The sequence below is a fragment of the Coregonus clupeaformis genome, chromosome 18, assembly GCF_020615455.1.
Source record: "Coregonus clupeaformis isolate EN_2021a chromosome 18, ASM2061545v1, whole genome shotgun sequence".
NCBI classification, from domain to species: Eukaryota; Metazoa; Chordata; class Actinopteri; order Salmoniformes; family Salmonidae; genus Coregonus; species Coregonus clupeaformis.
The window spans coordinates 17,009,136-17,081,224 of NC_059209.1; the positions used below are offsets into that span (position 1 = coordinate 17,009,136).

The 72,089-nt window shown below is 42.2% G+C and overlaps 1 protein-coding gene across 4 annotated transcripts; it reads right to left on the reverse strand.

The window, feature by feature from the left end:
• Nucleotides 1-45,101: 45,101 nt before the first annotated feature.
• Nucleotides 45,102-53,982, reverse strand: LOC121550567 (LIM/homeobox protein Lhx2-like). 4 transcript variants are annotated; one of them, XM_041862881.2, is made up of 6 exons: nt 53,195-53,977; nt 52,701-52,863; nt 50,998-51,200; nt 50,218-50,588; nt 46,976-47,178; nt 45,102-46,471 (listed from the first exon to the last, which is right to left on the reverse strand). In XM_041862881.2, the coding sequence occupies exons 2-6, from the start codon at nt 52,818-52,820 to the stop codon at nt 46,190-46,192; spliced, it is 1,179 nt and encodes a 392-aa protein (XP_041718815.1). In that variant the 5' UTR covers nt 52,821-52,863; nt 53,195-53,977; the 3' UTR covers nt 45,102-46,189. The 4 variants fall into 4 exon arrangements, with proteins under 4 accessions (XP_041718815.1, XP_041718814.1, XP_041718813.1 ...); XM_041862880.2 differs by having other exon boundaries at nt 50,218-50,585; nt 52,701-53,979; XM_041862879.2 differs by having other exon boundaries at nt 52,701-53,976.
• Between the last annotated feature and the right edge of the window lie 18,107 nt (nt 53,983-72,089).

A 72,089-nucleotide genomic window follows, 5' to 3' on the forward strand; every position in this document is an offset into this window, starting at 1 on the left:
TGTATTTGGGGAGTTTCTCCCATTCTTCTCTGCAGATCCTCTCATGCTCTGTCAGGTTGGATGGGGAGCGTCAGAGCACAGCTATTTTCAGGTCTCTCCAGAGATGTTCGATCGGGTTCAAGTCCGGGCTATGGCTGGACCACACAAGGACATTCAGAGACTTGTCCCGAAGCCACTCCTGTGTTGTCTTGGCTGTGTGCTTAGGGTTGTTGTCCTGTTGGAAGGTGAACCTTTGCCCCAGTCTGAGGTCCTGAGCGCTCTGGAGCAGGTTTGCATCAAGGATGGTCTGAGAGTCTTTAGGTGCTTTTTGGCATACTCCAAGCGGACTGTTATGTGCCTTCTACTGAGGAGTGGCTTCGAAGGAATTGTCCGTAGAGCTCCGAGACAGGATTGTGTCGAGGCACAGATCTGGGGAAGGGTACCAAAAACGTTCTGCAGCATTGAAGGTCCCCAAGAACACAGTGGCCTCCATCATTCTTAAATGGTAGAAAGATCTCGAGGATGATCAATGGAAAGAAGATGCACCTGAGCTCAATTTTGAGTCTCATAGCAAAGGGTCTGAATACTTATGTAAATAAGGTATTTCTGTTTTTTATTTTGAATACATTTGCAAAAATGTCAAAAAACCTGTTTTCGTTTTGTCATTATGGTGTATTGTGTGTAAATTATTCAATCTATTTTAGAATAAGGCTGTAACATAACAACATTTGGAAAAAGTCAAGGGGTCTGAATACTTTCCGAATGCACTGTACGTAAATGAAAAATGTAAAACCTTTACCATTACAAATGTAGACATAGAGGACAGAGAAAACCCGACCCGCAATATAATTTGGGATGCTTATAAGGCGTACATTAGGGGAATGATAATCTCCTACTCTGCAAAAGTTACATCTGATTTAGAAATACAAATTAAAATAGAATAATAATAATCACTCTCTTAGAAAAAGCCCATAAAAATCTTTACAAGTTAAAGAAGAAAATACAATTTCTGAACTTAAGCAGGAATACGATCTTTTACTTTTGAAGAGAGCCAACAACTACAGGTTAAACTAAAATAAAGCATACTGCTTAATGGCAAATAAACCTGGTAAATATCTCGCAGCCCTCACAAAATGAGTACATGCTAAACCAGTTATAATTATAAAAGATAAAGATACAAAAGCAGTAATTAGATACAACAACCCAATTAAATAACATTTTTAAAGCTTCTATGAAAATGTACACTACCGTTCAAAAGTTTGGGGTCACTTAGAAATGTCCTTGTTTTCGAAAGAAAAGCAATTTTTTTGTCCATTAAAATAACATCAAATTGATCAGAAATACAGTGTAGACATTGTGATTGTTGTAAATGGCTATTGTAGCTGGAAACGGCTGATTTGTAATGGAATATCTACATAGGCACACAGAGGCCCATTATCAGCAACCATCAGTCCTGTGTTCCAATGGTACGTTGTGTTTGCTAATCCAAGTTTATCATTTAAAAGGCTAATTGATCATTAGAAAACCATTTTGCAATTATGTTAGCACAGCTGAAAACTGTTGTGCTGATTAAAGAAGCAATAAAACTGGCCTTCTTGAGACTAGTTGAGTATCTGGAGCATCAGCAATTGTGGGTTCGATTACAGGCTCAAAATGGCCAGAAACAAATAACTTTCTTCTGAAACTCATCAGTCTATTCTTGTTCTGAGAAATGAAGGCTATTCTATGCAAGAAACTGCCAAGAAACTGAAGATCTCGTACAACGCTGTGTACTACTCCCTTCACAGAACAGCGCAAACTGGCTCTAACCAGAATAGAAAGAGGAGTGGGAGGCCAAATACAACAGGTGTAGACATTACAGTGAAATGCTTACTTACAAGCCCGTTTACCAACAATGCAGTTTGTTTTAAGAAAAAGTCAAATAAAAAAAGTGTTAAGGAAAAAATTACAAGCAAATAACTAAAGAGCAGCAGTAAAATAAAATAACAGTAGGGAGGCTATATACAGGGGGGTACCGGTACAGAGTCAATTTGCGGGGGCACCGGCTAGTCGAGGTAATTGAGGTAATATGTACATGTGGGTAAAGTTAAAGTGACTATACATATATAATAAACAGAGTAGCAGCAGCGTAAAAGAGGGGGTTGGGGTGGGGTGGGGTGGGGGGCACTACAAATAGTCCGGGTAGTCATGATTAGCTGTTCAGGAGTCTTATGGCTCGGGGTAGAAGCTGTTGAGAAGCTTTTTGGACCTAGACTTGGCGCTCCTGTACCGCTTGCCGTGCGGTAGCAGAAAGAACAGTCTATGACTAGGGTGGCTGGAGTCTTTGACAATTTTAGGGCCTTCCTCTGACACCGCCTGGTATAGAGGTCCTGCATGGCAGGAAGCTTGGCCCCAGTGATGTACTGGGCCGTACGCACTACCCTCTGTAGTGCATTGCGGTCGGAGGCCGAGCAGTTTCCATACCAGGCGGTGATGCAACCAGTCAAGATGCTCTCGGTTGTGCAGCTGTATACATTTTTGAGGATCTGAGGACCCATGCCAAATCTTTTCAGTCTCCTGAGGGGGAATAGGCTTTGTCGTGCCCTCTTCATGACTGTCTTGGTGTGTTTGGACCATGATAGTTTGTTGGTGATGTGGACACCAATGAACTTTAAGCTCTCAATCCGTTCCACTACAGCCCCGTCGATGAGAATGGGGGCGTGCTCAGTCCTCTTTTTTTTCCTGTAGTCCACAATCATCTCCTTTGTCTTGATCACGTTGAGGGAGAGGCTGTTATCCTGGCACCACACGGCCAGGTCTCTGACCTCCTCCCTATAGGCTGTCTCATCGTTGTCGGTGATCAGGCCTTCCACTGTTGTGTCGTCGGCAAACTTAATGATGGTGTTGGTGTTGTGCATGGCCATGCAGTCATGGGTGAACAGGGAGAACAGGAGGGGACTGAGCACGCACCCCTGAGGGGTCCCCGTGTTGAGGATCAGCGTGGCAGATGTGTTGTTACCTACCCTTACCACCTGGGGGCGGCCCGTCAGGAAGTTCAGGATCCAGTTGCAGAGGGAGGTGTTTAGTCCCAGGGTCCTTAGCTTAGTGATGAGCTTTGAGGGCACTATGGTGTTGAACGCTGAGCTGTAGTCAATGAATAGCATTGTCACGTAGGTATTCCTCTCGTCCAGGTGGGAAAGGGCAGTGTGGAGTGCAATAGAGATTGCATCATCTGTGGATCTGTTGGGGCGGTATGCAAATTGTGTGGGTCTAGGGTTTCTGGGATAATGGTGTTGATGTGAGCCATGACCAGCCTTTCAAAGCACTTCATGGCTACAGACGTGAGTGCTACGGGTCGGTAGTCATTTAGGCATGTTATCTTAGTGTCCTTGGGCACGGGGACTATGGTGGTCTGCTTGAAACATGTTGGTATTACAGACTCAGTCCGAGACATGTTGAAATTGTCAGTGAAGACACTTGCCAGTTGGTCAGCGCATGCTCGGAGTACACGTCCTGGTAATCCGTCTGGCCCTGCGGCCTTGTGAATGTTGACCTGCTTAAAAGTCTTACTCACATCGGCTATGGAGAGCGTGATCACATAGTCATCCGGAACAGCTGATGCTGTCATGCATGCTTCAGTGTTGCTTGCCTCGAAGCGAGCATAGAAGTGATTTAGCTCGTCTGGTAGGCTTGTGTCACTGGGCAGCTCGCGGCTGTGCTTCCCTTTGTAGTCTGTAATAGTTTTCAAGCCCTGCCACATCCGACGAGTGTCGGTGTAGTACGATTCAATCTTAGTCCTGTTTGATGGTTCGTCTGAGGGCATAGCGGGATTTCTTATAAGCATCCGGGTTAGAGACCCGCTCATTGAAAGCAGCAGCTATACCCTTTAGCTCAGTGCGGATGTTGCCTGTAATCCATGGCTTCTGGTTGGGGTATGTACGTACGGTCACTGTGGGGACGACGTCATCGATGCACTTATTGATGAAGCCAGTGACTGATGTGGTGTACTCCTCAATGCTATCGGAAGAATCCCGGGAACATATTCCTGTCTGTGCTATCAAAACAGTTCTGTAGTTTAGCATCTGCGCCATCTGACCACTTTTTCATTAACCGAGTCAATGGTGCTTCCGGCTTTAGTTTTTGCTTATATGCAGGAATCAGGAGGATAGTCATGGTCAGACTTGCCAAATGGAGGGCGAGGGAGAGCTTTGTATGCGTTTCTGTGTGTGGAGTAAAGGAGATCTAGAGTTGTTTTCCTCTGGTTGCACATTTAACATGCTGGTAGAAATTAGGTAGAACGGATTTAAGTTTCCCTACATTAAAGTCCCCGGCCACTAGGAGCGCTGCCTCTGGATGAGCGTTTTCCTATTTACTTATGGCCTTATACAGCTCATTGAGTGCAATCTTAGTGCCAACTGCTCTTAAACACTAGTAAAACTAAATGCATGCTCTTCAACCGAACGCTGCTTGCACCCGCCCACCAGACAAGAATCACTACTCTCGGCGTGTCTGACCTAGAGTATGTGGACAACTACAAATACGTAGGTGTCTGGTTAGACTGTAAACTCTCCTTCAAGACTCACATTAAGCATCTCCAATCAAAAGTTAGATCTAGAATCGGCTTCCTATTTCGCAACAAAGCCTCCTTCACTCATGCTGCCAAACATGCCCTCGTAAAACTGACTATCCTACCGATCCTGGACTTTGGCGATGTCATTTACAAAATAGCCTCCAACACTCTACTCAGCAAATTGGATGTAGTCTATCACAGTGCCATCCGTTTTGTCACCAAAGCCCCATATACTACCCACCATTGTGACCTGTACGCTCTTGTTGGCTGGCCCTCACTACATATTCGTCGCCAAACCCACTGACTCCAGGTCATCTATAAATCACTGTTAGGCAAATCCCCGTCTTATCTTAGCTCACTGGTCACCATAGCAACACCCACCCGTAGTCTGCGCTCCAGCAGGTATATCTCACTGATCATCCCCAAAGCCAACACCTCCTTTGGCCGCCATTCCTTCCAGTTCTCTGCTGCCAATGACTGGAATGAACTGCAAAAATCTCTGAAGCTGGAGACTCTTATCTCCCTCACTAACTTTAAGCGTCAGTTGTCAGAGCAGCTTACCGATCACTGCACCTGTACACAGCCATTCTGAAATTAGCCCACCCAACTACCTCAACCCCATATTGTTATTTATTTTGCTAATTTGCACCCCAGTATCTCTATTTCCACATCATCTTTTGCACATCTATCATTCCAGTGTTAATACGAAATGTTAACTATTTTGCACAAAGGCCTATTTATTGCCTTATTGCCTATATATTTTCTGTTGTATTTTTGATTTTATGTTTTGTTTACCCCATATGTAACTCTGTGTTGTTGTTTTTATCGCACTGCTTTGCTTTATCTTGGCCAGGCCGCAGTTGTAAATGAGAACTTGTTCTCAACTGGCTTACCTGGATAAATAAAGGTGAAATAAAAATAAATAATAAATAAATAGACAGCTACGAAAAATATAGATGAAACTCTAGTGTGGTCTACAGCTTATCATGAGATACTCTACCTCCGGCGAGCAAAACCTCAAGACTTCCTTAGTATTAGATTTTATGCACCAGCTGTTGTTTACAAATATACACAGACCGCCACCCCTTGTCTTACCGGAGTCAGCCGTTCTATCCTGCCGATGTAGTGTATATCCCGCCAGCTGTATGTTATCCATGTCATCGTTCAGCCACGACACGGTGAAACATAAGATATTACAGTTTTTAATGTCCCGTTGGTAGGATAACCTTAATCTTAGGTCGTCCAATTTGTTTTCAAATGATTGAACATTGGCTAATATGATTGATGGAAGAGGCAGTTTACTCGCTCGCCGTCGGATCCTTACAAGGCACCCCGACCTACGTCCACGATATTTCCGTCTCTTTCTCATGCGAATGACGGGGATATGGGCCTTGTCAGGTGTCTGTAGGATATCCTTTGCGTCCGACTCGTTGAAGAAATAATCTTGGTCCAATACGAGGTGAATAATCGCTGTCCTGATATCCAGAAGCTCTTTTTGGTCATAAGAGATGGTGGCAGAAACATTATGTACAGAATAAATTACAAATAACGTGAAAAAACACATATAATAGTACAATTGGTTAGAGGTCTGTAAAATGACAGCCATCTTCTCCGGCGCAATTTCTTCTTCTAAAATGGACACCATCCAAAGTACATATGCTTAAATCATCAGAGTTATTTGTAAACTTAGTTTTATCTGCATTCAATACTAATTTCAGGTCAATAAAGTTTTTCTGTAATACAATGAAGGCAGACTGTAGTTCAGATAGAGCCTGGCCAACCGTGGGGGCAATACCATCCACAACAGTATCATCGGCATACAAGTTCAGGCTAGAGTTTTTTACAGACAAGTCGATATTGTTAATGTAACAGTAAAAAGTACAGGACCCAGAATCGACCCCTGCAGGACACTTTTTTCGTAATATCCAGGAAACCTGATTTAACACTATCAGTACATACACATTGAGTTCTATCTGTCAAGTAATTTTTAAACCAGTAACATGCAGCTTGGTCTAGGTGAATTGAGGAAAGCCTCTGAATTAGCAGTGAGTGATCAACAGTATCGAAGGCCTTTGACAGGTCAGTGAAGAGGGCAGCACAATATTGCCTTTTATCCATACAGTTAACCACATCATTTATAACTAGGGATGCAGCCAAGATAGTCCTATGACCTGGTCTAAAATCAGACTGATGTACATTTAGAATACGTTTCAAAGATAAGAAAGATCTTAGCTGAGAATTAATCAAGGATTTTAATATTTTAGCTAGGCAAGAAAGTTTAGAAATAGGGCGATAATTATTTAGGTCACAAGGGTCACCACCTTTGTGAAGTGGGAGTACATGGGCCGCCTTCCAAACCTTGGGGATAGTACCAGATATAATCGTCAGGTTAAAGATATCGGTTAATAATCCAGCAATCAGGGGGGCAGAGAGCTGCAGCAAAAATGTATCAAGCATATTAGCCCCAGTGGATCTTTTTTTTTTTTTACATCAATCTTAAGCAAGGCATCTTGCACATCACAGATAGTAAATTGTTGAGATGAAAACAAAGATTCACTATAAGTTGACGGGTTAACCTTCGAGTCAGCTAGAGGCTAACAGAGGGAAGAGCAGTCGATTGACTGACTAGGGTCAATTAAAGCACAGTTTCTCTCAAATAAAAAGCCTTCCGAGATAAAATGATCATTAAAAGCATCACTTATTCCATTCTTCTCAGTTATGATGCCATAGTCAGACATAACTTGCTTAGGCAGGGAAGAAGAGGAATTTGTACGCTTCAGTGCATTTCCTGTTTTCCAAAATTTAGAAGGATCACCAGCAGAGTCAGCAATAGAGTTTAAAAAATAGTTTGATTTAGCTTTCTTAATCGAGATAGTACATCTGTTTCTCAATTGTATGAAAGATTGCCAGTCCACTACAGAGTATATTTTCCTTGCTTTGGTCCAGGCCTGATTTCTCATCTGATTTCTGAGCTCAGATAGCTCAGAAGAAAACCAAGGGTTAGATCTATCTTTGGCTCTGAATTGTTTAAAAGGGGCGTGTTTATCTGCCAGAGGAATACATTTTGAGGATAAATGTTCTAGAGCCAACTCAGGGTCAGGAATACAGAAGATAGTGGCTACATCAGAGTAGAACATGTAAAAACCCTTGGGGATGAACTGGAACGCCGACTGCGAGCCAGGCCTAATCGCCCAACATCAGTGCCGGACCTAACTAATGCTCTTGTGGCTGAATGGAAGCAAGTCCCAGCAGCAATGTTCCAACATCTAGTGGAAAGCCTTCCCTGCTGTTATAGCAGCAAAGAGGGGACCAACTCCATATTAATGCACATGAGTTCGGAATGTGATGTTCGGCGAACCAACTTTTGGCAATGTAATGTATCACGAAATTTCGATTTGAAATATTTTGGACATCAAAGCATGTTCATATGATAATGAAGATATACAAAACCTTGTAGAGAGCATATCCAACTGACAATCTTTTAGAACAAATATTAACTATTGGAACCAAGACTTAAAACTAACTGATGTTGGCACAAGATGCAGGGAAAGTTGGAGCATAACTAGCAAAATTACAGTTAAACAATAATGCAGGCACTATGGATGGGGATGTGAGCATGCTGGTATGGGCAGATGAGATGTAGTCATTGTTTGTGTGTGTCTGTAAGTTGTTATTCGTTTGTATAAGTTTGTATTTTGAGTGTAAAAAAATGATAATGTAAAAATAAATATTATATAAAGAAATAAAATAATAATTGACTAAATTCAACTTACATCGATTAAGGTTCAAAATATTATGGCCCCCCTAAACTGGGTCTGTGCCCCACCTTGGCCACCCCATTCAAAATGTTCTGGACATACCACTGGATCTTCATAGTGAGCCCAGAAAACCTATAGGCTTTACACTATCCTCCTCTGCCGCTTAGGACCGCAGCAAAGGACTGTTTACCTCCAGGTTTGCTCTGGTTCAAGGACTTAACCTGGGTATTGGCAGTCTGCTGTGTCGCCGGTGGTTTGGTCCTGCAATGCCAGCTTGTTGCACCTACCCCGCTGTGAGGCTGGGGCGAGTTGAAGTGACCAACGGGGCAGCGACAGGGCTCAGGTTTGTGGGTCGTATGACCACAGCCTTGGGTGGCACTAAGGGAGGCGCAGAGGTTTATATCTGTAATCATACAGATCTCATCCCAAGAATCTGGATTCTGGGTATCCAAATCCAGTTGCTTCCCCACCTTCTCCAGTAACTCTGCCTGGTAGGCCATTAAGAAATAATTCAATTTGAGTGCTCTGATTGATAGGGCCAAGGTTTTGTACGTCTTATGGAAAATGGAGGCAGAAAAGCGCTCTGTCTTTCCAGTGATCTGTTTCAACTGTCTTGTGCTTGTCTCCACCCCCCCACCAGGTGTCTCCCATTTTCCCCCATTTATACCTGCATTTTCAGTTTGTCTGTTGCCAGTTCGTCTTGTCTTGTTAGGTCGTACCAGCATGTTTTTCCCATTTTCTTGTTTCTAAAGTTTTTGTTTTTAGTCTTCCCAGTTCTGACCCTTCTGCCTGTCCTGACCCTGAGCCTGCATGTCGTCCAGTACCTGCTTGACTCTCCTGGATTACGAACCTCTGCCTGCCCTCGACCTGCCCTTTGCCTGCCCCCTGTGTTAAAATAAACATTCTGAGATTCGAACTATCTGCCTCCTGTGTCTGCATCTGTGTCTTATCCTGAGTCGTGATAGATGATTAGCCCAGTCATTCTGGATGGAGGCTAACTACTGTTTAGTCTATATTACACTATAGTGCCTGGAAATACGATGACATTGCTAAAGTAGTCAAATATTTAGTAGGAAACAACTTTGCCAGGATTATTATGTCATCAAATTTACTTTAGACAGATGGCAATGTTGTCATTAGCTAGCAAAGTTTGTCAAAAATTGCTAGCAATGCTAACGTTAGCTAGCTAAAATCTGGTGACCTCCCCTCAATCTTAGTTAGCTAGCTAACGTTATGCTGCATCTAAAGTAAATATGGTGACATCAAAATGATAACAAAAAGTTTTCAAAACGAATTTTCCCAGTCGGCGCTCGTTTTTTCCCGATTTTCCAAGTTGTCTTGAGCTCACTGAAGTCAGAGATTTCCCAGCTCCGAGTTCCCAGTTGTTTTGAACGCGGCATTAAAAAAGATTATGCAAGTCTCCAGTCATGTAAAATGACATAGATTTGCATGAAATGCGTTTATAAAAGGCCCAACATTTTCATGACCCTAGGCCACTAAAATATTTTTCCCACATGTGCAACTTCTGTAAGTGCCTCTACTCTACTGCTTTATGCCACTACACAAATGTAATTATATGCATGAAATGCTTAATTATAAAGGTGATTTTTTATCATGCATTTCGGTACCTCAGAGCTCCCCAGGTCACCCCTCTCTTGCGCTCACTTTTTGTTCCGGCACCTCCCAATTACCAAATTAAGCACTGGTTTCAATTATCATGCTAGCTAGTCTTGGGTGTTTAGCCTGGGAGAAGTTACAGGAAGGGTGGGACGAAAGTAACACAGTGTAAACTGATGACCTGGAATAAAATAAAGTAAAAAGTTTAAGCACAGGCCATTGTCTCCTGTAGTTCATATTGCTTTGATAATGTTAGCAAAATATCAACAAGTGACTGAATGTTTGTAAATTATATATGACATCATTAGAATTATGCCTTAATCAATTGACTTGATGGAGCAGCTTCTCACATAAGCTTTTATCGACAGGTTAATGGTTAAAAATATATATCCTTATGATTCTGGGGGTCAATTAACTTATGTCAAGCCATGGAAATGTGAGAAGCATGATGAGTTTTTCGTTTGTGAAGAGAATAAAGATGTTTATTCTATCAAGACACGAGGAGCGTTCATGACAAGGACAGCTGGAGCACACCTGATTGGTAGAGCTAAGCATGAATAGTCATTGAAAGTGGTGAAAAACCTCTCCTACTACATTCCCATTAATGTGAGATGGGAAAATAATGTTATACATTTTAGTAAAGCAAAATATTGTGTTTGCGCAATATTGCGATTAATTATTCAAATCGATACAAACATGAAATTATGACTGATAGTACATTTGTTGAGAGTAACCAGCATTACAAACCAGAAACATGGAGATAAGACATATATTGTGCGCTTCTCGCCAGCTGTTACTTCCGTCCCAAGGCTGTGTTACTCTCGCCCCACCAGCAGGTACAAAAATAAAGTTGCGGTAGTTCTGTTCTCGGCCTATTTAATTTAAACTTGTTTAACCAAGAAAATAAATTACTAATGGTAGAGGACATATATAAGTTGCTTGTCATCAAAAATATGGTGTCTGTAGCTCTATCGATCTCTGAGTAATTAGGAAAAAAACAAAAAGTGTTACTTTCTTCCCCGTTCACCCATACTTTGTATCAACCATAATCATCAATTTTGGTTTGTACAAGATGTCCATGTCAAATTGCGTTATTTAATAGCCCACACATCTGTTTGTGATTGGTTTATTTCAGGTTGTATCTAAACACATTAATGATGAGTATCTGTCAGCGTTTGTATGCTTAGTTTAGCACATGTTGACACATAGACCTGGTCAACAGCTAATGTTGACGATGTGTCATGATGATCTGCTGTAAACATTGGGTAAGGTAATAATGACAGCAGCATAGCCGTATTTTCCTTCTGTCTGTGAATGAGAGCAAAGACCTGTAGGCCTATATGTCTGACATGTGGACTGAGGGTTGCAGCCATTGGGTCATCATTCATGGTCACAAATTGACATTCCTCCAATTATTTCCAACCCATTCTGAATATATGCTTAATTCGTCCAGGCATGTCAGGGGCACAGTCGCTGGAGCTGGTGCAAGGCAGACAGGTTATGACTGATGGGCCAATAATCACCATCCCTGACTGTCAATTACAAAGACAGCCACCTATCCTATGTACAGGCAAGGTAATTCCATAGTCCATACCAGTGGTCACCAACCGGTCGATTGCGATCGACTGGTCGATCTCCAAGGCATTCCTAGTCGATCGCCAAACATTTCTGTAAAAAACCTGATGATAAAGCCTTCCTATTTTTTTATTTGTCTTGCGCGGTAGGTGCACCGATTCAGCTGCGAAGTGTTCCCATTTTAAACCATTTCATGTGTCTGAAGGTACAAACTCGCCCTGGAGAGCAAATCAGGTGCTCTATAGGCCTACCGCTGGCCAATGGGATGGCTCAGATAACTGTCTGCAGTAACATAGCAGGCATAAAAAAAGCTACAGCAAAGTTAATAGTGTGAGATTTAAAAATGTTTAAAACCATGACTAGAAACTGTCAAGGAATACAGCAAAGAGATTCTGTTTTTATGAGTGAGTTCATATTTAAGTTCTTATTCAGCACTGTCAACACTTTTTATTCAACACTTTTATAAGCCATAAAGTGCACGTTCTTCCTACTTCCACTCGTGCTACAACCAGCACTGCAGCTGTAATGAATGAGTAGGAAAGTGTATTGATAGGCTTCCATTGTTTTTATTAGCGGGTTGTGTCTTTTTTAATATTGAGGAATTTCACTTTATCTGTTCATCGGAGTAACAATATGAATTTGTGCATGAGGCAGAAATAATGCGGTGTGACTCGAGTTTCGCCATCAACTGGAAGACGGTGTCCCTTTTTGGTCAGTGTCAGTTGAGGAAAGGGAGAGCGGAGGGATGTTGAGAGGCGGACTCTCAGTCTGCTGCTCTCTCCCTCTGCTGAGACTGACCATCAGATGCAGGCACCATCAGCCCAGTAAAATAAAAATAAACAGCAAATTATTTAAATATATGCTCACTCAGCTGTGCCTCACAAGTAATACAACAACTGATCTATTACCGGTGTGATCATATAGCCTACCTCAAATGTTTTAAATATATATTTTTTTTAATGGCCCGAACAACAATGCATTGGCAGGGCAATTGAATTAAAGCCAATATACGGTCATAATGTATTGGGTCTATAGCCTACTGCATAAACCTAATTTGCTACGGTACTGTTTTTAATAGGTTAATGTTGCATAGGCTTACATTTTTTAAGTCATGTTGAAAAAAAATCTGAGCGGTAGGTCTCAGCTTGCATTTTAACTCAGAAAGTGATGTTGACTCAGAAAAGGTTGGTGAACACTGGTCCATACTATTCCATTTTCTGCACACAGAGCACATGTTGCCTTTGGATAATCAATTTAATTAGAACATTGGTAGAAGCATGTTTCTGCAATAATGTGTTGGTAGGCTACAAACATGTTTGACTCTGGAATTGTCTGTTCAAGTTGGTTTTAACCTACAGGTTGGGTGGGGTAGTCCAGGTTGAGAATAGCTCAGGTGGTACCCAGAAGAGAGTTCTGGGATGACAGAAAAGACAAGCCATAACCTTGTTATTCTAATTTCCCCAAACTCATCTGTTCTGTCTGTCACTACTGCTATGCCTCATCTACAGTGGGTATCATAAGTATTCACCCCCCTTGGATTGTTTCACATTTTGTTGTGTTACAAAGAGGGATTGAAATTGACTCTGTACCGGTACCCCCTGTATATAGCCTCGCTACTGTTATTTTACTGCTGATCTTTAATTGTTTAATATCTTTTTTGTATTTTTACTTTTTACAACACTTATTTTTCTTAAAACTGCATTGTTGGTCAAGGGCTTGTAAGTAAGCATTTCACTGTAAGGTCTACACCTGTTGTATTCGGCACATGTGACAAATAAAATTGAAATACAGTAGATTTAATTGTGATTTTTTTGTCATTGATCTACACAAAATACTCCATAATGTCTAAGTGAAAAGAAAACTCTACAAATGTTTTACTAATTAATAAAAATGTAATAACTACAATACAGTTCTTGCATAAGTTTTCACCCTCTTGGTTTAGCAAACCTAAATTAGTTCAGTAGTCAAATTTGGCTTAACAAATCACATAATAAGTTACATAAACTCATTCTGTGTGAAATAGTAGGGGTTGAATATCTCTGTAGCCCTTTCTACTCACAGATCCTGTCATCCCGTGTACGGGTTGAAAATGGCAGATTTTGTCATTGATAAGGGCCTAAATTGGAACGCAGTGGCTGTAGAGTAACATGCTATACATGACGTCAGAGCTCAGGTTCTCCGCTTCACAGCGCTGTATACTCCGAGTCGATATTCACGCAATAATAACGAATTCCCCTCGACCACGCCCACAAATTGGGGAAAACAAACATTCCTTCCCATTCACTCCCATTGTAAAAGAGCCAACTTCGTCATCGATTTTTGTTATACAGAAAAATGTAAACATGCCGAAAGCTGCTGTGTTGTTCAATGTACATGTAACCAGGTCAGAAATCCCGACCTATGGATCGCAATGCTCCCACGTAGGGAAATAGAGCCTGCAAGAAGAGCCCTGTGGCTTCATGCTATTCGGCATGGGAGAGTGGGAAATGTGGGCACCTGGTGTCCAAGTAGGCTACACGTAGCTATGCGTGTGGAAAACATTTAATCACAGGTAAGACATGTTACTTGTTTAGTATAGTCCATTTGTAACTCCACTCACTACTTGTAGCTGTATAGTCCATTTGTTTGTGTTGTTGGTCTTGGCTAGCTTAATGTTCCGGTCGGTAGCTAGCTAGTACTCACATGGCTGCTAGCACTGTCATGAAAAGGGGCATGAGGGAAGCCCTACAATATTATGTTTTTCTAAGTAGTGACAATACTCTGGAGAATACACTTGTACTTTTCTTAAATGTAGTTTTGTAATTTACTAAAACAAGCAGACAAGAAGAAAATTGTGTTTGAAAAGGGTGAAGTTTTTGCTGTGAGCCAATGGGGTATCTTAGGTACAGTAACCACAGGTTGTTTTCCCCACAGGCGGGCGTTCTATCTAATACCGACAGGGACTATGGGTTTTGACAGACAGCCATTATAAACTTGTGCACCGGCTCGACAAGAAGATGCCCCCATCCCTCCCGCTAATTGGGCTACTTTTGCATATGTTGTCTGAGTGAGGGAAATGCTGTAAATCGAGAGGAGTCGATGTGTTCTGAAAGATGAGGCGTTCAGGATTATAATAAATACCACTTTGATGTCATACAAGCAAACCACACACCCAGTCCAAATGTACACTTCACATTTCAATATTTGGAAACTCATGTCATTTACAGTATAAACGTTTATAATTGCTATGTTTGATCCACAGTTACAAGGATGACATGCATTCTACCCTAGGTTGTCATGAACAGAATGTTTGTCGTATTGTGAAGAAGATTTGCTTCAAAACACGCACTTAAATGCATTCGTGACTCCATTCCACAGGAGGTTGGGGAGAACGGGCTAGTGGTAATGGCTGGAGCGGAATCAGTGGAATGGTATCAAATACATCAAACACATGGTTTCCATGTGTTTTATGCCATTCCATTTGCTCCGTTCCAGCCATTATTATGAGCTGTCCTCCCCTCAGCAGCTTCCTCTGCTCCATTCTATGCGCATCAAAATTACAATCTATTTGTCTGAAGTGCCTTTTGAAAGCCCAACACTGTAAGATCGTATTTTATAACTTAGCTAGCCATATTGGCAAAATAATAAGCTTCAAATTATTCCCACCTGACCCAGATTGCGATTTATAATGGAAAGTTTTTGGATTGCATAAACAACAACAGCAATTGTGTGATGGTGGGGACACAAGGTTGTGTTCCAAACAAAAAACTACAAGTGTGCTTGCTTCAGTTCCTCAATGGCAAAACTAGGAGAGCTAAAAAAATTAAAAAATAACTCCTTATAGTTTAATGCTATTTCCTTGAGTCTAAAAGTGCATTGAAATTACTAAGGAACTGTGCACAGTTTCGAGAGGTGTGTAGCCACTTGGAGACACCAATTACACCTCTCTCGCAAACTCTTCTAATCGTTTTTTCTTATCTTGCACTTACTCCAAAATGTAAATGAATATTCTTATTATATTGCCGAATGTATCCAGAGTATTTTCAGATTTCGTTATTGACAAATGCTGTGAAAAGTACAGTAAATGCACATACAATTAACAGTATAATATTTAGATTCAGTCTCGTGAACTGTTGAGCCTAACCTTTGGTCTAATAAATTCCCCATAATCTCCAAAGCATCCTCTTTCAATTGCTACCATGCTTATGCTCTTTATAGTTATTCTGTTAGAAACATTTCAATGTGGCCCTATCCATATAGGCCAATTTCTATGAGTGTAAGGGGTTATTAAGCATGGTCAAGTTAATTATTATTATTTAAAAATTATTTTAGCAGATGCTCTTATTCAGTGCAATTTACAGTAGTGAGTGCGTACATACTTTTTTGTACTGATCCCCCATGGGAATCAAACCAACAACCCTGGCACTGCAAGTGCCATGCTCTACCAACTGAGCCACACGGGACCCATGCTGTGGGTGATGTATTGAACCAGATAGACACATCAAAGATACAGTCATCCTTCTGAATTGAGGTGCAGGACAGGAAGGAAACTGCTCAGGGATTTCACAATGAGGACATTGATGATTTTAAAACAGCTATGAAGTTCAATGGCTGTGATGGGAGACTCCACAATAATGACCTAAATGACAGAATAATGAAAATATACAGAATACATGGATGAACATCTAATTCTGACATGAGACTGTGAGAGCTAGTTGTATCCAATCTAGGTATATGTGTTTATTTTTCATCATTATTTTTTGTAAAAAATTGTGTGTATACCGTTTACAAAAAATTACAATTACACTGAACAAAAATATAGAAGCAACATGCAATTGTTCAAATAATTTAATGAGTTACAGTTCATATAAAGAAATCAGTCAATTGAAATAAATTTGTTAGGCCCTAATACAATGCATTTGGAAAGTATTCAGACCCCTGGACTTTTTCCACATTTCTGTTACGTTACAAAAATTGATTAAAATAAAAATAAAAAATCTCAGCAATCTACACACAATACCCCATAATGACAAAGCATAAACAGTTTATTTCTATTTTTATTACAAATGTACAGTGGTTTGCGAAAGTATTCACCCCCCTTGGCATGTTTCCTATTTTGTTGCCTTACAACCAGGAATTAAAATTGATTTTTTGGGGGTTTGGATCATTTGATGTACACAACATACCTACCACTTTGAAGATGCAAAATATGTTTTATTGTGAAAGAAACAAGAAATAAACTTGAGCGTACATAACTATTCACTGGCGCCCCGTGGGAAACGAACCCACAACTGTGGCGTTGCAAGCGCCATGCTCTACCAACTGAGCTACACGGGGGGCCATTATGGGGTATTGTGTGTAGATTGATGAGGACCTTTTTTTATTTAATCAATTTTGGAATAAGGCTGTAACATAACAAATTGTGGAAAAAGTCAAGGGGTCTGAATACTTTCTTAATGCACTGTATGCCTGCCCATACCATAACCCCACCGCCACCATGGGACACTCTGTTCACAACATTGAAATCAGCAAACCGCTCGTCCACACGACGCCATACGTCTGCCATCTGCCCGGTGCAGTTGAAACTGGTATTAATCCGTGAACAGCACACTTCTCCAGCTTGCCAGTGACCATCGAAGGTGAGCATTTGCCCACTGAAGTCGGTTACGACGCCAAACTGCAGTCAGGTCACGACCCTGGTGAGGACGACGAGCACTCAGATGAGCTTCCTTGAGACGGTTTCTGACAGTTTGTTCAGACATTCTCATTAAACAGGGATGTAAACAAATTTGTGCCCAACATTTTAGAGAAATATGCTTTTTGTGAGTATTGAACATTTCTGGGATCTTTTATTTCAACTCATGAAACATGGAACCAACACTTTACATTTTTGTTTATATTTTTGTTCAGTGTAAATCAATTTGAATCCCACTTTGTAACGCAATAAAATGTGGAAAAAATCCAAGGGGGATAAATACTTATGATACCCAGTGTATACATCACTGCTTTGTGCCCACCAGCGCAATGGTGCTTTCTGTCTCTTTCTCCCTCATTCTCTCTTTCTCTCCCTCTGTTTTTCTCGCCTTCTCTCATCACAGGAATAACATCCTTCTGTGTTGCTGGGGTGTTAGTACAAAAGTTGATCCAAAAATATATTAATGCTTCCTCCTTTCCATCATCACATCTTGCCACGAGGTCGCTCTTTATTGTGAGCCCCCAAAACATTCTCATCCTCTATGTTTTTGATGAGAAAAAGAAGTGTTTTATGAGAGTCATTCATCATCTTTATGAATGTGGTCTTCCAGAGAGGCTGAGTGTTTTTGAAAATAATTATGTCTTAAAAAGAAAAAAGGGAGGGATGGTCCGCGGGGAGTCATTTGTGGTCCTACTGTAACTGTGCAATTCTGCCATGGCGTAATAAAACACAAGGTTTTAGGGGTTTCAAAGTGGCTTTCCTGCTCTCGACTCTGTCAGCCATAAATTGAGAATAAACACAGCCGTGTACGAGGCGCCCATAAATGCCTTCATAATTCATACCCTTGGGGCGCCTCAGGTATATTAAGTTGTTTCTATGATGCACGTTATCACATGAATAATAGTTTACCCCCATGGTGCTGGATTCTCCTTCCTTAGTTAATAGCTTGATCCGGACATTATTGTAGAATAAAGAGACGAATAACATATTCCAGATGATTCGTTTCTCATGGGGCATTTCTGTGGTAGAGGTGTACACATAATGGAATTTTTTTGTGGGAGCATATTGTATTTCTTTGACCTGTACAGTTTAGCATTTTCTTGATCAAGCTAGCATTTGTTAATATATTTTCCATTGGGTATACAGTTGAAGTCGGAAGTTTACATAAACCAGAGCTGGTGTAACTGTGTCAGGTTTGTAGGCCTCCTTGCTCGCACACGCTTTTTCAGTTCTGCCCACACATTTTCTATAGGGTTGAGGTCAGGGCTTTGTGATGGCCACTCCAATACCTTGACTTTGTTGTCCTTAAGCCATTTTGGCACAACTTTGAGTATGCTTGGGGTCATTGTCCATTTGGAAGACCCATTTGCGACCAAGCTTTAACTTCCTGACTGATGTCTTGAGATGCTGCTTCAATATATCCACGTAACTTTCCTTCCTCATGTTGCACCTATTTTGTGAAGTGCACCAGTCCCTCCTTTAGCAAAGCACCCCCACAGCATGATACTGCCACCCCCATGCTTCGCGGTTGGGATGGTGTTCTTCGGCTTGCAAGCAACCCCCTTTTTCCTCCAAACATAACGATGGTCATTATGGCCAAACAGTTCTATTTTTTCCCCATGTGCAGTTGCAAACCATAGTCTGTCTTTTTTATGGCGGTTTTGGAGCAGTGGCTTCTTCCTTTCTGAGTGGCCTTTCAGGTTATGTCGATATAGGACTCGTTTTACTGTGGATATAGATACTTTTGTACCTGTTTCCTACAGCATCTTCACAAGGTCCTTTGCTGTTGTTCTGGGATTGATTTGCACCAAAGTACGTTCATCTCTAGGAGACAGAACTCGTCTCCTTCCTGAGCGGTATGACGGCTGCGTGGTCCGATGTTGTTTATGATTGCGTACTATTGTTTGTACAGATGAACCTTCAGGCATTTGGAAATTGCTCCCAAGGATGAACCAGACTTGTGGAGGTCTACCATTTGTTTTCTGAGGTCTTGGCTGATTTCTTTTGTTTTTCCCATGATGTCAAGCAAAGAGGCACTGAGTTTGAAGGTAGGCCTTGAAAGACATCCACAGGTACACCTCCAATTGACTCGAATGATGTCAATTAGCCTATCAGAAGCTTCTAAAGCCATGACATCATTTTCTGGAATTTTTCAAGCTGTTTAAAGGCACAGTCAACTTAGTGTATGTAAACTTCTGACCCACTGGAATTGGGATACAGTGAATTATAATTGAAATCTGTCCGCAAACAATTGTTGGAAAAATTACTTGTGTCATGCACAAAGTAGATGTACTAACCGACTTGCCAAAACTATAGTTTGTTAACAAGAAATTTGTGGAGTGGTTGAAAAACGAGTTTTAATGACTCCAACCTAAGTGTATGTAAAATTCCGACTTCAACTGTATGTACAAAAACACGTTCATAGTCTTTTATGGCGGTAAAGTTGACTTTGGTTTCATAGGAGAAATTCCATTGTCTACGAGCAATGCTTCCATCTCTAGCTTTATTTGACTTATTGTTAATATCTCATGGAACTTAGGGTGGCAGAAAGACTGAAATATGACAAAGGCTAAGACAATACCAACATGAAAAGAAAGTTGTAAAATACATAATACGCCTCAGAAAAGAGTATCCAAGAGAGCTGGATGCCAGATTTCTGATCAAAGCACCTTTTGAAGTTAGCACAGGAGGTTTATGGTGGGTGTGTGTGCGTCTGTGTGAGTGAGTGTTTGTGTGTTTTTTTGGATATCTGCCTTTGTCTGTGTCAGTGCATACGTTTGTACAAACAAATATACAAGCATATGGAAATACAATAAATGTATAGCTGTAGTATTTAGTTAACAAAATGTTGATCAGTTTAAAAAGCATTCCTCATCTCAAAATCCTAACTAAAATGTACTATTCAACTAAAACCTATGGCATTTCTTTCAGTCTAGTCAATATAAAGTCTCTTCAGCTTGTCCCCAGCCTTCTCACTCTTGAAATGCTTAAAGAATTATGAAGAATCCAATAGTTCACCCGCATAGTCCTTAAAAAGAGGAATAAGTACCCTCTGTAGTGCTTGTGTTTAATATCCCCAGAGAGCATATTGCCCCCTACCTCTCAGAGAGAGTTCTCTTGAGTGAAGTGACTTTGATGAGTAGCCCCCTGAGCTTGACGGTTCTCTGGCATGGGAATGCAAGGCGGAGGCCCTTGTGAGGTGAGGGGAGGAGAGGGATTTATGAGAGGAATTGTTCCCGTGCTCTTTTCCGGTGTGCCCCAAAGACCCTGAGCCTCCCAATGTGCAGCAGACAGAACAATACCACCGGTCCCCTTGTGAAAGTGACAAACGAGCTGCTCTGGAGCTCGTATGCATGTGGCTTGTCTGATGTTTTAATCCCTCAAGGAGAAAGGCAGGAACACTGGAAACACCTCCATTCCCAACAGACAGCCATCCCTCGACAGCAAAACATGAATGAGTACATGAATACAAGCTTGCATTGATGTTTTTTCACTCTCATATACAATTAGTAAAGCTTCTCCGATATAAAAGACGAAGTTGGGATAGCCAGAACATTTGACCTTGATGCTATTGAAACATATTGGGTAGTAATTATTTAATAACAGACACCCTTCGTCACAGACTAGATGGTGAAACAAATAGATGTGACTCTTTGTTGCGTTGAATAGTCTACTGTAGAAGATATAGCATGGATTAAATCAAAAAGCATTCCTTTCTTGGAGGAAAAAGCACAGATAAGTTGTTGCATGGGAGGGAGAGCTCTCTGGGAGCAGAGATGAATAACAAACTGCTTGCATAGCCTGAGGATTACATGATTTCATGATTCACGCACAGTTCTTTATCATGAAGAGAAAACTAACCCAGCCAACTGAAAGTCAAGCTCTCTCCCTTAATGAAGAGTTGAGAAGGATAAGTGAAGTATATCAAGGATACACAAAACAAACAAAATATTCAATCTGTCCAGGGAAATCACTTTAGAAACAATCTTCAATAAAAACTTGCCCAATGCGAATTTAAACCCCCTTTTTATGGCGTCTCTTTCGCAGAGGGAACAGAGAACACGCTGCTGAGATCCTACTCAGTAAACACGTGCATCATTATCCATTCATCGGGGTGTATTGTTTGTTTACTGTGGCCCCATTTCCAGAGACCCAGAGAGCTGGGCTGGTGGACTGGGGAGCAACAGAACAATGGTCTTTCTTCTTCACCCGCTTGGGCCTAAGAAATGCTCACCACTCAGCCGGCACACAGCCTTTCACTGGGCCTTTGGCCGCCCGTGAGTGACAGTTGAATCACAGAGAAGTTTTCCCAAGTACAGGAGCCGAGGAGGGCATGAGAGAGTGCTGTTGTATGGAGAGCAAGGCCCAGCTGCAGTGCTGGGAGGTCTGCCCTATTGTCTGGCAGACATGAAGAGCAGGAGGATCAGGGGACAGGGCTTTACAACTCTGGTGTACTAGCTACATGCAGAGGACATTCGGTAAAGATGTCATTGACGCATCAACAGATGAGCATCAATGGGATGCTCCTTGTATATGGGAGACAAAGACACTCACACACAAACAAGCAAACACATGCATACTCATATGCATGCATGCACAAAATGACGTAGATACATACAGACACCAAAAGGTCATGGGGGCAAATTATATTAGTTTTCTTGATAACATTTGTGCAGTTTATGTTGTTATATTTCCTAGTGTGTAATACTGTAATATCAACATAATTTTGCAAAAGCTTCCTTCCCCCATATTTGAAGGCCTGTGTTTATATTGGATGAAAGCAGCAGAAACATGATGGCGACATCATGATGAGTTGTCTATTTGTTTGGTCTTATTATTCTGCTCCACAATTACTCAGGTGATGCATGCAGTGTGTATCCAACGGCCTGCTTTCTGACCTGAATGTACACACAATGGATCAGCTCCCTCCTAATAGCGTGAGCCTGTGCCTGTGGCCTTTACAAGGTGTACAGAATAAAGTTCAGGTGTCAGTAGTTCAACTGATTTATAATGGGGAACAGGCGGTGATTAAGGGCTGATGTCGCGGGATTCCACAACACTCATTTGGGGAATCAAGCAGCTTGTATCCAAACAAGAATAATGTGCTGCTGGGTTGTTGTAACCTTTCTCATGTTCATGTTCCCTCCAATCATCTGCCACTGCTCCTTTGCTCTTTATTTATAGCCGTGCTCCTTTGCTAAATGTGTGTGTGTGTGTGTCTCTTGTGAATGTTCATGTGCAAGTGTATACAGCACAAGAATCCACTTCTTGTATGTTTCTATACAGTATGCTGTATGTTTTCTGTGTGTGTTGAGTGTACTGGTATGTGTGTGACATGAGGAGCAATAGACCATGCTTTAGCTTAGGCCTAATTGTTCCTTTGTGTCTGTTAAACAATGAAACAATTGATTGGAACGTAAGCGGGTTGACCCTGTTTCACACTGACTGAGTGCTGTGAATTGAATGGAGGCATTAGGTAGACCGGGGGAGGGGCAGGGGTCAAAGATCCTGGGGTCCTAACTACTCCTTACCGGCTAAGCCTCTCTAGGGGTGACCTTTCACCTGCCTGTCTGTATTTGAGCTCACTCCCAAAATGTATCTTACAGCCATGTACTGTAGACGATGCACTGATCTAGATTCAAATCGCAACTCCAGCAACACTAACAATTTTCATAATAGCCTATTGATGAACCACCACTCTGCAAAATACATTAATCAACATTTCCTTGGATTATTAGCAAATTTTTCTGATTTACCATGTAGAGATTTTGCTTTTGAAAAAAATCTTAATCAGTATTAGGCTTCATCTCCTCACTGGCAGGAGGAGGGTCTTCTCATTGCTGTATGTGTCTGCGAGTGGGTGAGAGTATTCAGTGGTGTTGTGTGTATTTGATTCTCTGTGTGTGTGTGCCTGTGTGTGTGTGCATTCATGCATGTTATCCTCCCTCCTTGTCCCCACACAACCAGGCGACAGAGATGACGGGCCTACACACCCGCTGCAGAAACTATTCAATTATTCCCGTTATGTGTACTCTACAAAGAATTAATCACATGCTGTTTCAGGAAGTTTTCACATCGCTAGGTGAATCAAAATGCCAGCGACACCCATCCCCGGCCCAGGATGTCATCTGTGAATAAACAGGGTGTCAGTCTGGCTGCGCTCCCGCTGCCTGCAGACAGCCTCTGTCAGCGTCAGCCCAGGAAATGCCACCTTTCTGCTGACAGCTGCCTGTGCAGCGCCCGCACCCGCCAGCACGCCCGCGCCCAAAGGGAGAGCCATTCAGCCAGGCAGGCAGGCAGCTCCCAGGCAGGCAGCCCAGATCCCATCCCACTCCATGCTAAGCGCTGTTCCCCAACCTGCCGCGCTCTGCCAGGCACCACGCTGCCACCCTGACAGCACTTCACTGTATATCTAAATAGAGCAGGAGCCTGGCTTGTCCCAGGGAACCTTCTACATTCCATTCCATTCAGTGAGAATTTGTCACTTGGTTGAGAGGATAATGAAGCAATATTTTTCCTCTGGTTTAGGCAGTCCTTTACTTTCCCCACAGACATGGTAATGGCTGGATTGGATTAAATGAGCTCCCTTCCTTGTCTGTCTGTCTGTCTGTCAGGGTGAGGGATGTTGAGCTTTGCATAACATTTGTGTTTTTTATAATAAGTTGCTATGCTTTCAGATAAGGGTGATGAGAGTTCAGGTCAGGAAAAACACCCGTTAGAGGATGTCCCCAGAAATTGCAGGTTTACCTACTCAGCAATGTCAAAGATATGTGTCAAACTTTCAGTAAAGTATTTCATAAAGTTCCCTGGTGAATTGTTAAAATCTAAATGTTTGTACTGTAGTAAAGTGTCACTCATATAGTAAATTGATGAGTAAATTATGTAATTTGATTTAAATGTAGTGACCCTCTAAGGTAGCGTGGGGGTCCAGTCACAGTGCAGGGAGTCTGACTAGCCCTGGCCTAGGAGGTATAAGTGTCCCAGTACAGATGTAGGATCTTAATTTGATCACCTTGTTGCAGGAGAACCTTCCTGCAATGCAGGAAATGTAAAACTTGTAGTGTATTTGAGGTTTAAAAAGGTTGAGGTTCTGAAGTTTGTAAATTTCACTTAGAAATTTCAGACTTGACTTTCCCTTACGAAAAATCTATCAACCTCTACAAAAATGTCCATTAATTATAATCCACATAATAATTCACATTTCCTGTTGCTGCAGGATTATTTTCCTGTTGTAGCAAGCTGGCTCAAATTAAGATCCTACATATGTGCGTGTTTGTGTGAGTGTCTTCCCATTGGAAGGTTGCTTGCAGTAATTGGTTTTAAATGTTGGTAATACCCCTGCGTCTCTCTCCTTTAGGTCAACCTCACATGCGGCCGAAGAGAGGCCTTTTTTATTGATGTGACAAGGCTAAATTGAGAACCTTTGGCAGAGTGTCAAAGCCCAATTAATCACTCTCATTTCATCTCTCCACGTGTCCTCAGCCATTGAGTGAATGTGATTACAGAGAGCTGTCTCCACATTAGGCGGGCCTCCTCATGCTAATTAGACGCTAGCCCTAAGATGGAGAGGGCCTCAGGGTGGAAGAGAAGGGGCTAAAGCCGGCTTTAATGGACACATAATGACCAGAGGAATCGGAATGGCAATCTGGCCACATCTCATTTTCATAATATATTATGCTCAAGTCCTGTGTGAGTGGCATACAGACAAGACAGTGGCTTAGTTTGTTAGATCCTCTTTTTTTTTATACCAGGGTGCAATATCTTACGGTCATTTCTGTATCAGGGACTCACAAGTTATAGTCCTTCCTCCTTTGAGGACTTATTCCATTCAGTATGTCTGCAACTTTTCAGTTCTTTATGCAACTACCATGTGCACTATATTCAGACTAACACAGATCAGTCTTTCTATATAGTCATACTTGTCCACCATTAAGTAGTGGGTCTAAAAGCGGGACAGTCCAGCACTCCTTGGGGTTGATCTGAGGGATCTCTGTGCAGCTGTAGCTTGTTCAGTAGACCGTCAGGCTGTAATCAATGTGTGAAACTCCAGCTTGAGTTGATTGTATAAAAATCTAACTTGTATTCTACCCTGTGTGTAAAACTTCCAATCTTCGGAGAGCAGCTGCAGAGACCTACACACAGGCTGCTTCCATTTTAGATGATGTTTAATACATTAGAGAGGAAGTTATGGACCAACCAGTAGTGTACTAGAATGTCGTGTGAATAGAGATTTCATGTTAATTTGAAGGTTGCCTGCCATTAATATTGTGCATCAGACACATGTAGTGGGTAGAAAATTATGTTTCAGGCATCTCTGTAAAGTTTTGATCCTGCATCACCATTTCAAAGAAGAAAATAGTTAATATTAAGAGAAGGCCTTGACTTATGCTGCTGAAATTCGGCAGTAATATTGCATATAAAATTTTATAGGCCCCACTATTTCTATATAGCCTGTCATGTGTTTTAAAGATTGGCCTTTCTCTATTAAAGCCTTTATCACATAGCTTTATGTGAGTGTGTGGGTACATCTGGGCAACACATTGGCAGGGCACCCTCTGCAGAGACTGATTCTAATGCCCAAAAGTCCCAGCTTGGCAGTCTCTCTGATGGGAAAGCTGGGTGGGGACCAGCCTGGAAGACAGGCCCCTGTCCAGGACACCCAGAACTCTGCCAAAGCCAGAGTATGGTAATACAGAAGCCCAGTGACCTAATACTTATAAAGGGAAGTAGCCTTTTTCACCTGGATTGCCGCAGTCTGTGTTTTATTTATTACTGATATTTAACTGTATACATCTAGAGTCCCATCCTCTCTGTTATCTTGCAATGGATACTGCACCCGGTCTGGAGACATAAAATGACTTTTTCAAAGGTCTACATTCTCCCTAAATGTTCTAAATTCCTAAAAACATATTTTATTGTTCTTAAAATAACAGTCCCTCTGTAACAGACATAGGCATCCATTAACACACAGTAAACATTTGGTTATGAGGCTGTTCTGTTATTTCTGCATGATGGTTGCCAGGCCTCAAATTTTCTTCTCTAATTACTGGATAAACGAACCAGTGGGTTCACATCTACATTAACATAAAGCAAAGCAGCCAAAATCATTAACTGCCACTTGAATTCTACCATTTGAATGGCATTTCCCCCATTATCTGATACTCAGCCTCGGCCTTACCATTAGATGTCAGTCCGCTTCTTGCTTCTATTTGGTTACCTTCGTTGACGCTGAATATTCTATGGAACGGATGTAAAATATAACAGAGAAACACACTCCATTATACCCTTGTCGTACACTTACACACTTGCATACAAACGCATACACACACACTCACACTTTCTCTCGCTGTCTCTCACTCACACAGGAACCAAAACACACATGTAAACTCACATAAATACACACCCACACACACACACACACACACACATACATTAGCTGATCCATATAAAATCACACATATGGTGTTGATTGTTTTGGGGAGAACTGCCGGAGAGAGCTGTAAGTGCGAGTGTAGCCAGGTGTGCTCACCAGACGTCTGTGAGTATGTCGGCCAATTAACATTTCAACTCAGACTCCCAAAACAGTTTTAGGGCACAATACTAACCATCACTGTATCAATGCAAAAGCCCTGACTTGAGAGTGAGCTTTTGAGGCTGATAATATTATTTCTTGATCAATGTATTTCTATAGTAAAGCTACATATCAATGTGACCTGTATGTATGGTCAAATCTGTTGAGCCTACATAACATAATGGACATTATTCTCAAAAGGTTAAGTCCCTAATTAAATGTACATTTATTGAACTAAATTAGTGTAAACCTTCTTGAAATTTTTAGGTTGAAATTATTTTATTTATTCATTTTACACCATTTTTGTTTATTTTGTAATTTTTTTTGTTGGGTGGGTGGGGGGGTGGGTGATTGCTGGTAAAATATACAAATTAATATAATTTAACATTCAGTTCATATCGTATTTACCTGTGAGCTGCCACACAACAACAAAAAAATAGAAAAAGGTACATAAATACAAAGTATTGATCATTATGATCATGTTAGAGTAAAAAATAAAGTTATTAATTAAATTAAATTAAATTAAATTAATTAATATGCCATTTAGCAGACGCTTTTATCCAAAGCGACTTACAGTCATGCGTGCATACATTTTTTTGTGTATGGGTGGTCCCGGGGATCGAACCCACTACCTTGGCGTTACAAGCGCCGTGCTCTACCAGCTGAGCTACAGAGGACCACATATAATATATATATAATATATATTATAAATGTTGTATGTAAAGGAAAATAAATAAAAAGATGTCTCCATCCAACCACCCACCTCACGCCCCCCACCCTGAAACCATGTTTTCCACCCATTCCCACTCCCCTAGCAACTAGAGTTGCTTGTCAGTCATCCCCCCCACACACACATCTCTATTTTTCACCCACTGTACCCTCTCCCCCAGAAAACCCTCCCCATACCACCCCTTCCCCATGGGCCTGAAAGCAAAGAAAGCAAAAAATATGAAAATAGGTTTAAATATTTTATTTGTATGTACACTGCATGGCCACAAGTATGTGGACACTTGTTTGTCGAACATCTCATTCCAAAATCATGGGCATTAATATGGAATTGGTCCCCCCTTTGCTGCTATAACAGCCTCCACTCTTCTGTGAAGGCTTTCCACTAGATGTTGGAACATTGCTGCGGGGACTTGCATCCATTCATCCACAAGAGCATTAGTGAGATCGGCACTGATGTTGTGCGATTAGGCCTGGCTCACAGTCGGCATTCCAATTCATCCCAAAGATGTTCGATGGGGTTGAGGTCAGGGCTCTGTGCAGGCCAGTCAAGTTCTTCCACACCGATCTCGACAAACCCTTTCTGTATGGACCTCGTCCAATGGCGGCGAGCTTTACACCACTCCAGCCGATGCTTGGCATTGTGCATGGTGATCTTAGGCTTGTGTGCGGCTGCTCAGCCATGGCTTACCTTGCCATATACATTTGAAACCGCACTATGGATTTTATCCCAATAACCAGAAGGGGAGACATGGGAAGCATTCAACTACAGAAATACAGCTGTGGCAGTACATTCATTTTTACAATAGATATTCTGCCGGTTAAAGCAATGAGATGTTAGTCCATCTACTGAAGTCAGCTTGAATTGATTTGAGCGTTCTGTCAAAGTTTCTGGCAATAGTTTAATCCAAGGAAGGAAATATACTGTATATACTCCCAAATATTTAAAATGGGAAAATTCGGATTCCATAAGAAGAGATGGAGTCTTCCATCGGGGTCTTGAGAGGCAGTAGGGCTGATTTGGTTAGATACATTTTATAACTTGTGATGAAGCTGAATTTATCTATGATCTTCAATGCGTTTTTTTGAGCGATTGCGATACATTGTCCAGATATAGTAAAATATCGTCAACGTATAATAAGATGAAGTGATCAGTAGATTGTAGGGAAATTGGTGTTATTTCTTTTGATTGATGAATTTCCCGGGCCAGGGATAATAAAAATAGCAAATGAGAAATTGAATCACATTCTCTGCTGCTTCTAGTGATTTTGAATGGAGCAGAGCAGATATTGCCTGTTATAACTATGGCTGAGGGGTTGGCATATAGTATTTTAATCATATTATTTGTCCTGCAGTCAAATGACCTAGTGGCCCCATGGGTGGAATGTTATTAATATTTTTCATAATTTCATAATTAATAAACATTACATAATAAAAAAAAAAAAGACAATCTGTTTTTTTTATGTCAAACGGTGTCACGGTTTCGGCCGAGGCTGCCTCTCTTCCTTGCTCGGGCAGGCTTCGGTGTTCGTCGTCTCCGGAATACTAGCTGCCACCGTTGCATGTTTCTATGTTCGTTTGCTTTTGTCTGATTGTTGTTACACCTGTTATCGTTTAGTGTAATTAGTGTCCTATAAGTTCTCGTTGTGTTTGTCTAGTGTTGTGTGTGATTGTTTTCACTGTCGTGCGCTTAGCTTTTGTATGTACAGTTTGCTCAGTTGAGCTGCTCTCCATTCTGTGTCTTTGGAGTATTTTTGTCGCACGTATTTTGTGCGCCCGCTTTATTTCGCCTGTGTGCGGAGTTTCTCGCCCCAGGGCATTTGTTTTCGTGCTGTGTTTTGTTGCCAAACAACTAAAGTCTTTTGGACTTACTTTGTGCGTCCTGCGCCTGATTCCACCACCACACCCACCTACAGCTACACTGACAGAATCACACACCATACTCGATGGAGTCAGCAGGAGCCGCAGCAGCACAGGCGACGTTGGAGGACAGGATCCGCGAACAAAATGACCAGATCCTGCGGATGGGGTCCGCACTGCAGGAGGTGATCACCACCATCCGAGGCTGGGAGACCCGAGGGACTCCTCCACCGCCATCCTCCCTGCCCGCACCATCGGCAGGTCAGCCCATTCCCGCTCCGGAACCCAGAGGAGTTCGGCTCTCGCTCCCGAGGGCCTACAATGGGACCGCGGCCGGGTGTCAGGGATTCCTTCTCCAGGTGGAGCTTTACCTGGCCACCGTGCACCCGGCGCCCTCGGGACACGAGAGCGTGTCCGCCCTGATCTCCTGCCTTTCCGGGAAGGCGTTGGAATGGGCCAACGCAGAGTGGAGGAGAATCGACGCGAACACCATCACCTACGACGAGTTCTCCCGCCGCTTCAGGGCGGTGTTTGACCATCCCCGGAGGAAGCGGCGGGGAGCGTCTGGTCTGCCTCCGGCAGGGGAAGAGGAGTGCCCAGGAGTTCGCCTTGGAATTCCGTACTCTAGCGGCGGATGCAGGGTGGAATGAGCGGGCTCTCATCGATCACTACCGATGTAGTCTACGCGAGGACGTCCGTAGGGAGCTGGCCTGTAGGGACACCAGCCTCTCGTTCGACCAGTTGGTCGACATGTCCATCAGGCTGGATACCCTGCTAGCTACCCGCGGATGTCCCGAGGGAGGTCCGTCCATTTCACCCTCCAGCGCTTCCGAGCCGTGCCCCATGGAGCTCGGGGGCGCTGGCGCTAGAGAGAGAAGGGGTCGGCTTACGAGGGGGTCCATTTCCTGCACCAACTGTGGTCGGGGAGGACACACCACGGCTAGGTGCTGGGGATGGCCTCCTAGGGGAGAGGACGACAGGTCCCACACTGGGGAGTCCTTCCAGGTGAGTAGGCGCCCCACTCACCCAGAGCTCTCTGTTGCACATTTCTGTATACCTGTGCGTTTTCCACAGGTAGCACCTCATTCCCAGCATAAGGCGCTGGTAGATTCAGGCGCGGCTGGGAATTTTGTTGATAAGAAGTTTTGCTTAGCCTTAGGGATTCCCCTTCTCCCAGTTGACGTTCCCTTCCCCGTTCATGCCCTAGATAGCCGTCCGTTGGGGGCGGGCTTGATCAGGAGGTCACTGCGCCACTTAGGATGTGTGCGCAGGGGGGTCATCAGGAGATGATCCAGCTATTTCTGATCGACTTTCGCCTGCGTATCCGGTGGTGCTGGGCATGCCCTGGTTGAGTACCCATAACCCATCTATTTCGTGGCAGAAGAGGGCTCTGATGGAGTGGTCTGCCCAGTGTGTGGGTCGATGTTTAGGCGTTTCTGTAGGGGGCTACCTCGGTGGAGAGTCCAAACCAGGTGCCCGCATTGCACGTTCCCCCTGAGTATGGGGATTTGGCTATTGTGTTCAGTAAGTCGAGGGCGACGCAGTTGCCTCCCCATAGGCAGGGAGATTGTGCGATAGACCTCCAGGCAGGAGCTGCGCTCCCACGGAGCCATGTGTATCCTCTGTCTCAGGAGGAGAAGAGAGCTATGGAGACGTACATAGACGAATCTCTGAGACAAGGATACATACGGCCCTCCACTTCCCCTGCGTCCTCGAGTTTCTTTTTTGTGAAGAAAAAGGATGGAGGATTACGCCCGTGCATTGATTACCGTGGTCTCAATCAGATCACGGTGAAGTACAGTTATCCACTCCCGCTGATTGCGACCATGACGGAGTCATTGCACGGGCGCGTTTCTTCACTAAATTAGATCTCAGGAGCGCGTACAACTTGGTGCGCATTAGGGGGGCGATGAATGGAAGACAGCCTTTAGTACCACCTTGGGCCATTACGAGTATCTTGTCATGCCATACGGGTTGATGAACGCTCCTTCAGTTTTCCAATCCTTCGTGGATGAGATCTTCAGGGACATGCAGGGGCAGGGGGTGGTCGTGTACATCGATGACATTCTCGTGTACTCGCCTACCCGAGTCGAGCATGTGGCCCTGGTGCGCCGAGTGTTGCGGAGACTGTTGGAGCACGACCTGTATGTCAAGGCAGAGAAGTGTCTGTTCTTCCAGGAGTCGGTCTCCTTTTTGGGTTATCAGTTGTCTGCGTCAGGGGTGAAGATGGAGGTAGACCGGGTGTCAGCCGTGCGTAATTGGCAAACGCCAACCACTGTGAAGGAGGTGCAGCAGTTTTTGGGGTTTGCGAATTATTACCGGAGGTTTATCCGGGGTTTTGGACAGGTGTCAGCTCCCATAACGTCTCTTTTGAAGGGGGGTCCGGTGCGTCTGCAGTGGTCAGCCGAGGTGGACAGGGCGTTTGGGAGGCTGAAGGACCTGTTTACCTCGGCTCCGGTGCTGGCGCATCCGGATCCCTCTTTGCCATTTCAGGTAGAGGTGGACGCGTCAGAGGCCGGTATAGGAGCCGTGCTGTCGCAACGGTCTGGCGCGCCACCTAAACTCCGCCCCTGTGCTTTTTATTCCAAGAAGCTCAGTCCGGCGGAGCGAAACTATGACGTGGGGGACAGGGAGCTGTTAGCTGTGGTACAGGCCCTAAAGGTGTGGAGGCACTGGCTTGAGGGGGCTCATCACCCTTTCCTCATTTTGACGGACCACCGTAACCTGGAGTACATCCGGGCAAGGAGGAGGCTGAACCCTCGCCAGGCGAGGTGGAATATGTTTTTGACCCGGTTCACATTTAAGATCACGTACATCCCTGGGTCACAGAACGGTAAGGCAGACGCACTGTCTCGGCGGTATGACACGGAGGAGAGGTCCGTGGAGCCCACTCCCATACTGCCGGAGTCGTGTCTGGTGGCACCGGTAGTGTGGGAGGTCGATGCTGAACTCGAGCGGGCGTTACGCACCGACCCTAGTCCACCTCAATGCCCGGAGGGTCGGAAGTACGTTCCGCTCGAGGTTCGGGATCGATTGATCTATTGGGCTCACACGTCACCCTCCTCTGGACACCCTGGTATCGGCCGGACAGTGCACTGTCTTAGTGCCAAGTACTGGTGGCCCACGTTGGCGAGGATGTGAGGGTTTATGTTTCCTCCTGCTCGGTGTGCGCCCAGTGTAAGGTGCCTAGACATCTGCCTAGGGGTAAGTTACTACCCCTGCCCGTTCCACAACGACCATGGTCTCACCTCTCGGTGGATTTCCTCACTGACCTTCCTCCTTCACAGGGGAATACCACTATACTGGTCGTTGTGGACCGGTTTTCTAAGGCCTGTCGTTTGCTCCCTATGCCGGGCCTTCCTACTGCCCTGCAAACCGCCGAAGCACTATTCACCCATGTGTTCCGGCACTACGGGGTACCCGAGGATATTGTGTCTGATCGAGGTCCCCAATTTACCTCCAGAGTCTGGAGAGCTTTTATGGAGCGGTTGGGGGTCTCGGTGAGCCTCACCTCGGGTTACCACCCAGAGAGTAATGGGCAGGTGGAGCAGCGTGAACCAGGATGTGGGTAGGTTTCTTAGAACATACTGCCAGGACCGGCCGGAGGAGTGGGCAAGGTACGTTCCCTGGGCCGAAATGGCCCAGAATTCCCTACGCCATTCCTCCACTAACCTAACCCCTTTCCAATGTGTGTTAGGTTACCAGCCGGTTCTGGCACCTTGGCAGCAGAGCCAGATCGAGGCTCCTGCGGTGGATGAGTGGGCGCGGCGCTCGGAGGAGACATGGAACGCTGCACACGTCCACCTGCAGCGGGCCCTCCGTCGTCATAAGGCGGCGCCCGATCTCCACCGCAGTGAGGGACCGGTGTACGCACCTGGTGATCGAGTCTGGCTCTCTACCAGAAACCTGCCCCTCCGCCTGCCCTGTCGGAAACTGGGTCGGCGGTTTGTAGGGCCATTTAAAGTCCTGAGAAGGTTGAACGAGGTGTGTTACAAATTACAACTACCTGTTGAGTATAAAAGTATTAACCCCTCGTTCCATGTGTCTCTTCTCAGGCCGGTGGTAGCTGGCCCACTCCAAGAAAGTGAGATCAGGGAGACTCCTCCGCCCCCATTGGACATCGAGGGGGCACCGGCGTACTCCGTGCGGTCCATCTTGGATTCGAGGCGTCGGATGGGGGTCTCCAATATCTAGTGGAGTGGGAGGGGTACGGCCCGGAGGAACGGTGCTGGGTGCCGAGGAGAGACATTTTGGACCCGTCTCTCCTGACGGAATTCCATCGTGGGCACCCGACGCACCCTGCTCCCGCGTCCTCCTGGTCGTCCCCGAGGCCGGAGTCGGCGCACGTCTGGAGCCGCGCGTCAAGGGGGGTACTGTCACGGTTTCGGCCGAGGCTGCCTCTCTTCCTTGCTCGGGCAGGCTTCGGCGTTCGTCGTCTCCGGAATACTAGCTGCCACCGTTGCATGTTTCTATGTTCGTTTGCTTTTGTCTGATTGTTGTTACACTGTTATCGTTTAGTGTAATTAGTGTCCTATAAGTTCTCGTTGTGTTTGTCTAGTGTTGTGTGTGATTGTTTTCACTGTCGTGCGCTTAGCTTTTGTATGTACAGTTTGCTCGGTTGAGCTGCTCTCCATTCTGTGTCTTTGGAGTATTTTTGTCGCACGTATTTTGTGCGCCCGCTTTATTTCGCCTGTGTGCGGAGTTTCTCGCCTCAGGGCATTTGTTTTCGTGCTGTGTTTTGTTGCCAAACAACTAAAGTATTTTGGACTTACTTTGTGCGTCCTGCGCCTGATTCCACCACCACACCCACCTACAGCTACACTGACAAACGGTCTGGATATATTTCAGTCTTCTGGGATGTATATAAAGTGTAATATTGGGATGCAAACTCAAAATTGAATACATTTCAACTCTATATCTGACATGGTACAGGTGTCTTATTTTTTAAAGTCCATAATCATATATGTGAGGTGTATACCTTTGTTTAGTCTATCAAAAGCTTTTTCTGCTTCAAGAGATAAAACAGCCCAAGGAGATGTTGTTTCTGATGAGGCATTTAAGATATGTAATAGTCGATGGAGGTTATCCGAGGATAAAAGTTTTTTAACAAACCCGCTTTGGTTTGTATGGACCAATTTGGGTAAGTCTCGAGACAGGACGACACAACATTTTGGAAAACAGTTTAACATCTGTGTTTATCAAAGATATTGAGAACACTGGGTGGCATCCTTACCTTTCTTTTAAAAAAGCAAAATTAGTGCTGTATTCACATCTCAAACGAACCTTTGTGAATGGCTGTATTAATCGTTTTGAGCAATAGTGGACCTGATTGATTCCAAAATGTTAAACAGAGCTCAAGGGGAACACCGTCCCATCCAGGTGATTTGCCTTTATTCATGCTATCTAATCTTTATTGAGAGAGATTTGGGCTACCAGCGAGGCGGCTTCCTCTGTTGAGAGAAGAGGAGTTCTTAATTATTTTAGAAAGGACTTAAGGCTTCAGCATGCTTCAGTTCAGCTGGCAGCTAGCCAATGTCGGCTAGGCGAAACGAACGAGTGTGCTCGCATACTCCGTTAAGACATTCGCTTGAGAAACTAGAAAAAAGCAGCTTGTCCATTTTGAGATGCCATAGCAAGTATACACTTCCTCAAAATAGTCAGAATTAATCTAAGATAACTCAAGAAATCTGTCATTAATTTTGACGTTTTTGCCGAGGAGATCTTAGTTGCATAATTTTACATCTAACTAAGATGTTTGGTGCAGTATTTTTAAATAAAATGTTTTGTATGAAACGAGTCATCTCTTGTTGAATGACAACAAAGACTTTATTGAAGAATCCCTACTGTTGACCAATCACCGTATAAGGGGCGTAGACTTCGGCTACCGACTTCGACTTGCCTCAAGAAACATTTCTGTGTGCCCGAACAACTGAAAAAACTCTTATCGAAGTCCAAAACGAACAAAAACGTCACAAAATGTCGTCATAATATATGCACAACTCTTCCGAACTGTTTCGGCTAGGAAGCATGCGGACGCCTTTAGTCTTACAATCATATCTTTATTATTAGATTCAGCTGAATGAGCGGTCGGTGGTTCCATGACAAAATTGGACACATATTGCCCCAGCTGAGAGGGGAAAGCTGCCCACGAAACATATTTTGTATGATTAACAACTGCAATCAAAGTTCTCTTGGCTAGAAAAGCTTGTTTTGTTGCTATTAATAAATTAAACTTTTCTTGTCCACCCTGAGTAGGTGTTTTTTTTTTGGGGGGGGGTAGATCAGCTTTTATATTGCGGATAGATTGTAACTTCCATCAATGTAGTTGTCTGCATCACTTCCAATCCCCCATATGTTTTTTTTTTCTCGTATATGTATATATATATATATATATATATATATATATATATATATATATACAGTGAGGGAAAAAAGTATTTGATCCCCTGCTGATTTTGTACGTTTGCCCACTGACAAAGAAATGATCAGTCTATAATTTTAATGGTAGGTTTATTTGAACAGTGAGAGACAGAATAACAACAACAAAAATCCAGACAAACGCATATCAAAAATGTTATGAATTGATTTGCATTTTAATGAGGGAAATAAGTATTTGACCCCCTCTCAATCAGAAAGATGTTTAATCTCAGCTTGTTACCTGTATAAAAGACACCTGTCCACAGAAGCAATCAATCAATCAGATTCCAAACTCTCTCCAAGGATGTCAGGGACAAGATTGTAGACGTACACAAGGCTGGAATGGGCTACAAGACCATCGCCAAGCAGTTTGGTGAGAAGTTGAGAACAGTTGGTGCGATTGTTCACAAATGGAAGAAACACAAATAACTGTCAATCTCCCTCGGCCTGGGGCTCCATGCAAGATCTCACCTCATGGAGTTGCAATGATCATGAGAACGGTGAGGAATCAGCCCAGAACCACACGGAAGGATCTTGTCAATATCTCAAGGCAGCTGGGACCATAGTCATGAAGAAAACAATTGGTAACACACTATGCCGTGAAGGACTGAAATCCTGCAGCACCCGCAGGTCCCCCTGCTCAAGAAAGCACATATACAGGGCCGTCTGAAGTTTGCCAATGAACATCTGAATGATTCAGAGGAGAACTGGGTGAAAGTGTTGTGGTCAGATGAAATCAAAATCGAACTCTTTGGTATCAACTCAACTCGCCGTGTTTGTAGGAGGAGGAATGCTGCCTATGACCCCAAGAACACCATCCCCACTGTCAAACATGGAGGTGGAAACATTATGCTTTGAGGGTGTTTTTCTGCTAAGGGGACAGGACAACTTCACCGCATCAAAGGGACGATGGACGGGGCCAAGTACCATCAAATCTTGGGTGAGACCCTCCTTCCCTCAGCCAGGGCATTGAAAATGGGTCGTGGATGGGTATTCCAGCATGACAATGACCCAAAACACACGGCCAAGGCAACAAAGGAGTGGCTCAAGAAGAAGCACATTAAGGTCCTGGAGTGGCCTAGCCAGTCTACAGACCTTAATCCCATAGAAAATCTGTAGAGGGAGCTGAAGGTTCGAGTTGCCAAACGTCAGCCTCGAAACCTTAATGACTTGGAGAAGATCTGGAAAGAGGAGTGGAACAAAATCCATCCTGAGATGTGTGCAAACCTGGTGGCCAACTACAAGAAACGTCTGACCTCTGTGATTGCCAACAAGGGTTTTGCCACCAAGTACTAATTCATGTTTTGCAGAAGGGTCAAATACTTCTTTCCCTCATTAAAATGCAAATCAATTTATAACATTTTTGACATGCGTTTTTCCGGATTGTTTTGTTGTTATTCTGTCTCTCACTGTTCAAATAAATCTACCATTAAAATGATAGACTGATCATGTCTTTGTCAGTGGGCAAACGTACAAAATCAGCAGGGGATCAAATACTTTTTTCCCTCACTGTATATATATATACATATACATACATACATACACATACATATACACATACATACATATAAACACAAACAGTTGAAGTCTGAAGTTTACATACACTTAGGTTGGAGTCATTAAACTCGTTTTTCAACCACTCCACAAATTTCTTGTTAACAAACTATAGTTTTGGCAATTTGGTTAGGACATCTACTTTGTGCATGACATAAGTAATTTTTCCAACAATTGTTTACAGACAGATTATTTCACTTATAATTCACCGTATCACAGTTCCAATGGGTCAGAAGTTTACATACACTAAGTTGACTATGCCTTTAAACAGCTTGGAAAATTCCAGAAAATTATGTCATGGCTTTAGAAGCTTCTGATAGGCTAATTGACATCATTTGAGTCAATTGGAGGTGTACCTGTGGATGTCTTTCAAGGCCTACCTTCAAACTCAGTGCCTCTTTGCTTGACATCATGGGAAAATCAAAAGAAATCAGCCAAGACCTCAGAAAAGAAATTGTAGACCTCCACAAGTCTGGTTCATCATTGGGAGCAATTTCCAAATGCCTGAAGGTAACACGTTCATCTGTACAAACAATAGTACGCAAGTATAAACACCATGTGAACATGCAGCCTTCATACCACTAAGGAAGGAGACGAGTTCTGTCTCCTAGAGATGAACGTACTTTGGTGTGAAAAGTGCAAATCAATCTCAGAACAACAGCAAAGGACCTTGTGAAGATGCTGTAGGAAACAGGTACAAAAGTATCTATATCCACAGTAAAACTAGTCCTATATCGACATAACCTGAAAGGCCGCTCAGCAAGGAAGAAGCCACTGCTACAAAACCGCCATAAAAAAGCCAAACTATGGTTTGCAACTGCACATGGGGACAAAAATCATACTTTTTGGATAAGTTTTCTGCTGGTCTGATGAAACAAAAATAGAACTGTTTGGCCATAATGACCATCGTTATGTTTGGAGGAAAAAGGGGGTTGCTTGCAAGCCGAAGAACACCATCTCAACTGTGAAGCATGGGGGTGGCAGCATCATGCTGTGGGGATGCTTTCCTGCAGGAGGGACTGGTGCACTTCACAAAATAGATGGCATCATGAGGAAGGAAAATGATGTGGATATATTGAAGCAAAATCTCAAGACATCAGTCAGGTAGTTAAAGCTTGGTCGCAAATGGGTCTTCCAAATGGACAATGACCCCAAGCATACTTCCAAAGTTGTTGCAAAATGGCTTAAGGACAACAAAGTCAAGGTATTGGAGTGGCCATCACAAAGCCCTGACCTCAATCCTATAGAAAATGTGTGGGCAGATCTGAAAAAGCATGTGCGAGCAAGGAGGCCTACAAACCTGACTCAGTTACAACAGCTCTGTCAGGAGGAATGGGCCAAAATTCACCCAACTTATTGTGGGAAGCTTGTGGAAGCCTACCCGAAACGTTTGACCCAAGTTAAACAATTTAAAGGCAATGCTGCCAAATACTAATTGAGTGCATGTAAACTTCTGACCCACTGGGAATGAGATGAAAGAAATAAAAGCTTAAATAAATAATTCTCTCTACTATTATTCTGACATTTCACATTCTTAAAATAAATTGGTGATCCTAACTGACTCTTTACTAGGATTAAATGTCAGGAATTGTGATAAACTGAGTTTAAATGTATTTGGCTAATGTGTATGTAAACTTCCGACTTCAACTGTATACCCAATGGAAAATATATGAACAAATGCAAGCTTAATCAAGAAAATGCTAAACTGTACAGGTCAAAGAAATACAATATGCTCCCATAAAAAAATGCCATTATGTGAACACCTCTACCACAGAAATGCCCCATGAGAAATGAATCATCTGGAATATGTTATTCGTCTCTTTATTCTACAATAATGGAATTGTAAAAAACTGAGTTTAAATGTATTTAGTTAAGGTGTGTGTAAACCTCAACTGTACATATACATATCCTTAAAAAATATATATTTCCCTTTATTACTTTCCAACCTTTAGCCATTCCTGGACCTGTGTCCAAAAACAAGCTACAAATGCACATTACCAAAACAAATGATCTAATGATTCTGTCTCTTTGCAGCAAAATCTGCAGAGCTTGGAAGATTGTATCCCCCATATACTGTAAATAACATTCTATTGGTAGCAAGAATTTTATATAATTTAAATTGAAAAATTATATGTTTTGAATCCGGCGTCGTTTTGTGCATCAGTTCATAAACACTATGCCATGGAATCGGTACGTCAAAAATCTCTTCCCAACTATTTTGCAATATATATGGGACGGATGTCATTCCTTTGGTACTTACATGAAACTGGTATACTTTTTTATTTATCACAATTTTCTTCAACCAATTATGTTCTTTAAAGCAGGCAAGTTCCTTACTTTTTCCCCTTCCACTATCCTCTTCCATTTTTGCGGTAATGCTGCAATTATTTGGTTGTAATTTTGGGTAGAGCAGACATTTCCATATGTTTCTGTTAGCTGCATGTGCGACATAACTCCACCAGTCCTTCCTATGATATCATTTCCGAAGATTATACCTTTTTTAAACATTTTTTCAAAAGATAATGGTTTTTTATCAATTACTATATTTGAGTTTAACCACAATATTTGTTGCATTATTTGTTCTGTCGTTTCTGGAGGATTAAATTGAAATTGCAACCAACTTTCTATGGCTTGTTTTTGAAATAGTGATATTTGGGAGATGATTTCCATTTAAAATAACTGAAAGTGATAAGTTGTAATCTGAATAAAGGGAAAAAGGCCATTCTTGAACATTGGGTGAGACAATCTTACTAATTTACTAGAGAACCAGTTCAGATTTAAGTATAACTTTTGTATGACTGAAGTGTTAAGTGATAGGTCTAATGCTTTAATATTTAATCATTTCTGTCATATTCATTATATAAATAGGCCCGTTTAATTTTGTCTGGCTATAATTTAAAAAACGGTTCGCTAGGCGTAGGCAAGACCATAAGCAAATAGGATAAACTGGGATTATACTAAAGTTAATCAGGGTGATTTTTCCACAAATTGACAGGTATTTACCTTTCCATGATAGCAAGATCTTATCTATTTTTGCTAACATTAAAATGTATCGGAGTGAGATCATTTATTTCATTTGGGATATGTATTCCGAGTATATCCATATCACCATCAGACCATTCTATTGGTAAACTACATGGTAATGTAATTTTTTTATTTTTTAGTGATCCAATACGTAATATAGTACATTTATCATAATTTGGTTGTAATCCAGAGAGGTTAGAAAATGTATATAGATCCTCTATGAGGCTGTGGAGGGATTCAAGTTGTGGATTTAAAAGAAAACATGAATCATCAGCGTACAATGACACCTTTGTTTTTAAACCCTGGATTTCTAATCAGTTGGTATTATTGTTGGATCTGATTTTAATAGCTAACCTTTCGATGGCCATAATAAATAGATATGCCGATAGTGGACAACCTTATTTCACTCCTCTTGACAGTTTAAAACTTTCGGAGAAATAGCCATTATTTACTATTTTACACCTAGTGTTACTATACATGATTTTAACCCATTTTATAACAGATTCTCCAAAATTGAAATGCTCCAGGCATTTATATACAGTGGGGAGAACAAGTATTTGATACACTGCCGATTTTGCAGGTTTTCCTACTTACAAAGCATGTAGAGGTCTGTAATTTATCATAGGTACACTTCAACTGTGAGAGATGGAATCTAAAACAAAAATCCAGAAAATCACATTGTATGATTTTTAAGTAATTAATTTGCATTTAATTGCATGACATAAGTATTTGATCACCTACCAACCAGTAAGAATTCCGGCTCTCACAGACCTGTTAGTTTTTCATTAAGAAGCCCTCCTGTTCTCCACTCATTACCTGTATTAACTGCACATGTTTGAACTCGTTACCTATATAAAAGACACCTGTCCACACACTCAATCAAACAGACTCCAACCTCTCCACAATGGCCAAGACCAGAGAGCTGTGTAAGGACATCAGGGATAAAATTGTAGACCTGCACAAGGCTGGGATGGGCTACAGGACAATAGGCAAGCAGCTTGGTGAGAAGGCAACAACTGTTGGCACAATTATTAGAAAATGGAAGAAGTTCAAGATGACGTCAATCACCCTCGGTCTGGGGCTCCATGCAAGAGCTCACCTCGTGGGGCATCAATTATCATGAGGAAGGAGAGGGATCATCCCAGAACTACACCGCAGGACCTGGTCAATGACCTGAAGAGAGCTGGGACCACAGTCTCAAAGAAAACCATTAGTAACACACTACGCCGTCATGGATTAAAATCCTGCAGCGCACGCAAGGTCCCCCTGCTCAAGCCAGCACATGTCCAGGCCCATCTGAAGTTTGCCAATGACCATCTGGATGATCCAGAGGAGGAATGGGAGAAAATTGTGTGGTCTGATGAGACAAAAATAGAGCTTTTTGGTCTAAACTCCACTCGCCGTGTTTGGAGGAAGATGAAGGATGAGTACAACCCCAAGAACACCATCTCAACCGTGAAGCATGGAAGTGGAAACATAATTCTTTGGGGATGCTTTTCTGCAAAGGGGACAGGACGACTGCACCGTATTGAGGGGAGGATGGATGGGGCCATGTATCGCGAGATCTTGGCCAACAACCTCCTTCCCTCAGTAAGAGCATTGAAGATGGGTCGTGGCTGGGTCTTCCAGCATGACAACGACCGAAACACACAGCCAGGGCAACTAAGGAGTGGCTCCGTAAGAACCATCTCAAGGTCCTGGAGTGGCCTAGCCAGTCTCCAGACCTGAACCCAATAGAACATCTTTGGAGGGAGCTGAAAGTCCGTATTGCCCAGCGACAGCCCCGAAACCTGAAGGATCTGGAGAAGGTCTGTATGGAGGAGTGGGCCAAAATCCCTGCTGCAGTGTGTGCAAACCTGGTCAAGACCTACAGGAAACGTATGATCTCTGTAATTGCAAACAAAGGTTTCTGTACCAAATATTAAGTTCTGCTTTTCTGATGTATCAAATACATATGTCATGCAATAAAATGCTAATTAATTACTTAAAAATCATACAATGTGATTTTCTGGATTTTTGTTTTAGATTATGTCTCTCACAGTTGAAGTGTACCTATGATAAAAATTACAGACCTCTACATGCTTTGTAAGTAGGAAAACCTGCAAAATCGGCAGTGTTTCAAATACTTGTTCTCCCCACTGTATAAACCCCAGTCGTACTTTATCAAATGCCTTTTCAAAGTCTGCTATGAATAGCAGGCCTGGTTTCCCAGATGTTTTATAGTGTTCTATTGTTTCCAATACTTGCCTTATATTATCTCCAATGTATCGTCCATGTAAAAAACCTGTCTGATTAGAATGAATAATGTCCGACAATACCTTTTTAATTCTATGCGCTATACATTTTGCTAGAATTTTTGCATCACAACACTGAAGTGTAAGGGGCCTCCAATTTTTTTAATCGACTGGATCTTTATATTTTCCACTTGTATCCTGTTTCAGTAATAATGAAATCAGACCTTCTTCTTGAGTGTCTGATAATCTACCATTTACATAGGAGTGGTTAAAACATGCGAATAACGGTCCTCTGAGTATATCAAAAAAGGTTTGGTATACCTCGACTGGTATGCCATCCAACCCTGGAGTTTTCCCAGACTTAAAATCTTGAATTGCATCCAGAAGTTCCTCCTCTGTGATTTCACCTTCACATGAGTCTTTCTGTATGGCTGTTAATTTTACATTATCAATAGAAAATAATTATCTACAATTAGCTTCAGTTAGAGGAGATGGAGGCGACTGAAACGAAAACATATGCTTAAAGTACTTTGTTTCCTCCTTCAAAATATAATTTGGTGAATCATGGGTGACTCCGTCATTTGTAACCATTTTCAGTAAATTCTTTTTGGTAGCATTTCTATGTTGAAGATTAAAAAATAATTTGGTATATTACACTTGATCTTTCTTGAATAAGTTTCTCCATTTCTTTTTGTTTATCCTCTAATTTATTCTGAGCCTCTATGTTACAGTTTTTATTGCTATCTATCTGTTCTGTTAGACCTTCTATTTCCTTTGTTACTATGGACTCTTTTGACCTAAATTGCTTTTGTTTTCGAGATGAGTACTGAATTGCATGGCCCCTAAAGGCACATTTAAAAGTGTCCCATACAATAAGGGGATTTGCTGTACCTATGTTATGTCTGAAAAAATCAGTTATAAATTCCTCTGTCCTAGTTAAAAACAAGTTATCTTCCAATAGGCTTTGATTACATTTCCAATATCCTCGCCCACGTGGAAATTCAGTAAGAGTAATGTATATGCCAATTATATGATGGTCCGACCGCATTCTGTCCCCTATCAACACTTTTTATTTAAACTTTTGGTGCCAACGAGAATGACATAAGAAAGAAGTCAAGACGACTAGCTTGATTGAGTCTCCGCCATGTATATCTCACTAGATCAGGATATTTAAGCCTCCATATATCTACTAGTTTTAATGTATCCATGACATTCACGATTTCCTTAAGAGCATGAGGGTGATAGTTTGTAGTGTGATTTTCTTTACAGTCCATTGAGCTATTTTAAACGGTATTATAATCTCCCACCATAACAATAGAGTATTGTATTGCTTGCAGGGTTGATAATGTATTATATATATATTGTCACCTGAGTAGGTGTTACTATGTTGGTTTAATGTTGAATGTTAACGGGTTGGTTGGCATAGTGTGTACAGCAACCCGGGTCACGTATCGTAGCACCAGCAGCCTGTTGAGATACTGTATCTCAGAGCCAACATGGAGGATACTAACGGACCAGTTTTACACCAGTCAGGGGCTTAAAGGTTGGTCCAAACCGTGCCTGTATCGTGAGAGTTCATCAACTGTCTGTGGCCGACAAAATTCCCCTAAAAAACATTAGCTCCCATAAAAGCCATTCGGCCCTGGTCTGAACAGTCATTTAAGCAGGCCTCATCCATAATTTCATAAGAAAAAGCAGGGCATCGCATGGCCCTCATTCTTGCAATTCCAATCATGGTTCTAGACTGGATCTGCTGGAATGCTGAAAGGAAGGGACTGCATATGTAGAGCCAGATTTGATCCCGTGACAATACACCTACAATACCACCATCCACTACAGTTGATAGATGACGGAGCATCTTAATATGAGGCTTTAGTCCAGCAATGCAAAATAGGTTAGTGCTTTTAATGGTGTAATACAAAACACAGACGTGAAGGGACAAATTTGTAAGGATGACATAAGTTATAATAAATTGTTTATATTTCTTACAGAACTGAAGACTACATCGAAGGGTCAGGATCTGTACAAGAAGGTGCAGGAAAACAGTAAGTCCTCAGTCAATAACCATACAGCATTGGAGACCAGTGGCTGGTACAGTAGTAGTAGTAGTAGTAGTAGTAGTAGTAGTAGTAGTAGTAGTAGTAGTAGTAGTAGTAGTAGTAGTAGTAGTAGTAGTAGTAGTAGTAGTAGTAGTAGTAGTAGTAGTAGTGTTTGAGGGATGAAGCTGGAGAGAACCGTATGACTGCGCATTCTCACTTGTAAACCTCATCTTTTTTTTCCTATGAATAAAAGTCCTGGTTTGTGATTCTGTACACAAAAGGGAAAATGAAACATTTGTAGCCAGTTCACTGTTGTTACATGTGACAGAATTTCGAAGGCAATGGTTACACAACTAAAACAGAAGCCCACAATTACAGCTTTTGATAATGATGGTGTTTACTGTAACACAAGTATAACTGGCCTTTTCTCTTGGTTGGACATGACACGCTGCCTACACATATCATGCTACATTGTGTCTGATTAAAGATAAACTTGAAAATAGCCTTATATTGGCTTTTAGTGCTTCAACTCCTGTTGAGGGAAAAATCATTTTCACCAATTGGAATTCAAAATTCCCAGTTGTGTCGAACAGTGGAAGCTGAGTTAAGGTAAGAGGTTGGGATGCCAGTGTGCACTGTATGTCAGTTTTAGCCAGCAAAACCATCCTCATTGATATCAAGTTCTTCTGTAAATGAGGTATAGAATTGTTGTTCTTGTAAGATAAATGCAAGTCGTAAGATCACAAACAAAACTAGCTTTCATTGGCTGTTTCATTTCAACCTATTGTATGATATCATATGCCATTTCCGTTTGTGTGTGCGTGTGTGTAAACATGTCATTTTTTATTTATTCAACAGAAATAATTAGTCTGCCAACTCTAATGAATTCCAAACTTTAGTTAAGACCACAAACCCACACAGACACACACACATGCACCAGACACACGGAACACACACAGTTTGTGTGAATCATTTACTCCTATACCCTTGATCCAAAATACTCTCTGCTGGTTCAAAACATATGTGTTTCTATCTGATTTTGATGGGAGAAACAGGTCTGGATATGTTGGGGCCAATTGAAGATAAAATGGAGTGTAAGGCACATTGCAGTTTTAGGATATCTTAGCTTGTGTTTAATCTCAGATTTCCCATCATTTTACAATCCTTCTCAATGTTTCCTAACAGTGACTCCTGTACAACAACATAAATATTGTGCAGAAAAAAATGAATTTCCAAAATTAAGCAGTTTTTTTCTTTTCCCAAGTTTCATTCTGTAAACACTGAAAAATGCTAATCAAGTCTCCTCAGTTCTCAACAAAACAACAACAACAACAACAAGAACAACAACAACAAAATAACAACAACGGTTCCTTCTGTAAGGCTTGGCAGCCTCACTATGTAAATATTCTAAAATGGGCTCAGAGTAAAAGTAAGAGCCTTTTCCCATTACCTTCATTTTACTAGTCCATTCATTGTCTCTGTCAAAGGTCTGTGTTTTAGTTCAGAGTGGACAGAGTCGAGGGGGGAGGTCGGGGGAGAGGCTGGTCAGGGTGTTTGCTTAAAGGCTCGGGGGCATCAGAAGGTGGCAGTCTGTGAGGGAGGTGAGGGGGCATCAGAACAGGCTGGTCAGGGTGGTCTGCGATGGGCTCCTGCACTCGTGGACATCCATGCTGCCAGACACAGAGGTTAATACGGAGGTGACGGTGGGCATGGTGGGGTTGGTCAGGTCCGTCAGGGTCGTGGGGGTGCTGGAGGGGCTCATGGAGGCCTCTGAGGCGGGGCCAGAGGGCGTGCCCCCCTGCAGGGTGGAGCCGTCTGAGGTCTTGTCCACCCCTGTGTTCTCCTGTCTCATCAGGTTCCGCCGGAACTTGGCCCGAGCATTCTGGAACCAGACCTGTGTACCACAGCAAGGCAACATCGTTGCGACTGTTAGTGATGGAACCGTGGGGAAAAGACAGAGGGAAGGTTTCAACTGGAATAACAGGCATGAAAAATAGAACGCATCAAAGCAAAATGACTGCTTTGTTTTCTGGGAGCGTTAATTAAAGCGGAGCGATTTTTACAGAATTTTTGTTCAGAAACCTTTTTGTCTCATTTTTTTCTTCAGTCCCCTAGATAATTTGCTGTCGTCTTTGTGGAAATCAAGCGCTCTCTGTTGTGATCCCCGCTCCCCATAATAAGCAGTAGATCTGATTTTATTACTCTCACTCCTCACAATTCCTATCTGGAAATTGAAATATAAAAATGTCCCTTTGATACTCGTTTGATTTCAACATCCCATTATTCAATTGTATTCCCATCATAATACACAAGAACAATTTTCTTTTTCCTTTTGTGTGTAGTTTTCCTCATTTTGTTCAATATCAGGAACAATACAGCGTAGGTGTGTGTATCTAACCTGTAGTACACGCTTGGTGAGGCCAGTCTTCTGGGCTAGCTGCTTCAGGTCCTTGGCGTCTGGGTTGTGGTTGATGGCGAAGTAGGACTTCATGGTCCTAAGCTGGTGGTGTTTGAAGGAGGTCCGCATGCGCTTGGTCTTCTGACTAGAGCTGTAAGAGTCCCTGTCCATAGAGTCGCCGTCATTCTCATTACAGCTGAGTGCTGGAGGACACCACACACACGCACACAAACAAACAAACACACACACACATACACACACACGCACACGCACACACACACACACACACACACACACACACACACACACAAAGATCAGATGTTGGTTAGTCAACCTGAATATGGTGTTTCATTCACGAACAAGTGAATAAGTTAAACATGACCATGTTATGTATTTTGCTACATTATGTATTGAATTAATTCATTAATAATAATAGGGCAAAATGCTGGCTTATATGCAGCCCAGCAGTGAGTGTAGCTGGCTTTTAATACCATGTTTTAAGATTGGTTTAGTAATTAAACTTTGGGTAGAGAGCGTGGCGAGGAATACACACATGAAAATCATAGGTATATTTGAACAGTGATTGTAAATTCAACCACAGCCTGGCTATTGAACAGCGGTGTCTCATAAGGTCCTTACACCACCCAGTACCATAATCAAAATATGATATTATATTTGGAACATTTTTGATGTATTTGTGATATTTGTATATATCAGTGTTAACATGAACATTGACTTCTAACAATTACACATTTTTAGGGCGATACCCAGTGTTACATTCACATACATTAAGCAGCACTCACTATATGGTGTCATAGGCAGGTTGTGTAAGACATCAACCAATTAAAATATGTGCATGTGAATTACTTTCTGGCTGGTATTGGCAGGAGTGTCTTTACACATAGAGGTCTTAAGCTGGGAAATATGCATTGTCAGTTTGCAAAATAAAAATGCCATTTGTCCTTGAAAAAATATGAATTGAGCTGAAATAATAAGCACATAAAACAGGTGAAATAAAATACAATAATAGTCTAATTAATATATGTTGATACTACTACTACTAGTACTAGGCCTACTACTACTACTACTAATAATAATAATAATAATAATAATAATAATAATAACCCTGATTGTGTGATGGTTGTTGTCATATTGATTGTCATATGCTATAGTCTGCCCTAGATAATCGAATCGTGGATGCAGAAACATGACACATTTCCATGACAGTATTTTCTTGGCAAATGCTTATGTGTTGCTATCTATTCATAACAGTTCAGACATATTCAATGCTGCATACAATAAATATTAGTCATTCAAATGTCTCAGAATAACACTTCAGACAATAAACCACAAACACCAGACATACATAAACAGTATTTATCTTTCGCAAATGTTCAAAAGCTATTGATAGGCTGATGAGTACATTTCTAATAACAGCTGGAAATAATATATATGTTTGCTTCAGAAACGTATTAGATATTTATTCAAGCACAACATCGATTTCGTTTGTGAAAGATTGTTAGGTGACTTTAGTCAATAGCCTACTTTAAATACGTTGTTTATTAATCTAATACAGTAAGGTTGATATGTATATCAGTCAGTGGCCCAATGCGTAAACAGTAGAGGGCAGTAGCGGCCCAACCCCCTCCCCTTCCCGCTTAGATGTTGTGAGACATGTTACTTCGGATTACTGGTTGAAAAAGTATGGTGGCTCAATCAGATGATGAACCATGTGGAAAGTCTTTATATGACCAAGTGAATGATGACACACGGGCAAGTGATGCGTAGGCCTAAATAGAAAAGTGATTTTATATACGCCTACTTGAATAGCCTATAGGATAATATCCTGAAGGTAGATCGATTCACTTTGCCTTTTATCAAACTTTTATTCTACGATTGACTTATTTTATGAAAGTTGGAAGGAATGCACGAAAACAGTTTAATAACACAATAACTGACGGCAATATTTCATTCTCAAGACACAAATGTCGATGCAAGAAGACAATTATGCTTACTGAAGGGGCCTTCTTTATTATATACATTATTTTACTGTTGCAACAACTGCTCATTGGCCACAATCACTACTGGATAACTCGTCAAGTCTCATTGATCTCTTGTAGTGCACACCCATTCTGGCCAGGTCCCAGACCAACCGATCCCGAGTGCGCAACCGGGCGAGAAGGGGAACTTTAGACGTCTATAGAGCCTGACAAGTGGGAAATGGCTAAGGCGAAAGCCGGAACTTCAAAAACATTTTTTAGAGGACAGGATGAATAAATGTGTGGATAAAACTGTCCTGCCACACACAGTTGAATTGCAGTTGAATTGTAGAGAGAGGGATTTCGGATACATAATCTGCAGCAATTTGGGAAACCACCATGTTATAATTTCGTGGGAGAAATTAGGTCAAATGTTTTGAATATTAGGCAGAAATTAACTCGGTTGTGTCGAATGACAGTGTAGCCTACAATGATGGTCAAATGTGGTATTTAGTTTCTCCAGAGCACAAATACGCTAATGCAATATTACAACCCTTTAGGTTACGATACTTTTCTGATATTAACAAAAGAGGAACGTCCATGGAGGTAAAGAAAATGAATGATTTAAAAAACAACTTTGTATGGTAAAATCACAGAATTGTCTACTTGTCTTCTGCTATAGGCCCCACGTGCCTTTTAGGCCTAAGAAATAACAGCCCATAGCTTAAATCAATGAACTGAACGAAGTCATTGAAATATTGGTTGCAAAATATTGGTTGCAAAAACAAAAATATCATAACATCAATTGATTATGATAGCCTATTTAAATCGTTAGAGATTAACTGATGCAATGAAGAGGGCGAATCGTTTGGCACCTCTCCACTTGAATGAGAAAGAATTGTCACGATTGAAATAACAAAGACATTAGCCTAAAAGCATGCAACATCTATATAAAATTGTCGTTGCATCGAATGTACTATAGCTAATAGATTATTGAGAACAAGTAGGTTACTCTATTTAAATTATTACCATGCTTAAAATCATATGGATAAAGACTCCCCTGCACTTTTAAGTCCCACCCTTTCATGATTGTTGGCCTGCGTTGTTAATAACAGGCCTTGGCAATAATTATAAATTGCACAGTTATGTCATTTTGTCATACGCAATGAAAACTTTTTGATTAGGGGGAGTGGCCATTGAGTCAGTATGGCGTTGTTCTGAAAAGGCCTATATTAATTGGAAATGTTATCACTGTAGTCTTACCGGCATTGTAGGCTGCTAAATCTGCTCCTGGCCCGGGACTTTTCCTTTTCCTGGGCCGCCCTTTCTGCACAGTCCCCACGCCGTTGAAGTAGGATAGTCCCAATGCGTTGGCAGGTCCCAGTCCTTTGTGAGAGGCTACATCCGCATGATTGAAATGTGTCTGATATTCCCCCTGTATGAGATTTTCAAAGTGCAGCCGACAGTACACCAGACTGTCTTTCATGCCAAAGTGGTCCCCAGTCGTTAGCATCTTGTTGCAGGATGTGCAGGTGAAACAGTTCAAGTGGTACACCAAGTCCCTGGCCCGCATCACCATCTCTGAGGCCGAGATCCCGAGGTGGCACCGGGCACATCTCTGGACCGAAAACCTTCTGCGGAGAAGACATAACCTAGTCAGTGCATGGACACATTTTGATCAGATGTGAATTAGGCTTAACCGTGTCAATTAGTAGCACATACAGTGGCAGTTATGTAAGCGTACTCCAAGGTACCGCTTTGAAACAGAACCATGTACAGTACTTTGAAACTCTCACACAGGCCATATGTAATGCGTTTTGTGCAAGGGCACTTTAACGTTTTGTCGAAGCTCAGTAGTATGGCCACGCTATAGACCACATTAAAGCCTATTATATGGTGTTGTAATACCCAAATTAAATATAATGTGTCAAGGGGGTGACTATTTTTAGGGCAAATCTGACTTCAAATGTTTGCTATTCTTCATAGCCACCCAACACTTTTACTATTGTGTGCAGCACCATTTGGCGGGGTTTATTGAGTTACCTGTAATAATCTTCCTTGCAGTAGATGCTTCCGTCTTTACTGAAGCAGGTGAGCTCGGACTCCAGGTTGAGTTTACACTCGCAGCACTTGAGACAGCGCATGTGCCATTGTTTGTCCACCGCGAGCAGGTAGTAGCGGTCAGCAATCTTCCCGCCGCAGCCCGCGCACAGAGCCACCCTGTCACTGTTCATGCACCGCATGTTCTAAAAGACAACCAAACAAACACAAACTTATGTCAACCACATGTCATCAAACACCCATATCGAAATAATATATAATTTCTGCCACAAGATATGCTCCCTTTTGGAGATGCTTCCTTTTTATTACCCATTCTTTTAAGTATGATATTTTGCATGAACATATTGTAATATCTGACAGAGGGCACTGCGCCGAACAGTACAGGCTTATTTATTTAGACTAGAAATGAAGATTTTGTTTTTTCACATCAATTAAAATATGCCAAGTTATAGGCCTATAGCTAGGCTAACTGTATCCTATTGTTGATCAAAGCATATCTTGTTATAAACATTTTGGGCATTTAAAAGTGAAACATCCATCCATAAACAACAACAAAGCACATGCTATGTAGCCTGTAGTTCTCGAAATAAAACGGCTTACTCACACCAAGATTTACGATTTCAGATATCCTAATCACACTTACAAACAAACACATACACACACACTTCATTTTTTCTAGGCCTATTCTCTAAAATGTTTTTTATCTTTTAAAAAGTTCCAAGAAAAGTATAATTTCTTAAACACTTTTGGGACTATTATTATTATTATTGGGGGGTGGGGGGATGGATGCTAAAACTTTCACCTCACCTAATGTAATTTGGCTTAAAACTTTGATTTGGCTAAAACCATATAACAAGACAAAGAAATGCACCACAATAGGAATACATTATCACATATAGCCGAACAGATCAAACATCAAACCACTTCTACCCATCCATTAGGCCTAGTCAAAAAATATAGGCAACAAAGTGAATGCCAATGTTATAGGGAGAAGACCCCCCATTTGTTACCATTCTAACGAATTAATTTGTAATTTAACTCAAGTTACATTTTATCAATCAAGATTTGAACACATGCACGTTTTAGTCTAAAGGTAAAACAACTCTCTATTAATTGTACCCTTATTTGTAAGGGTATATACAGCCGCATATAGGCCTCATACTAATTTGCACAACGATTTGATGAATGTGTAATGTTGTACAATTTCAAAAGTAGAAAATTATGAAACATTCATTTCATTATGATGTCGTTTAAATCCACAACATATCTAACACCAAAACAATGTCATGCTTAAAAACACTTGAGTGGACATAATAAAAACATCGCTGATATTTGCTATTAACAGATTAGCATATGCCTATGAATTCATTAGCCTACTATTCTTAGATTACGCTAAATTGTTTTGTGATAGAGATTCAAAATACTTCCATAATCATACATACATTGTTTAAGACATATTCCAAATAATAATAATAAACTCCAAAAGTAAGTTATTTCTTAGTCCAACAAGTTTTAATAGCCTATCCCACGTCAAGTCTTTTTAATATCACAAGTATGATTTTATAGTGCACTGCTCCTACTTTTTTGCATGAACGTTTTGCTGCGCATTATGATATTTGTGCTCAACTGCTCGCTATACTCTCGATTGCAATCGCCCCTCAGCGTGTGGCTGTTCAGTTGCCTACCGTTTCAGATTCTCCCATATCTATGGCAGAGCTGATAGCTGCGGATTCGCTCTTTCCTCTCCGCTCCATTTCTTCCACAACACCGTGCATGTCGCCTCCAGGGAGTCCGTGGAAAAGCATCGTTGCCGCAGAGGGGATGATATTATACGTGTTTTCCTCAGATCTGCAACCAAAGATTTCCATAAGACGCAAACCTAGCCCGTGCATTGGCAGTCAGATTCTTCCCTTCTTGGTGTGACATGTAAGAATTCCAGGTCAGAAAAAAATGTGAGGCAAAAATGGACACGTGTTCTCCACACTATCATCTGCCAATGGAAATCATCATCCGAATATCTGCATCTCTCTCTCATAGGCTATAATTCATTAATTAAAGTGACGGAATCCGTCGTTTTACTAATGCTAATTAATTATATGCAGCATAGCAATATATTTTTCATTATCATACGAGAAGAAATGCCATTTGCTAAAGAATTCCTAAGGAATTAAAAACATACCAACTATCGAAGCCCCCGTTGCATGGGTCTGCTACTGGTCCCTCCTATTTCTTCAGGGGTATTTGGATTAAAACATTTTGCAGCGCATTAGTAAACGAATGAATTAGTCCTTCGCCGACCAATACTAACTCGATCAATGGACACTGCCGCTACTTTTATTGGAATAATCTACTGCATCACTGTAACGCTAAAATGATTTCCACACGAATCGAAGGAATAGAAAAAAATCACAACAGCCTCTGAGATTGTAGGCGCGTGCATCTCCATGTAGCTGCGTCCTCTTCAGTTTGTCATATAACTAAAATACAGTGTCCAAGTTGGTGTTAGAACAGCACTGATGTTATGGAAATCTACATGTAGCCAATTATTTGTAAGAAAAAAAAAAGCTGTTTATAACTCGTTGTCAAATTTTGTTTTGCATTTAGATCCTGAGAGAAGCTGTTTTCCTTTAGTAGTTTTTTTCTCTTTGCCAAGAAAGATGCATGTGAGTAATCGAGGAGGAGGAGTCGACTAAGACTATACATTAAGACTCAAGCAGGCAGCCCCTATCACTGTTCCACGGTCTCTGGCCTTGAGATACACTCTGCGCCTTTTCTACAGGGACCCTTACGTCACGTTCCACGATTTATGTTCATTGGTTCTTCAACATCGTCGAATTCTTATTTTACTGCTGCCGAAGAAGTATGCAGAGTATTCTTTCGTTGGTTACCAATGTCATGCTGTTTGGACGCATCCTTTCTGTGACTGCTTTTGATTAGATATCTGAATACTTTTAGTTTAGTGCTTATCTAGTCTAAAACAACATGGAAAGAAGAAGAAGAAGAAGAAGAAGAAGAACGGGAATATTGATTTGACAGTGTTGCAAAGATTTTAGTGTGTAAAGATGATCTGTTGGTCCATTGTCACATGACGTTCATGCATATCTCTCACTCAATTAAATTAAATTCTCTCTCTCTCTCTCTCTCTCTCTCTCTCTCTCTCTCTCTCTCTCTCTCTCTCTCTCTCTGTCTGACCCACCCGGACCCATTTATTAGATCTTTATATCTGTATATCTTATAACATAACATTTAACAAATCATAGCTTACATGATCTCCTGCATCACCTTCTCTATTGGACCATCTGTTTAGAGCATGTCACACTGGCGTCTGAGACCCCATGACTTTATTCCATCATAGGGACTCAATGCATTCTGCGTCATATTTTGTAGTGTAAGAAGACGTTCATTGAGCAATGACAGAAATAATAGTCATTTGAAATGCAGGTTCCATCATGGTGTTGTTGTATAGATTTCAATGTTGTGTTCGATTTGTTTAATCTATATCCCCCCTCCTCTCCCCTGTAACTATTCCCCAGGTCGTTGCTGTAAACGTTGCTGTAAATGAGAATGTGTTCTCAGTAAACTTACTGGTAAAATAACGGTAAAATAAAAATTGTATCATGTTACAAATACCAGCAACATATGCCTTTAAAATGGGCAAATTGATATCACAAATTAAGGCCCGTATTGCATCTGTTTAATCCATACAAAATAAATCAAATCAACGGCAAGTTCTCAAAATAGGCCTCCAACTCAGAGGCATTTTTCTTCAGTCATTTAAAAACTCAAATTTGCCCGTGTCAACGGCATGCATTCCAAAATGTGTGATATAAAGTGAACATAATACACCTCGTGCAGAGCGAGTCATTTAGAGTAAATGAAGAATCTCCCAAATTGAAGATGTGTCTGTTCTAATGACACACACTTCAATATGAATGATTTCAATGGTACTCCCGTCTAGACTCAGACTTCCCTTCTCATTTCCTTCAGTTTCAAACCAGTGTTGCGTGGTGGGTGACGCTGCTGTCCCTGGCCATAGCCTAAGCCTCTACTCCGGATCCGCTCTTCTAATTAGCTATGTGATCTTAATTGGGAGGGGAGTTTGGACTTCGTCATCAGAGGAGGACTTACGTTGTTCAGGAAAATAATGGGCGACAGAAAATGCCTGAGATGTGTGTGAGAAAATGACATCACTGTCAAGACCTAGCCACACTGTTCCCCATTGAAACCATCACATTTTATAGAATAGCCTATTCTTCATCGATGGCAAAGGAAACGACAAGAAATTAAATAGCAGGGCACCAGCTTTTGCACTTATTTGTTAGATTTCTGTCTCAGATGTAAACAATGGAAAATCCACACATATAATAGCCTGTATGAAGAGAGTCCAGAATCCACTTAGCACAAAACTTTATCTTTCTAGCACTCTTGACTTTCATAGGGAAAACAATAGTCTATATTTTTAAACGCTTCATCTTTCAACTTTTAACAGCTAGTATAGCCTGCTAAAGGACTGCAAAACAACGATAATGATATCGGCCTAATAATCATGATTATGATCATGTCATCAATCATAATATCATAGTAATACAAATATTGTTACCCGTAGGCTAATTACTGATGACAAAATAATCACTACACTATTTCACAATTAGCCTACAAGTTCGCCTAATTTTTCTTTACCTTTCCCCACATATATCCAGTTAGTTGCATATAGGAGGAAACGCTTGTGGTAGCGTGGGTCTTAAAAGTAGCATATCCCATAATAGCCCATAATACCTGTTCCTTCCAAGCACAGAAAGCCTGCGTTGATTTTAACGTTTTATAACACAAATATGAAGAGGCATGTTGAGCTCCTAAATCCTTATGCAAATCAACCCCTGTTTAATACCCTTAATTGAATACATGCATATTTATCATCTGCGTTGCATGTCTGGTATAATGCTGCTGTCTTATACATTAAACATTGTGGCACTGGGCATGTCTGCGGGCGTGTATGAAATATGATATTGCGATTATGTTTATTTTCAAACTCAAATCGTCTCAATAATAACTCTTATTTTTATTAAATGGGACTGGACTTCGCCAGGTCTCCCAATTGTTCTCTCGCGTAATCAAAAACCTACTTACAATCTTGCCGATTTCTTATGAACATTTAGGACGTTATCTTGTTTTGTTGTTTCTCCAGCAGGCATAGTGATTTTAACCTTCCTCCTGATCCGTCTGTGCTGTTGAAGTCAAAGTCAATACGGTTGGTTCAGTCGTTGACTGTGGAACCAATACACCAGAGCATATCTTATCCCTCTTTTGTCTAAAGACTGCTGTGTCGGCATATCCCCTGGTGACAATTATTTCAAGGCATCATCAAATTGACAACACTCCACGCACATTTCTTCTCATTTGGTTAGGCCTACGCTGGATTCGTGACATGCTGGAATAGAATATGCTGCTACGCATCACTTCCAACAAACTCCCAGTTTAGTAAACCGACCATCATCAATCTTTCATATAATAGGAAATGGCAATGGAAACGCTGTTTATCGTGTTGTAAGTGTGAATATACGCCTCATAGTGGAAATTTTCCGCTGCTGCTATACAAGCTTTGGAGGAGTAGGCTAATGTGGGACTGGATTTCATGATATCAAACGATTTCATTGATGTAATGAAATATACGTTCATGTTTCATCTTCTTCTCCCTTGCATGTTCATTTGTCACTCTCCACCTGCTAGTAATCTATTTACCAACTTCAGAATGTCCAAATAGCTCTCTCTGAAGAGGTGATATATTGCCAAGTTTGGGGTAAATTCCATTTCAATTAGCCTACAATTAATTCCAAATGGGGGTATACTTTTGAAATTATGTGAAATTTGAAATTCATGAAATTCCTGCTTGGCTGAGATTCAAATTGATTGTTCGCAACCTGCTAATTGGCACCAATGATGAGTGGAATTTTGTGTTAATAATGGTTCATAGGACTAGGTTAGTGGTTCCCCAGGGTTTATGAAAAAATAACAATTATTCTGGCCCCCAAATTGTATTTCAGACGGTAATGGCAGAGAGTGGCATGGATGGTTACTTGTCTGTCATATATTTTATTTTTAAAAACAGTGTGAAATATTTTTCTTTACATGAAATATGTCAGAAGACTAACGTTACAATTTCACTAATGATGATAATAATAATAATTATTATAATAATCATAGCTATCATAAAATAATATTTATAATTGATAATGTGCTTAGAACATTCAATGAAATAATTCATCATATTATTACAAATGTTGATTAATTCATATATTAATTAGCAGGCAGGGCTTATTTGATACTTCACAAGGCAAAATTCACTGAAAGATGAATGCACATAGCTGCTCTTCAAGAGGTCTGGGACACGAAAATGAACACCCTGTGCTAGGGGAGTTGACTGAGAATTGCAGCAAGTGCACCTTGACAAACACTTCCTAGTTTCAGTATCCCTTCACAAAAAGTGTTGGAGAAAACATGAGAGAGTTAGTTATGTTTAACACAATTCGAACGGGAAAAAATGCATGAAACTGGCAAGTCAAGTTCAATTAAATACTATCTCCCACAAACACCATATACCCTCACAATAAATAGCCCCATTACAGAGCAATAGACACTTTATTTTCTAATATACTAAGAGTATAGCCAAGAGCATCCTCTTAACTAAAGCATTACAAAAGTAGTTGGTTCAGGGTGGACTTGGTTTTTAAGAACTCAAAACTAACTTTGACACTTGGTTGAAAGACCAAAGTGTGTGTGGGGGGGGTGTTCTACTCTAAATGCTGAGGTAGCTTCACAGATTACTTCTTGTCTCATAATGATTTCCAAATGGGCAGCCATCAATAACACAATCTGCATTTTGTGAAAAACATCACCCTTGTAAGGCTCTGGTATCTTTTTGATCTCTGTCTATTTTAATTGTATAAAGGTATTAAGAAAGACAGCATCAGTCCAGAGCTAATGGGACGCTGCTGGATGTGGGGAGGGGGTTACATACTCTCAGAGGAGAAGGCTACTGTAATTAAGAAATGGAACAAAGCACAGGAGACTAAAAACACATGAAACGGAAAAATAATCACCTAAACCTAATCAAGACACACACACAGGATCATAGGCATGCACGCACACACGCACACACACACACACACACACACACACACACACACACACACACACACACACACACACACACACACACACACACACACACACACACACACACACACACACACACACACACACACACACACACACCCGCACACACATGCACACACAGACACACATGCACACACACATGCACACACGCACAAATATTCTTTGGGCATAATAACTTGACCAAAGTATGAGAATTGTGTGAAAGTCCAGTCAAGTAATATGCTTATTTATGTGTTATTAATATATTATCAATGGAGGCTGAATTACATCTAACTGTGTTGTGCCTGTGTGTGATTACAAGGAAAGCATTCAATGACCAAAGAAATGTGTGCTCCTGTCCCTTTCTGTTAATGACCCATAGAAACTCGTGGTTCTGTCTGTGGCAGCAGCAATAAGGCCGGGTACAGGAGGAAACCATAAAGGAACTCGGCACAGGAAGAAAGTCATGAAACACACCAGGTCTGGGTTACATCAGGTCAGTCAGCCTCAGCCCTGCCTGGACTCTGAATCCAGTAGTCTACAAGAAAGAGAAACTTCAGTACAATATTAGACAGAGAAACTCTAGTATTGTATTAGAATAAGCACACTCTCTCCATCTGCCCCCCAGTGCGTCATCAGGACCATGCAATATTTCAGTCTTAATTTGAGTATGGTGTTAGGATCAGTGCAGCTTCTCAGTCTAAACTCCAGTTCAGTATGGGCCAATACGCTCTCTCAGTCTAAACTGTACGGCTTTATTAGGGCTTTTCCAACATCTCCACTCAAAAACTCAGAAGATACAGCTTCAGATCTCCCTGCCGCCGCTAAAACAATGCAGGGTAGACAGACAGACATACAGTGTTCTTTGAACTGGACTGATGGACAGACAAACAGGCTTTACTATGTAACAGAGAGAGATAGAGACAGGTTTTGTTTCAATCATTATAAGATGTTGTGCTTGCGATGCCTCCAGAGCATGGCTCTGGCTGTCTTTTAGCTCCTGTGTTCAAAGAAGCATTAAATAGTCTCTCAGTGGGAGGAAGTTAAAAAGACTTCCACTAGTAGCGCTCTGACCAAAGGCTAGGCTGCCTGAGCTCAGACAAAGTCCTGCATTGGATCTCTGAGCATCCATGGGAGTTTTACATAGACTATACAGTGAGGGAAAAAAGTATTTGATCCCCTGCTGATTTTGTACGTTTGCCCACTGACAAGGAAATGATCAGTCTATAATTTTAATGGTAGGTTTGTTTGAACAGTGAGAGACAGAATAACAACAACAAAATCCAGAAAAACGCATGTCAAAAATGTTATAAATTGACTTGCATTTTAATAAGGGAAATAAGTATTTGACCCCCTCTCAATCAGAAAGATTTCTGGCTCCCAGGTGTCTTTTATACAGGTAACGAGCTGAGATTAGGAGCACACTCTTAAAGGGAGTGCTCCTAATCTCAGCTTGTTACCTGTATATAAGAAACCTGTCCACAGAAGCAATCAATCAATCCGATTCCAAACTCTCCACCATGGCCAAGACCAAAGAGCTCTCCAAGGATGTCAGGGACAAGATTGTAGACCTACACAAGGCTGGAATGGGCTACAAGACCATCGCCAAGCAGCTTGGTGAGAAGGTGACAACAGTTTGTGCGATTATTCGCAAATGGAAGAAACACAAAATAATTGTCAATCTCCCTCGGCCTGGGGCTCCATGCAAGATCTCACCTCGTGGAGTTGCAATGATCATGAGAACGGTGAGGAATCAGCCCAGAACTACACGGGAGGATCTTGTCAATGATCTCAAGGCAGCTGGGACCATAGTTACCAAGAAAACAATTGGTAACACACTACGCCGTGAAGGACTGAAATCCTGCAGCGCCCGCAAGGTCCCCCTGCTCAAGAAAGCACATATACCGAGCCGTCTGAAGTTTGCCAATGAACATCTGAATGATTCAGAGGAGAACTGGGTGAAAGTGTTGTGGTCATATGAGACCAAAATCGAGCTCTTTGGCATCAACTCAACTCGCTGTGTTTGGAGGAGGAGGAATGCTGCCTATGACCCCCAGAACACCATCCCCACCGTCAAACATGGAGGTGGAAACATTATGCTTTGGGGGTGTTTTTCTGCTAAGGGGACAGGACAACTTCACCGCATCAAAGGGACGATGGACGGGGCCATGTACCGTCAAATCTTGGGTGAGAACCTCCTTCCCTCAGCCAGGGCATTGAAAATGGGTCGTGGATGGGTATTCCAGCATGACAATGACCAAAACACACGGCCAAGGCAACAAAGGAGTGGCTCAAGAAGAAGCACATTAAGGTCCTGGAGTGGCCTAGCCAGTCTCCAGACCTTTAATCCCATAGAAAATCTGTGGAGGGAGCTGAAGGTTCGAGTTGCCAAACGTCAGCCTCAAAACCTTAATGACTTGGAGAAGATCTGCAAAGAGGAGTGGAACAAAATCCCTCCTGAGATGTATTCAAACCTGGTGGCCAATTACAAGAAACGTCTGACCTCTGTGATTGCCAACAAGGTTTTTGCCACCAAGTACTAAGTCATGTTTTGCAGAGGGGTCAAATACTTATTTCCCTCGTTAAAATGCAAATCAATTTATAACATTTTTGACATGCGTTTTTTCTGGATTTTTTTGTTGTTATTCTGTCTCTCACTGTTCAATTAAACCTACCATTAAAATTATAGACTGATCATGTCTTTGTCAGTGGGAAAACGTACAAAATCAGCAGGGGATCAAATACTTTTTCCCCTCACTGTAGGTACAAAAGTATGTTGACACTCATTCAGATGAGTGGATTCGGCTATTTCAGCCACATCCGTTGCTGACAGGTGTATAAAATTGAGCACACAGCCACGCAATCTCCATAGACAATCACAGGATAGAATGGCCTTACTGAAGAGCTAAGTGACTTTCAATGTGGCACCGTCATAGGATGCCACCTTTCCAACAAGTAAGTTCATCAAATTTCTGTCCTGCTAGAGCTGCCCCGGTCAACTGTAAGGGCTGTTATTGTGAAGTGGAAACGTCTAGGAGCAACAACGGCTCAGCCGCAAAGTGGTAGGCGACACAAGCTCACAGAACGGGACCGCCGAGTGCTGAAGCACGTAGTGCGTAAAAACTGTCTGTCCTCGGTTGCAACACTCACTATTAGAGTTGCAAACTGTCTCAGGATGCAACTTCAGCACAATAACTGTTCGTTGGGAGCATCATGAAATGGGTTAAAATGGCAGCGCAACCGCACACAAACCTAAGATCATCATGAGCAATGCCAAACGTCGTCTGGAGTGGTGTAAAGCTCACCGCCATTGGACTCTGGAGCAGTGGAAACGCATTCTCTGGAGTTATGAATCACACTTCACCATCTGGCAGTCCGACGGACGAAACTGGGTTTGGCGGATGCCAGGAGAACGCTACCTGCCGCAATGCATAGTGCCAACTGTAAAGTTTGGTGGAGGAGGAATAAGGGTCTGGGGCTGTTTTTCATGGTTCAGGTTGGGCCCCTTAGTTCCAGTGAAGGGACATCTTAACTCTACAGCATACAACGACATTCTAGACGATTCTGTGCTTCCAACTTTGTGGCAACAGTTTGGGGAAAGCCCTTTCCTGTTTCAGCATGACAATGCCCCCGTGCACAAAGCGAGGTCCACACAGAAATGGTTTGTCAAGATCGGTGTGGAAGAACTTGATTGGCCTGCACAGAGCCCTGACCTCAACCCCATCAAACACCTTTGGGATGAATTGGACCGCCGATTGCAAGCCAGGCCTATTCGCCCAACATCAGTGCCCGACCTCACTGATGCTCTTGTGGCTGAATGGTAGCAAGTCCCCGCAGCAATGTTCCAACATCTAGTGGATAGCCTCCCCAGAAGAGTGGAGGCTGCTATAGCAGCAAAAGGGGACCAATTCCATATTAATGCCCATGATTTTGGAATGAGATGTTCGACGTTTCATGTGTTTTTAGTCTCCTGTGCCCTGTTCCATTTCTTAATTACAGTGGTCTTCTCCTCTGAGAGTATGTAACCCCCTAACATGCATCATGGCTTGTGTTTAATGGGCTTTTGCATTAGATTGAAGACAACAACATGCAGTATGCAGCTGACATACAGTATAGTACTTTTAACCTCATCCACATAGTGGATACATGGAGAGAACTCCGGTAGCGTTAATAGTGACATCATGCAAACAAGTACCAAACAGAGTGATCGATTTGGTGTCTTTCTTGTCTCCGTATCATGTGATTAATAACTAATAATACTCAGTGAGTATTATGAGTGCGTCCACTGCTCCTGCCGTACTCTATGCTCCCGTCAAGCTTCCAGCATAGCCCTGTCAGTCAGACCCAAACAGCGGTGACACAAAATAACCCCGATCCACCACGGGAACCCCTCTTTGGAGAGCATAGAACTTACATGCCTCTAATTTGTTGTTGGGTCAAAGGTTAAATTGCTGACCCTCCCCTCCATTCCCCCTCTCCCTACCTCCCTTTCCCCTCTGCGGTAAAGCTGTACTCAGAGTCCTATATTTACATGGATTAGAGTCCTTTCACGATGAAGAAAAGAGCTGGTTCACAGTCAAACCCCGAGGAGCAGCCTTTGCTGCCCGAGTGGCCACATTATTCACTGCCAGACAATGATCATATTGTGGTCATGTGGAAAAGGAGGGGGAGGAGAAAAGAGAAAGTCCCCTTTGCCATGGCAAAGTCCTCCGCTTGTGCCACAGAGCGGGGAGGGCGAAGCCCCATCCGCTTTTCCAAGCAGAGAAAACAAAGCCTGCCCACTGTGAATGAGATGAAGATGTCAAAAGCTTTTAGGCAGGGGGGTGAGAGAGGTTTAGAGGATAAACCAACAAAACAAATGAAAAGGTATTTTCTCAAATGGGTAAATCCCACTAAGTCTACATTTCCACTTCAGCTTTACTCTCTGTCTTAACCCTTTCCCCCACCCCCGCCATGTAACTCTTCTCCTTACTAAATTGTAGAACAAGCAAGTCCTCCAGGAAGGTCATCACCAGAGCCTGGCTTCACAAATGCACACAACCCACGGCAGGGGGTATGATGTCTAAGCGGTTAGGTTAATACACTTGTTTTATTTAATCACTGCAGCCTTATAGCACTGCTGTCATTCATAATGCACTTGCTATTTGACAGTCCAGTCTAAAACACTGCTGTCATTCCTAATGCTGATGCAGAACCCTTATGAAAGCAATTATGCTTGCAGAGATCACAGGGTAATCAAGACATATTGGAAGATTTTGGTTTAACCTGTGAGTAAACTGGCCTTGAGTTTGCAGGGTAGCATATATATACCTGTATGGTAGCAGGAAGTATTTGAGGCCAGCAGCCTGAGGCGCTGTGTGGAGTGAATGACATAAAGAAGCCTTGTATACAGCCGCAGCCAATTCACATGTAAATGCCCCAGCCTGGCACTGACTCTGATTAACTCCCTGTGAGTTCATAGTTCCCCTGTTAACAAAGATTTAGCCTCTTTTCAATGAAGCGGTACATTAAGAGGGAGAAAGGAAGGAAAGAGAACTAGTGGTGAACCTTACAGTAAAGCCTCTTGAGGACATAATGCAGTCTCCGTCTTCTACAGCTAATCCGCCTAGCAGATGCTGGACAGGGCCTGGTGCTCCTTCAAGGAGAGGACGGTGGGGAGAGAATGGAGGATAGGGCACAAAATAAATCAGCCCTCTTGTTTTTAATTCCATGGGCCGACCACAGGTCCCCCAAAAACTCCATAACAGAACTGATTGAATGACTTGAGACTGAGCCGGCATTGGGATGTGTCCAATAGAACATATAGACCATATGAATGAAGATGGGGAAAACTGCCTTATAATCCTTAACACTGTTTTAGTCCATATCCACTGACATAACGGTAAAGTGCATTCTAAAAGTTGGCTCTAGGTTAAAATAAAATCAGTGCACTGAAGTACTATTGGGCTGGATAGCTATATTAGTTATTATGTTGGTCTGTTGAGTGGGACTATGTATGATGAGGGTGGGTAAGAGTGGTTTTTGGTGGGAGGCAGTGTATAAATGTGAATGTGTGTGTGTATGGAGTTGACTGTGCAAGCCCAGCCTTAGCGGCAGCCCCCTGCATGGCATTGCTCTGCTGGTGTGAAAGCAGGAGAATAGCCTTTGTCAAGGTGTACTCACTTCAATTCTCACCCATCTCCCCTGGCACAGGGGTGTTAAATTATATGCTCCAGAGGACTTCACATTCACATTTTACAAGACTCAGGTTATTAGGCAAACAGGCTCTGCATATGTTCCCCACTATGCCAGTTTTCGCAGTCAAGGATTTCAACCTTTATTTCCACCCCCCCCATACACTCCCCATCTCGAGTCCCCACTGTCTCCCTCTAACAAGGAGAGAGACTGTGAGCCTATGGAGGGTGTGATCACAGTGAGGTTAGCATAGGTTTAGACTCCAGACAGAGTAGCCCTGTGTCCTTGCCCCATCTATTGGCGGTAACCCCCCCCCCCCCCTCTCTCTACCACCTTTCATTTGCAGTTTTAGTTTAGATTGCAATTTCTTTTACATCAAGGGAAAAACTGTTTTCTAATGACCATTTGTTCCTGAAGAGGAGACACATTACAAATGTGGGCTTCCCCTTTGTACTTGAAATCGCTTTTTCATAACCAAAACGGTGCTGATGAAAAGAATGTGGAACATCAAAGTGGGTCGCCCTCTGACCGAAAGGTTAGAAGTGTAGCGTAGAACACAGATCAGCTCCTCTTTCTAGTCCCATTCTCATTATAACTGCTCATTTTAATCAGATCCACCATCAATTAGTGTGACTTTTCCCTGTGTTTGAAGGTGTAAAGTTGGACCTCAAGGACGCAGCAGAACTTTCCCTGGCTGTGTTGGAACAGTGTAGTAGTAGTAGTGTAATGCTGCTGTGTGAGTTAAGTGAACGGCTGCTGCTCGACTCGCCAGCCAAACTTTGGTTGTGTTTTACTGCCACCACCGAGGAAGTGGTTAATTCTTGGACAGTCCGGGTTCAAGCCTGTAAGAGCCAATTTATGCTTGATCTGAAAATGTGGTCGGAGGCGCCGTATGGATGGGGGGTGAAGGGTGGAGGGGGGCGTTCGAGACTCTGGAGGAGTGAGGATGAGACAGTAACGGCAGAAGGGGACACAGCAGAATGATAGACATGGCGTCTAGCATCGTCTATCTGCACTAAAGAGTAGCAGCAAGGAAGGGAAATAGCAGTGTGAAGAAGGGAGAGGGGGGCGAGAGAGCAGTGTGAGCAGTTGAGACCAGACGAGGAAACGGATAGATGGGGAGAGTGTTATGGTGGAGTGGAGGGAGTGATAGATTACAATTTGAGGACTAAAATGAGGTGAGAGAGGACAGGGGCTGAGTGAGGAGGGAAGTGAGTGAGAGAAAAGGTGGAACAGAACATATAGGCTAGTGGCTAATCATCAAAAAGGGCTTTAGTTTTTCTACCCCTACCCCTCAGCCATCTCTAATGTCTCCCATTTATGAAATGGATGGTTGTGAAAAAATATTTTACTGCAAAAGTGGTTAAGTTGAATTCAATACGTGCAGAACAATACCTGGCTGGAGGGGGGGGGGGGTGGGGGGTGGGTGGGCCACATAAGCTTATGTAACCCAATATTGCAAGCTCTGAAATGGCAAAAATATTAACTGAAGTATTCAGTTGTCTGCCCTACAAACACAAACAAACAGCATTAGGGTATTTTAATGCATCTTGGAAATATAGATCTGTAAACACAGAGATATAATAGGCAGAAATAACAACTATTCATATGTATGATGAATGTAAGCCTTATTTTTTGGTAGCTGATTAACAGACAACTTTCCAAATCAAATGATCTCTCATTCAGTGCTGTATGGTCCTGCCTGAAAAAAAGACATACAGTTGCACGTTTCTTGACTGGGGCAATTGTAATCTAATCGGCTCTAAGGAAAACAAGTGAGGTTCAGTAAAAGGTTCCTCTGTGGATTTTCTATGTTCAGATTCCCCCCTAGATTTTAGTCCAAATCCATTATTGCGTCCAAAATCCAATATGGCTGCTACAATACCATTAAATGGTGGTTTAATCACCGGTATATTTTAAATGAGAGACATCTTTCAGATTTGTGTACTGTACTTATGACCTGTACTCAATACTGTTTTTGTGTAATTAAACTATGTTGGGAATACAATAGGCCTGCCATAATTACACTCAAACATCATTGTCTAGCAGCAGACTGCTTGGCATGAGAACACAAAGTATTCCAAGTCACCCTCTCCCTAGGTCTACAACTTGCGGTTTACCAACTGTGGTATAACATGTGCCTCCAGGATTGGGCTCTTAAGTCACCTCCTTATTATTTAGAACTAAGCTTTAATTAATTGCTAGTCCAATATGTCTGACTGAATCCAACATGACCTTCCGCTGGCTCACTGCATTTGTGATGCGCATTGGGATGTTCCGGTGGACTCTTATGCTGTTTTTCTAAAAATCATGTCCACCATCCTGGCTGTCCACCCTGGAGTTAATGACTTGGTGACATTATGGTGTATGGGGTGGATGTAACCACACATGATGACAAGTGCATGCTCAGTCCCCTCCTGTACTCCCTGTTCACCCATGACTGCATGTCCAAGCACGACTCCAACACCATTAAGTTTGCCGACGACACAACAGTGGTAGGCCTGATCACCGACAACGATGAGACAGCCTATAGGGAGGAGGTCCGATACCTGGTAGTGGTGTGCCAGGATAACAACCTCTCCCTCAACATGATTAAGACAAAGGAGATGATCGTGGACTACAGGAAAAGGAGGGCAGAGCACACCCCCATTCTCATCGACAGGGCTGTAGTGGAGCAGGTTGAGAGCTTCAAGTTCCTTGGTGTTCACATCTCCAACAAACTATCATGGTCCAAACACACCAAGACAGTCGTGAAGAGGGCACGACAACGCCTATTCCCCCTCAGGAGACTGAAAAGATTTGGTATGGTCCTCAGATCCTCAAAAAGTTCTATAGCTGCACCATCGAGAGCATCCTGACTGGTTGCATCACCGCCTGGTATGGCAACTGCTCTGCCTCCGACCATAAGCCATTACAGAGGGTAGTGCGTATGGCCCAGTTCATCACTGGGGCCAAGCTTCCTGACATCCAGGACCTCTATACCAGGCAGTGTCAGAGGAAGGCCAAAAAATTGCCAAAGACTCCAGCCACCCTAGTTATAGACTGTTCTCTGTGCTACCGCAGGTAGCGGAGCGCCAAGTCTAGGTCCAAAAGGCTTCTTAACAGCTTCTACCCCCAAGCCATAAGACTCCTGAACAGCTAATCAAATGGCTACCTGGTCTATTTGCATTGACCCCTCCCCCCATTTTTACACTGCTGCTACTCTCTGTTTATTATCTATGCATAGTCAATTTACCTCTACCTACATGTACATATTACCTCAATGTCCTCGACTAACCTGTGCCGCCGCACATTGACTCTGTACCGGTATCCCCTGTATATAGCCCCGTTACTGTTATTTTATTGTTGCTCTTTAATTATTTGTTATTTTTCAATTTTCAATTGTTTTTGTTTTTGTTTTTACTTCAGTTTATTTTAGTAAATACTTTCTTAACACTTATTTTACTTAAAACTGAATTGTTGGTTAAGGGCTTGTAAGTAAGCATTTCACTGTAAGGTCTACACCTGTAGTATTCGGCGCATGTGATAAATAAAATTAGATTTTCTATTTGATTTGATAAGGCAAGTGTCACTACAATGAACCAACACAAGAAATGCCATCAACTTAGTGGGCCTTCACATATGATTGGAATTGCACCTCTCCAATGTCAATGCCATCCTGAATCTCCCAGTCTGCCATACATATTGACATTATGGTGTATGGGGAGGATGCAACCACATACTGTATGATGACAAGCTCATAAGGCAGGTGTACACCACATTGAACTAGCACACCTCTCTAATGTCAATGCCATCCTGAATCTCCCAGAACTCTCCTTGATAGGCCCACTCCACCATCAGTACCCCCTCTGGCAGTTACTACAGACAGAGACACCATGGAACTGTACTGCCACATGTCAGGAGGCCATTCAACAGCCAAAATGCCATCTGGAAAGTGCTGGCGTACTTTGCCCTCATATGTACCTATTTTGCTACCACCCATGGATGGCCAGCTCACGTGACACCTGAACTGGACTCGCATGTGAAGAATGAGCTCTAATACTATAGTGATCCATGCATTGGTCTGGGAAACGGTGCAGTAATCCCAACATCCCTTTAAGGACATATGCCATCTATGGCAAACAATAGGCCCCTTAGGATGGTCAAACTTAAATGAAGATGCTGTATGTCATCATGTATGGTGGCTGGGGATTGATTGTGAAATAGTGGCCTTTGTGCACCATGCTTGAACAGCTCCACCTCCTCTGCAACCCCTTTTACTGTCCATCAAAACCCAGGGATCATCTTCAAATGTATATGTGTGTGGAGCTGTGCTACGTCCGTCATAACCAACACTTCATTGTCGTGGTCTATGCCCTACACTCAAGCAACCTCTAGGTAACCTGAGGTTACCCTCACAGGTTCTGTCAATCTCCTCATCTCCTGCTGGGCCTGCCCCAGACCGTATTGACAGCCAACTACCCACAGTAAATATTGGCCAACTAATCATCCTACCTGACTTCCAAAGGAATATGTAGCATGTGACCACAGCTCAATTAGATGTTGGACAGATCTAAGGGCAGGTCTGTTTGTGAAAGCGCTTTCACAGACACTCCTTCACAACCAGACAACCAACCATTCCACTACTGGAGTATCCCCAGCATCATTGAGGCAGAGAAAACTTTCCAGTTAGACAATTGGTCTCGTTGGCATGCAAGCTGCATCTTCTGAGTACCTGTATTGTAAAAATGGAAACTGGTCACCACACAGCCCTGAATACCCTGCCAGTCATACAGGAAGGATACTGCCCTTGTCGCTGCAGTTTGCCCAGCATGACCAGTTAGCTGTGCAACCTGGTCAGGCCTAGAGCTGGGAAGATAAACTGAAAATGATAGACACCGACCATACCGATCACTCATCGCAGGCATTTTGGTGATATCGTTCATTACAATAAGTAGCCTATACTAGATAAATGTTTAGTTTGAAATGAAATAAGTTTGCTAATATTGGTGATTGTTAATGGGACAATTAATGGCTACAACCATCAAACTAGTATTAATAGTTTAAAGGATAATGTTATAAACGTATCATTCTATTTATTGGTATGGCATCATTTCAGGCAATTTATCGCAATATGGATTTTTTTCCCATATCGCACAGCTCTAGTAGGCCCCAGAACTACAACCACCACTGGCTACTTTGTCTCCTCACCTGTTAGGGCAAATTCATGTCTTGGTCACCTCAGACTTTGAATCAACCTTACACAATTGAGGAAAAGAGGGAAAAGGTTAGAGCTGTACATATATGCTAGAGTAGCTGACTGTTGTATTATGGGTTGCTTTCCTGTAATTTGGTTACACTACTATGTGCTTCTGTTGTGAAAATATGAACACACATTGAAAAGCTAGTTGGCTTCAGCTATTCCTTTTGTGGATGGTCGGGGGGCCAGAACATAGTTATAAATAATTTGTACACTGCAAATTGTCCGCAAGAATTCCAAACAGATATACAGTAGTATTTGACATAAACAGAATAATTTCAAACCTTGATTACATTGGGATACAATCACATATGCCTCTCTATTTATGCGTGGGAATACCTGGGAAAATATGTCTTACATTAAAATAACTTTGAGCTGATTTCCTGGTGATTTTACAGTCTATGTCCACCAACAAAATAATAATTTGCTCAGAAAACCTTGGGGGCAAATAAAGTCCCCCACGGGCCGAATCTGGCCCTCGGGCCACCTATTGGGGAACCCTGGCCTATTGTATCTCTGTGTTTACAGGTCTATATTTCCAAGATGCATTAATAAGATATCTTAATGCTGTTTGTTTGTGTATGTAGGGCAGACAACTGACTACTTGTATTCCACATTTTTGCAATTGTCACAATCGTCATACACAGTGGACCAATGCGCAGCGTGATTTGCGAACATACTTATTTATTAGAGTACCACACGAACAAAACAACAAAACGATACGTGACGTCCTTGGTTACAATACAAAACCATACACGGAACAAGATCCCACAAAACACTGTGGAAAACAGGCTGCCTAAGTATGGTTCCCAATCAGAGACAACAAGCAACAGCTGACACTCGTTGCCTCTGATTGAGAACCACCCCGGCCAACACAGAAACACATGAGCTAGATACAGAACCTAGATCACAAACACAATGAAACAACACACCCTGGCTCAACATAACAGAGTTCCAGAGCCAGGGCGTGACAGCAATATTGGGTTAGATGAGTTTATGTGGCCCATGCCCCCTCCAGCCAGGCATTATTCTGCACTTTTTGCGTTTAGGGGGTGTGTCACAATATCTATATATGTAACCACTTTTGCAGTAAAATATTTTCACAGTTAGCTGTGCAACCTGGTCAGGCCTAGAGCTGGGAAGATAAACTGAAAATGATAGACACCGACCATACCGATCACTCATCGCAGGCATTTTGGTGATATCGTTCATTACAATAAGTAGCCTATACTAGATAAATGTTTAGTTTGAAATGAAATAAGTTTGCTAATATTGGTGATTGTTAATGGGACAATTAATGGCTACAACCATCAAACTAGTATTAATAGTTTAAAGGATAATGTTATAAACGTATCATTCTATTTATTGGTATCGCATCATGTCAGGCAATTTATCGCAATATGGATTTTTTTCCCATATCGCACAGCTCTAGTAGGCCCCAGAACTACAACCACCACTGGCTACTTTGTCTCCTCACCTGTTAGGGCAAATTCATGTATTGGTCACCTCAGACTTTGAATCAACCTTACACAATTGAGGAAAAGAGGGAAAAGGTTAGAGCTGTACATATATGCTAGAGTAGCTGACTGTTGTATTATGGGTTGCTTTCCTGTAATTTGGTTACACTACTATGTGCTTCTGTTGTGAAAATATGAACACACATTGAAAAGCTAGTTGGCTTCAGCTATTCCTTTTGTGGATGGTCGGGGGGCCAGAACATAGTTATAAATAATTTGTACACTGCAAATTGTCCGCAAGAATTCCAAACAGATATACAGTAGTATTTGACATAAACAGAATAATTTCAAACCTTGATTACTTTGGGATACAATCACATATGCCTCTCTATTTATGCGTGGGAATACCTGGGAAAATATGTCTTACATTAAAATAACTTTGAGCTGATTTCCTGGTGATTTTACAGTCTATGTCCACCAACAAAATAATACTTTGCTCAGAAAACCTTGGGGGCAAATAAAGTCCCCCACGGGCCGAATTTGGCCCTCGGGCCACCTATTGGGGAACCTTGGCCTATTGTATCTCTGTGTTTACAGGTCTATATTTCCAAGATGCATTAATAAGATATCTTAATGGTGTTTGTTTGTGTATGTAGGGCAGACAACTGACTACTTGTATTCCACATTTTTGCAATATTGGGTTAGATGAGTTTATGTGGCCCATGCCCCCTCCAGCCAGGCATTATTCTGCACTTTTTGCGTTTAGGGGGTGTGTCACAATATCTATAAATGTAACCACTTTTGCAGTAAAATATTTTCACACAACCATCCATTTCATAAATGGGAGACATTAGAGATGTGAAAAAATGTGGAGGCCTTACCACTAGCCTAAGAGGGGTATGAGAGGAGAGGAGTGATGGGTTCGAACTGAAGGAGTTAACATTCAGCAGCAGTACTAATCTCCTCCAGCCAGGGGACTTGGGGCGATATCCCGTTAAAGTGGAATGCGAATCTGTATCTGACCAGGACTGGCACAATTAGCTCTCTCACAT

What these genes read in the sequence shown, in the direction of transcription:
- LOC121550567 (XM_041862879.2), bottom strand. Translation starts at nt 52,907, where the DNA reads ATGCACGGGCTAGGTTTGCGTCTTATGGAAATCTTTGGTTGCAGATCT. An exon ending in ATATGGGAGAATCTGAAACG is followed by an intron (nt 51,201 to 52,700) that starts GTAGGCAACTGA and finishes GTTGTCTTTTAG; the next exon opens with AACATGCGGTGCATGAACAG. An exon ending in TTTAGCAGCCTACAATGCCG is followed by an intron (nt 47,179 to 50,217) that starts GTAAGACTACAG and finishes GGTGTCCTCCAG; the next exon opens with CACTCAGCTGTAATGAGAAT.